Genomic DNA, 72089 nt, shown 5'->3' with positions numbered 1-72089 from the left:
TTGCTCTAGTTGATTTGTAGATTTTAAATAGGCTATTCAACCCCCCTTCCTCCCTCTAGCCATATTAGGACCTTTCAGGAGTGTTACCTAGGGGACATGAATGTACCATGTGTCCCATTTCTCAGCATGAGTAGCATTTTCTCTTTGCTTGAGCCTTTTCTTCCTTGCTCATGTTGTGCTTCTCATTACCTTGCTTCTCCTTGTTTGCTTGAGCCTTCTTCTTAAGCTTGTTTGGACAACCCAAAGCTACATGGCCCAATGTGTCACAACTATAGCATCTCATGTGAGCAATCTTCTCCATTTTCTCTTCTTTGTTCTTGCTCACTTGCTTTGCATCTTGATTCATCCTTAGATGCATTGCTCTTTCTCTTGCTTTTTCCACCCCTTCTAGTTTTCTTTTTCTTTATCCTCAATTCACCACCATCTTCATGGTTGATCTTGATTTACTCTTGGGGTGTCTTCTTTTGCTCAACTTGTGGCTTTGGTTAAGGCTCTTCTAGTTGCTTCATCAATTGCTTGGTTGGGCACATTGAGGTAAGGTGACCCCAAGTGAGGCACTTGAAACACTTCACATGCTTGAGCCTCTCTTCTTCTTTTATCTTCTTGAGCTTCTCAATGTTAGGGTAACCATTTGCAAGGTGTCCCGCTTTATGACACCAGTAGCGCATGGTATGAGAGAGCTTTCTTTATTGTAGCTTCTTCATCTTTCTTTCTCTATTTATTTTGCCCTTTGTCATCTTCTTCTTGAAGCTAAGGCCACACTTGTCACTATAGTTTCTTTGAGTCTTCAACATGTGCTCAAAGGTGACTTTTGAGTTGTAGCACCTCTCTAACTTGTTGCACAATTTCTTCACTCATTCATTTAGCTCATTGTTCTCCTTCAAAAGGTTAGTCTCACAAGGCATAGAAGTAGAACAAGCATCTATATGTGAAGAGCATGGCATATCTAATAAATCATCGCATGAGGTGGATACATGCTTCATGCCTACATCATAAGGGTTAGCAACAATATGTGATTGATCAATTGACCCATGTGATGAGCTCTCATTATTTTTAAGTTTCTTTGTAAACACTTTAATGAGAGAAGCATGTTATTCTAATAATTCATCATGAGATGAAAGAAGTGTCTCATGATTCAATTTTAGCTCATCATGTGAAGATTTAAAAGTATCAAGTAATTTCTTATGTTCTTCACAAGAGTTCTTTAGAAATGAGTTTTCATTTTCCAATTTGATTGTTTTAGCTTTCTCATTTTCTAAAGATGTGGTCATGCTAGCAAGTCTACTCACAAGCTCATTATATGAATCAACATAATCAACCACATTATCATTTGATACCTTGGTGTCACCTTGTGACATGAAGCAATGTGGTGATGTAGAAGAGCTTGAAGTAGCATCACAATCATAGCCCATGCATGAATCATCATCATCAAGATCACCACCAAGTGTGCTTGAGGTAGAATCTTCTTGTGCAACACTTGTGGCGTCATCATCAACCTTGTCAAGTGAACTTGTAGTGGATCTATCATCAACAACATGACTTGACCATGAGGTGGAGCAATCTTCCACAATCACTAAATTGTGGTTATGCTCAACACACTCATGTGCCTTCATCTTGGGCTCGTCATCATCATCGGAGACCATCCCATATTTCTTATTGAGATAACTCAAAATCTCATGGTGGTCTTCATGTCAATGATCTCTCAAAATATGCAATCATGCAAAGATCTATACATAATATTAGTAGCTTGGATGTCGAGATCTAGGCATTTCTCTTATGCTTGAGTTAGATTATCTTCATCCAACACATGAGAAAAGCCTACATCTACCATCCACCATATTTGAGGGCAAATAAACTTAAAATTGCATATCATCCAATTTTTCCATCGTGTAAAGTGTGTGCCATCAAAAATGTGTGGACAATTAACATCTAGCCCATAAGCCGCCATCCTCTCAGGTCGGTGAAGACCATAAATGAGAGACCTAGCTCTGATACCACTTGTAAGGTCGAGATGGCAGACTAGAGGGGGGTGAATAGTCCTTTCTAAAATTAATCGTATTGGCTTACCAAAATAAATGCGGAATTAAAACTATCGGTCTAACCAAGACTACACCCCTCTATCTATGTTCTCTAGCACCTTGCAAATATCCTAATTAAGCAATTAAGGTGTCCGGATAGCTAGAGCTCACCTAATCAATTTTATAAGCAAGGTCACACAAACCTATGCCACTAGTACTTCAAGCAATGGTGGAGCTCCTACACATGCTAGTAAGCAAAAGCACAAAGTCACCTAAGCTCACTAGCAATGCTCAATAACAAGGCTACACAAGCCAAATTATAGAGCGCAAGTTACTTAGTTACACAAACTAAGCAATGTGACTAACAAGGTTACACAAACTAAATTAGCCACGCAAGGGAGCTACTTCTATGCTATACAAGCTAAATGATAACTAGCTAGCTACATAAGCTAACTAATTACAAAAGCAACTACACAAGCACAATGTATATGAAAGTGATACAAGCTTATGTTACGTGGAAAGCAAACCACTGAGAAGATGATAAAGACAATGTTGACACGATGATTTTCTCCTGAGGTTCACGTGCTTGCCAACATGATACGTCCCTGTTGAGACAAGGTCCAAGGTTGCCGCTGGTCCTCTTGCTAGTGGTGACCCACAAGTCACACTCTCCCACATGGAGTGCTTACCACAAGCTCTAGCACTTGACCCGGCCAGACCACTTGTCACCCTTCGCATCTCGCTCTACTAGAGTTGCTCTTCGTGGCTCCCACAGGGCGAGCACAATGCCCCTCTGAAAGCTCTAGTTTGGTTTTGGTGAATTGATGAAACCCTAAGTGCTAACCTAGTTTATCAAAAGTGATTATGAGATAGGTAGCACTAGTCCAAGTGGTAGAGCAAATGAAGATCACAACATGATGATGGTGATGCCATGGTAATGATCAAGTGCTTGGACTTGAAAAGAAGAAAGAGAAAAACAAAAGGCTCAAGGCAAAGGTATAAATGGTAGGAGTCATTTTGTTTCGGTGATCAAGACACTTAGTGAGTGTGATCATATTTAGGTTCGATGGTCGTACTATTAAGAGGGGTGAAACTAGTATCGAAATGTGGTTATCGAAGTGCCACTAGATGCTCTAATTCATTGCATATGCATTTAGGATCTAGTGGAGTGCTAACACCCTTGAAAATGTTTGTGAAAATATGCTAACACACATGTGCACAAGGTGATACACTTGGTGGTTGGAACATTTGAGCAAGGGTTAGAAACTTCACTAGTAGAGTGTCCACCCATAGAGTGCGGATAGTCCGACGGTGTCACCGATGCCCTATATAGAAAAGACGGAGGTCACTGTAAGTGACCAGACGCTGGTCTTGGTTGGACCATCACGTTCGGTCAGTGGCAGTTGAGGGCACGCTGTTTTGGTCTCATGACTGGACGCTGGTGAGAAAACTAACCGGACGCTCAGGGCCTATGTCCGATCAGTCTGACGTATGATGACGTTGAGTGACCGGACGTTGGGTGTGTCCGATCAAGCATGACCGGACACGTCCGGTCATGATTTCTCGCTTTTAGATGCTTACTGGAAATGACCGGACGCTGAGGTCTAGCGTCCAGTCACTTCACAGCAGTGCATCTAATCATCACTTAATCGTTGGGATCAAGCGCTCAGTATTTAAAGAGAAAGGACACATGGCGTGCATCACACGACTAGGATGCTAGGGTCCTGTGTCCGGTTGATATGACCGGAGCATCCGATCGCCCCATGTTCAGTGCAGTGAGTAGCCCAACGGCTCTATTTCATGGAGGCTTCTATTTAAGCCACATGGCCAGCTCAAGCTCATTCTCTTGGCCATTTGCATTGACATAGCAACCTTGTGAGCCTAGCCAAAGCCCTCCCACACATCTCCGTTATTGATTCATCATCTTTGTGAGATTGGGAGAGAATCCAAGTGCATTGCTTGAGTGATTGCATCTAGAGGCACTTGGTGTTCGTGTTTTTGCTACGGGATTCGCTTATTGCTCTTGGTGGTTGCCACCACCTAGACGGCTTGGAGAAGCGGAGGAGGATTGGTACGAGTTGGTGATTGTTCATGACCATCTCCGGTGATTGTGAGGGGATTTGTACCTTCCCCAGCAGAGCGCCAAAAGGTAACTCTAGTGGATTGCTCGTGTCATTTAGTTACCTCACTTATGGGCAGGTTCTTGTGGTGTCCAATTGTGTGGACGAGGTTCGTGCAACACCTTTTAGCCGCTGAACCACCAAGTGTTGGTCGACACAACGGGGACGTAGCGTGTTGGCAAGCACATGAACCTCAGGAGAAAATTGGTTGTCTCTTGCCCTTTGGTATTCTCCCGGTGATTGATAAAGTATTCATCTTGTGATTGGTTCACTCCTCTACGTGGCAGTATAATCACCTCACTTACTCATTTACATTCCCGCAAACTGGCTATATCAAGTTCTTTAGTGTAGCTAGAATTGAGAGCTTGCTTTGTGGATTAAGTTCATCTAGTGGAGCTCTTTAGTGTAGCAATTGTGAGAGCTCTTAGTGAGTAGTGACCTAGTGGATTGTGTGTCTAGTGATCATAACAACTAGAATTATTGGATAGGTGGCTCGCAACCCTTGTAGAGCTAGAGCAAGTTTGTATTTTTCTATTTGTTATACTAATCAAATTGCTCTAGTTGATTTGTAGATTTTAAATAGGCTATTCACCCCCCTGTAGCCATATTAGGACCTTTTAAGTGGTATCAGAGCCATGGTCACCGTTTGATTAAAGGCTTAACAACCTCGGTGTCAAATTATGGCTCAAATTGTGTTCAACCATGTGGGGGCAAACCACCATTCTTTAATGGCACATGCAATGATTATTGGAAGAGAAAGATAAGGATGTATCTTGGTTCAATCAATGATCAAGTATGGGAGATGACCAAGAATGACTATGCTATCATTGATCCTGACAATCTCACCAACCAAGACAAGACCAACAAGCAATGCAATACAATAGCTCTCAACACCATATATAATGCCATTGATTCCAAGGTGTTTGAGCAAATCAAGGATTATGAAAGAGCTAATGAGGTGTGGAGGAGATTGGAGAAAACATATGAGGGCACACCGGTGGTGAAGAGTGCCAAGTTGTACATCCTCAAGGATAAGTTGGCAAGCTTCAAGATAAAGGATGATGAGAGCATTCTAGAGATGTTCCGTCAGTTGCAAGTAATTGTCAATGACTTGAAGGCTTTGGGAGAGAAGATCAAGGATGATGATGTCTCTCATCGGTTCTTAATGTGCCTACCTCCAAGATTTGAGATGTTGAGATTGCTTGTCATAAGAGGAGGATTGAAGGAGATTACCCATAACCAAGTACTAGATGATGTCATGACACAAGAGACATACTAGTGTGGAAAGGGAGGGGAATGACAAGGGTGACAAGAAGGAAAAAGAAGACAAGAAGAAGAGTATAGTATTCAAGGCTAGCTCATCATCATCCAAGAACAAGGGAAAGTCTAAGAAAGAATCAAGTGATGATGATGATCTTAATGATATTGATGATAAAGCTATGGCCCTCTTTGTACGTAAGATGGGAAAATTCATGAAGAAGAAGGGCTATGGTGCAAGAAAGAGAAGAGATCACACCAAAAGCAAAGAGTATATGAGAATATGCTACAATTGCAAGAGCTCCGATCATGTTGTAGCGAATTGTCCCTACAATAGTGACAATGATGAGGATGAAAAGAAGAAGCACAAGAAGGACAAGAAAGAAAAGAAGGAGAAGAGAATGACCTTCCAAAAGAAAAAGAAAGGTGGAGGCTATGTGGTCACATAGGATAGTGATGACTCTTTCAGATAGTGATAGTTCTAGTGATGATGACAAGAAATCTATCAAGAAAGCACTAGCAAGCATCACCATCAACAACAAGCCCTCCATCTTCGACACTCCATCGATATGCCTTATGGCAAAGCCCTACAAGGTAAAATATGATGTGAGTGATGATGATGAATGTGAAAGTGATGCTTATAGAAGTGATGATGATGATGATGAGGAGGAGGAGTATGCCAAGGAGGAGCTCTTGGACATGTGTGAGCAAGTGCACACTTGCAGTTGAAATGAAGAGAAAGGAGTGCAAAGAATTACACAAGAAAAGTCAAATTTCTTGAGCAATCCTTTGATGAGCTGAATGACACTCATGAGAGGCTAATGGAAGCCCATGAGAAGCTTGGCAAAGCTCACTCTAAGCTTGAAAAGGCTCACTCCTCTCTCATCGAGCAAGTCAAAATAGAGGAAGCCAAGAAGGAGCAAGTGATTGTGTCTTGTGATGTGGGACTAACATGTGATATTATTGATGAATCTATTTATAAGCCCATTGTAGTTGCTCCCACTAACACTTCTTGTAGCACTACTACTTCTACCTCACCTTTGAGTGATGGTCTCACTTGTGATGCCTCACTAATGGTGAAAAATAAGACCTTCGAGAAGGAGGTAAATGAGCTCACTCATGCCTTAGGCAATGCCTATGGTGGAGATGCCTGCTTGCTAAAGTGCTTGGGTAGCCAAAGATTTTCTCTCAACAAAAAGGGATTAGGCTATACTCCAAAGAAAGGCAAGGCTGGCCTTTGTCACTCCTAAAGTTAGCTTTGTGAAGGGCAATGGTCGATTTTGCAATAGATGCAAGCAAGTTGGGCATATAGAGCAATATTGCAAGACTAACAAGAACAAGCTATCTAATATATCCTCAATTAAATTTGATTCTTGTTACATGCTTATTAAGGGTGCCAATAGGTGTGAAGGCTAAATTCATTGGTACACCAATTGTGGACCCAAAGAAGAAGGCCATTTGGGTACCAAAGACTTTGGTAACTAACCTTCAAGGACCTAAGCAAGTTTGGGTACCTAAAAAGAATTGATCTTCTTTTGTAGGTGAATTATAAAGCTAGAGGAAGGCATTGGGTGCTTGATAGTGGGTGCACACAACACATGACCAGTGATTCAAGAATGTTCAATTCAATCAATGAAAACAAGAGCAATGGGATTGATAGTATTACATTTGGTGACAATGGCAAAGGCAAGGTCAAAGGGCTTGGTAAGATTGCAATATCCAATGACTTGAGCATTTCCAATGTGCTACTAGTAGAGAGCTTGAACTTCAACCTATTATTGGTAGCTCAATTGTGTGATCTTGGTTTCAAGTGCATATTTGGTGTGGATGATGTAGATATCATAAGTATAGATGGCTCTAACTTGATATTCAAAGGATTTTGATATGAAAATCTATACTTAGTTGATTTCAATGCTAGAGAAGCTTAATTGTCAACATATTTGATCACTAAGTCTAGCATAGTTGGTTATGGCATAGAAGGCTTGGTCATGTTGGAATGAAACAATTGAACAAGTTCATCAAGCATGACTTAGTTAGAGGCTTGAAAGATGTCACATTTGAAAAGGATAAGCTATGCAGTGCATGTCAAGCCAGAAAGCAAGTTGGTAACACATATCCTAAGAAGAGCATGATGAGCACATCCAAGGCATTTGAGTTGATACACATGGACTTATTTAGACCAACCACACACACTAGCATTGGTGAAAACAAATATGGATTTATGATTGTGGATGATTTAACTAGATACACATGGGTGTTCTTTCTTGTTAACAAGAGTGATGTGTTTGCAACATTCAAATCTTTTGTCAAGAGCATTCACAATGAGTTTGAAATAACTATCAAGAAAGTTAGAAGTGATAATGGTAGTGAATTCAAGAACACTAGAATTGATGAGTTGTGTGATGAATTTGGAATTAGACATCAATTCTTGGCTAAGTACACTCCACAATCAAATGGCCTAGTTGAAAGAAAAAATAAAACTTTGATTGATATGGCAAGATCAATGTTGAGTGAGTATAATGTGAGTCATTCATTTTGGACCAAAGCAATCAACATGGCTTGCTATTATAGCAACCGACTCTATTGTCACCCCATGATGGAGAAGACACCTTATGAGCTATTGAATGGAAGAAAGCCCAACATAGCATACTTTTGGGTTTTTGGTTGTAAATGCTACATATTGAAGAAAGGCACTAGATTAAGTAAGCTTGAAAAGAAATGTGATGAAGGCTTCTTGCTTGGTTACTCCACTACTAGCAAGACATATAGAGTTTGGAATTTGGCTAGTGGTACTCTTGATGAGGTTCATGATGTGGAATTTGATGAAACAAATGGTTCCCAAGAGGAAGATGAGAATCTAGATGATGTAAGAGGACACTCAATTGATCAATACAATGAAGAACATGGACATTGGTGATATAAGGCCTAGAGAGGTGATTGATGTTGAAGATGACAAGAATCAAGTGTTCTCTAACTCAAATGTGCAAGCTAGTGGTTTTTATGATCAAGTTCAAGTAAGAACAAGTGATGACAAAGTGCAAGATCAACAACAAGTGGTTAGTTCATCATCTCAACCAAGTGATTAATCAAATGCAAGCAATCAAGTGCAAGTGCTTCAACCAACCAATGTTGTAAGAGATCATCCATTAGACACTAAAATAGTGATATTTCAAGAGGTGTGCAAACTAGATCAAGATTGGCTTCATTTTGTGAGTACTTCTTATTTGTGTCATCTATTGAACCTAAGAAGATAGATGAAGCTTTGAAGGATGTTGATTGAGTCAATGTTGTGCATGAAGAGCTAAACAACTTCGCAAGAAACTAAGTATGTGAGTTAGTTGAGAGGCCTAAGGATCATAATGTGATTGGAACCAAGTGGATCTTTCGGAACAAACAAGATCAAGATGGGATAGTAATAAGGAACAAAGCAAGATTAGTGGCTCAATGTTACACTCAAGTTGAAGGTCTTGACTTTAGAGAAACATATGCCCCGGTTGCAAGATTGGAAGCAATTAGGATCTTGTTAGCCTATGCTTGTGCCCACAACATCAAGTTGTACCAAATAGATGTGAAGAGTGTATTTCTCAATGGGTACATCAATGAACTTGTGTATGTTGAGCAACCTCTAGGTTTTGAAGATGAAAAGAAACCCAACCATGTTTACAAGTTGAGAAAGGCTTTGTATGGATTGAAACAAGCACCAAGAGCATGGTATGAGAGATTGAGGGATTTCCTACTCTCTAAGGGATTCAAAATGGAAAGGTTTACACCACTCTCTTCACCAAGAAGCTTGGAAATGACTTGTATGTAATACAAATCTATGTTGATGATATCATATTTGGGTCAACAAATCAAGATTTTTGTGAAGAGTTTGGCAAGATGATGGCAAGTGAGTTTAAGATGTCCATGATTAGAGAGCTTAGTTACTTCCTTGATCTTCAAATCAAACAAATGAAGAATAGCACATTTGTGAGTCAAGGTAAGTACATCAAGGACATGCTCAAGAAGTTTGGAATGGATGATGCTAAAGCTATTAGTACACCAATGGGAACAAGTGGAAGCTTAGATAGTGATGCTAGTGGCAACATGGTGGATCAAAAGATGTATCGGTCTATGATTGAAAGCCTACTCTATATGACCACATCAAGACCGGATGTGATGTTTAGTGTATGTATGTGTGCTAGATTTAAGTCTCACCAAGAGAAAGTTATTTGAAGGCAACAAAGAGAATATTGAGTTACTTGAAGCATACACAAAATATTGGATTGTGGTATCCCAAAAGAGCAAGATTTGAGTTGATTGGATATTCGGACTCCGATTATGCGGGATGCAAAGTTGAGAGAAAGAGCACATCGGGCACATGTCAACTATTGGGAAGATCACTTGTGTCTTGGTCATCAAAGAAGCAAAATAGTATAGCACTTTCAACCACCGAAGCGGAGTATATTTCGGCCGGTAGTTATTGTGCTCATTTACTTTGGATGAAGGCTACTTTGAGTGATTTTGGAATCAAATTCAAGCAAGTGCCATTGCTATGTGACAATGAAAGTGTTGTAAAGCTCACCAACAACCCGGTTCAACATTCAAGAACAAAACATATTGATGTCCCGCCATCATTTCATAAGAGATCATCAACAAAAAGGGGACATTTGCATTGAGAGTGTGGGCACCGAAGATCAACTTGCCGATATCTTCACTAAGCTACTTGATGAGAAGAGGTTTTACAAGCTAAGGAATGAATTGAACATACTTGACTTCTCAAATATGTGTTGATGCACCCCCCCCATTGTATAACATGCCTCTCCTTCGAGCAAAGCAAGGTAAAGTTGATTGACATATCATCCATCCATTGCTAAGGACTTGTTTAGTGCATCTAGTCATTCCTATCATATCCTAGGCTCATTCATGAAAATCAAATGAATTTGATGCTTGTATGGTACCACTATTGCTTGTATGCTTGAAATGATCTAGTGGTAGCATATGACATGTTTGTGGGCTTGTAAACCTAGTGTTTGATCTAGAAAATAAGCTATAAGTGTTTAACTCAACATGATACAAGATAACCCTTATTTAGAGGTGTGAAGAAGCTTGTCCTTGGATCAACCTGAGTTAAATATCTTTTGCAAGTGATCTAGATTGAACCAAATTAGGAAAATGATCCTTATTTCACATGGCTTCGCCCCAACCTATCTATAATTTGAGCTCACCTTTTGTGCTAATTATTGACAAATGGGGAGAAAAATTCACAAAGATAGTAAGATAGGAGGAGCAAACAAATGAAATGACATTGTAAGAGGATCAATAAAAAATGCACACAAGTAGGGGGAGCAAGCTCATAAACTTGTATATTGTATTTGAATGTGCATTTCGTATATTTGCTTGCATGGCACAAGTTTTAAATTTCAATATCCATGCTTGTGTGGTGTATGCTAGTTATAGGCTTGAATGATGAAATAAGAAACTAGCGTGCATAGGCTAAAGTAACTAGACTTATGTTCATTCTATGGAAACTAGACCCTTGCTTGTAATGTTGATCTCATGGGGTATTCTAGTTTTTATGTATGTCTAGTTACTAATGGTGCTAAGGATGGTATATTGGTACACTTTGATTGGTATCACACTTCAAAGGTCCATCTCTTATACCTAAGCATTATTTGGTAGACATTGTCTCCTATATTTCCTATCTAAGCATATGTGCAAGCTTCAATCCAAAAGCCATATGTAGGTGGAGCAATCGCTACCATATGGGATTCATGAAACTTGTCCATATTCTTTTACACATGGTAAATATGTTTGGACAAGCAACATGGATTCAATTGAATTTCAATTCATATCTTTGTGAAAGGGTTGTCATCAATTACCAAAAAGGGGAGATTGAAAGCTCTAGTTTGGTTTTGGTGAATTGATGAAACCCTAAGTGCTAACCTAGTTTATCAAAAGTGATTATGAGATAGGTAGCACTAGTCCAAGTGGTGGAGCAAATGAAGATCATGACATGATGATGGTGATGCCATGGTAATGATCAAGTGCTTGGACTTGAAAAGAATAAAGAGAAAAACAAAAGGCTCAAGGCAAAGGTATAAATGGTAGGAGTCATTTTGTTTCGGTGATCAAGACACTTAGTGAGTGTGATCACATTTAGATTCGATAGTCGTACTATTAAGAGGAGTGAAACTCGTATCAAAATGTGGTTATCAAAGTGCCACTAGATGCTCTAATTCATTGCATATGTATTTAGGATCTAGTGGAGTGCTAACATCCTTGAAAATGTTTATGAAAATATGCTAACACACATGTGCACAAGGTGATACACTTGATGGTTGGCACATTTGAGCAAGGGTTAGAAACTTCACCGGTGGAGTGTCCACCTGTAGAGTGTGAACAGTCCAACGGTGCCATCGATGCCCTATATAGAAAAGACGGAGGTCACTATAAGTGACCAGACCCTGGTCTTGGTTGGACCGGCGCGCCCAGTCAGTGGCAGTCAAGGGCACGCTATTTCAGTCTCATGACTAGATGTTGGCTCGAAAACTAACCGGACGCTCAGGGCCTGTGTTCGGTCAGTCTAACGTATGATGACAGTTGAGTGATCGGACACTGGGTGTGTCCGGTCGAGCATGACCGGACACGTCCGGTCGTGATTTCTCACTTCTAGATGCTTACTGGAAACAACCGGACGCTGAGGTCCAGTGTCCGGTCACTTCGCAGCATCGTGTCCGGTCATCACTTAACCGTTGGGACCGGATGCTCAGTATTTAAAGAGAAGGGACACATGGCGTGTATCACATGACCGGACGCTGGGGTCCTATGTTCGGTCGATATGACCAGAGCGTCCGATCGCCCCGTGTTCAGTGCAGTGAGTAGCCCAATGGCTCTATTTTGTGGGGCTTCTATTTAAGCCCCATGGCCGGCTCAAGCTCACTCTCTTGGCCATTTGCATTGACATAGCAACCTTGTGAGCTTAGCCAAAGCCCTCCCACTCATCTTCGTCATTGATTCATCATCTTTGTGAGATTGGGAGAGAATCTAAGTGCATTACTTGAGTGATTGCATCTAGAGGCACTTGGTGTTCGTGTTTTTGTGGCGGGATTCGCTTGTTGCTCCTAATTGTTGCCACCACCTAGATGGCTTGGAGCAGTAGAGGAGGATTGGCACGAGTTGGTGATTGTTTGTGGCCATCTTTGATGATTGTGAGAGGATTTGTACCTTCCCTGATAGAGCATCGAAAGGTAACTCTACTGGATTGCTCGTGTCATTGAGTTACCTCACTTGTGGGTAGGTTCTTGTGGTGTCCAATTGTGTGGACGAGGTTCATGCAACACGTCTTAGCCGCCGAACCACCAAGTGTTGGTCGACACAACGGGGACGTAGCATGTTGGCAAGCACGTGAACCTTGGGAGAAAATTGGTTGTCTCTTGCCCTTTGGTATTCTCCCGGTGATTGATAAAGTATTCATCTTGTGATTGGTTTACTCCTCTACGCGGTGGTATAATCACCTCACTTACTCATTTACATTCTCGCAAACTAGCTATATCAAGCTCTTTAGTGTAGCTAGAATTGAGAGCTTGCTTTGTGGATTAAGTTTATCTAGTGGAGCTCTTTAGTGTAGCAATTGTGAGAGCTCTTAGTGAGTAGTGACCTAGTGGATTGTGTGCCTAGTGATCATAATAACTAGAATTATTGGATAGGTGGCTTGCAACCCTTATAGAGCTAGAGCAAGTTTACATTTCGCTATTTGTTATACTAATCAAATTGCTCTAGTTGATTTGTAGATTTTAAATAGGCTATTCACCCCCCCCTCCTCTAGCCATATTAGGACCTTTCACCCTCACAAAGCTCTTCTCCGGAGCACCGCACAAGCTTCTTGCGGGCTTCGATAGAGACCACCACCAAGCCGTCTAGGAGGTGGCAACTTTCAAGAGTAACAAGAACCACTGGCTTGCAACTCGATCACCTAGTGCCACTCGATGCAACCTCACGATGCAATCGCACTAGAATCGCTCTCTCATATAATTGAATGATCACTATCAAGCATATGTGAGATGGAGGGCTCCCAAGCACTCTCAAGCGTGGACACAAAGTCCCATGTGGTGCTCAACTCTAGCCATGGCCAAGACACCCTTCTATTTATAGTCCCACGGGCTAAACTAGCCGTTACCCCTTCACTAGGGGCATTTTTTGGGTTGACCAGACACTCCAATCAGATCGACCGAACGTAGGACCTTAGCGTCTAGTCAACGAATGCTCGCCACATGTCGCCTCCGTTCAACTACTGAGCACCCGATCTCAACGATTAAGTTGCGATCGGACGCTGCACAGTGAATGAGCGGATGTAGGACCCCAGCGTCCGGTCACTTCCAGAAGTGATAAATCATGACCGGACGTAGCATCAACATCTGGTCCTTCTCCTCTTCTCTGTGCTACCACGTTAGCATAGCCGGACACACCCATCCAGCGTCTGGTCACTCTTAGCACCAGCGTCTGGTCGAAGACCGAGATCGTGTGCTCGCTGCTGCTACTGACCGGATGTAGGACCCTAGCATCCGGTCACCATGTGACCTAGCGTCCGGTCACTCATAGTGACCTCCGTTACTTCGCTGAGTTGATCCACATCAACTCCAACTTCATCTCCTTTGCAAATGTGCCAACACCACTAAGTGTACACCAATATGTGTATGTGTGTTAGTATTTTCACAATCATTTTCCAAAGGCTTAGCACTCAACTTGCCACACCACTCGATACTAGCGATGATGCAAAGTTATATCACTCGAATGGCACTAGATGACCGATATGCAAACAAGTTTGCCCCTATTGATAGTACAGCCATCTATCCTAAACCCGGTCATAAACTTCTCTACACACCTATGACCGATGAAATGAAATGCCCTAGGTTATACCTTTGCCTTACGCATTCCATTCCATCTCCTCCAATGTTGATGCAACACATGCACCAACATGATCAATAATGATATGATCCATTTCATATCATCACGTGATCATATTGGTTCATCGATCTTGACTTCACTTGCTTTTCACTGTTGCCTTCGTCCATCGGCGTCAAGTCTTGCTCAAGCTTCACCGCCATGCGGTCCATCGCTCCAAAGCCTCTAACTTGCCCTTCACGCTTGCAACAGGTCCATCAAGCCAAGTCATGTCTTGATCTTCTCCACCTTGATCACATGACTCAATGTCATGTCTCATTTGTAATGAGCTCCTTCATCATCACATGTGTGAGCTTTGCAACATCTCCAAGCCATTTTCACCTTCATGGCATATGTTGCTCACACATATGTATCTGTAGACTAATCACCTGTGTATCTCACATAAACACAATTAGTCCACCTAGGTTGTCACTCAATTACCAAAACCACACAAGGACCTTTCACCCTGTAAGGACTTTAGCCTTTTCTCTTCTTGAACACACATTGCGATGAGCTTCTCTATGTCCCACTTGTTGAGCTACATGTTGTAGTTAACAACAAATGTTTCATATTCCTTTGGCAAGGAAGCAAAAACCAAATGAATCAGGAACTCATCCTTGAGCCCCAAATTCATTGGCTTCAGCTTCGAAGCCGTGTTGCTCATCTTCAAAATGTGCTCTCTGATACCGCCACCAGTATATTTTTCATTGAACAATTTCTTGATCAATGTACTAGCATAAGCCTTTGAAGATCCAGTGAACTGACTCTCCACCTTCTTTAGGTACTCCGTGGTGGTATCACAGTCTAGGATAGACCCCCCTTATAGCATATGAGATTATGGACTTATCCACCATCAAGCACTTGCGGTTTGATATGTCCCATTTCTTACGCTCGAGGTCATACTTCATGCGCACTTCCACATGATCTCGCTGCCGAGCAGTGAAATCAGCATAGACTTGTTTTCTTTCCTCACCGGGTCCACTGGCTCAGTAGGACACGGGGAGGTGAGCGCTAAATCATTCTCGGACAGCGCAAGTGCAAGCTCATACTTCTCTCGCCATACTCTGTAATTGCCCCCTTCTAGAGGTGCCATGTGCGAGATGAATGCCATTGGGTTGAGTCCTAAAAAACACCATAAGAGATAGTGAGAAAATATGACATTATAACAACATGCTTTAATTTAACGTTGGTCAAAATTAAAACATACAATATTCTTATACATTAATTCTACATCACCATTGGGTAAAAATAGAATTAATGCATGGAAAACTTATGATTAAACATTATAATATTGTTATTATCAACGTTGGTCAGAAAAATAACAATATTATAATTTACTGATTAAAAATTGACTACTCTTCAAATTAAATTCTCTTGTTGGTTCGAATTTAATTAGAAGATTATAAACTTTAATATTACAGCGAAAACATGAATAAATAATAATTATCTACTTTTCAGAAGCATTTTCTTGTTCATATCTACTTTCTAAAAAAAGGTAACACGTTGGTGTAATTTTACCAGAAATTTTAAACCTTCAAAATTCATTCAAATCTGCTTCTGAAAATTAAATAAACTTTAAAAGCTATTTACTGTTCTTTTTGGCCTGGCCTGCAGCAGCAGTAAGCGGCCCAACAGCGATAGTACTCGGCCCGGCCTGCAGCAGCAGTATGCGTGCGTGCTTTCGCGGCACCTCCCCGGTGCCTAGGCCGCAACATGGGCCTAGGCCAGCAAAGTCGCCCGCCGCGCTTGCCCGCCTAGGCCGATTTCAGCCCAATGACATTCTAGTCGTCGGATCAGATCCGACGATCAAAATGGCGACGACAGCTGCTCCCCTGAAACCCTAACGCCATTCTGTTTTTTCCTCTCTCTCTCTCTCTCTCTCTCTCTCTCTCTCTCTCTCTGTCGCACTCCTTTCTTCTCCCCTCAGCGCAGCAGCAGCGAGCAAAGATGAGAGCGAGCGGTGATGAGCACGCTACCATCAAGCGGTCTGGGCGGTGGTGCCCTGATCCCCACGCGCGCTGTGGTGAGGAGCTTCCGAAAATCTAGATCTGACCCGACCGCTTCTCCTCCTCTCTCTCAGCCCAACGAGCAACAGTGGCGATCGAGCGAAAGGAGAGACTATGGCGCCGTTGTTGGCCCCCTCGCCAGCATGCGCTCTCCCCATGTGGGTGAGTGCGCCGCCATCGAGCGGACTAGTGGCGGCGCCCTTGGCCAGAGCTCGCACTCACCTGACGAGCAATGGCTCAGCCGTCTTCCCGCGCGCCGGCGAAAACAGCAATGCGGTGCAGTGGCGAGGTAAGCCATCTTATGAAGCCCTTCCCCTTTCCCCTTCTTCCCTCTGAATGGAATTTTCTTTCTTTTCTTCTCGGATCTATCCGATTTAGGGTTGGGGATGGGGTTAGGATCGAGATTAGGGTTAGGGTTTCCTTACTGCTCATCTTCCCCGAGCGGTTCGCGTGGGTTAGGGTTAGGGTTTGAATTGATTTTCAAAACCTGAGGCCCTTCTTCACTTCTTTTCTTCCTCGATTTTGGGTTTAAGGTTCGATGAACCCTCTGTTTAGATCCAAAAATGAATCTATCACCTTCTAAATGCTTCTACTCAGTTTTCTTATCCAATAGGCTAGATCCACACCTAGTTAGGCATCTGATACCATTGATAGACCTAAAATAAGATCACTAGCCATAGATCTAGCGTGTGTACATGTATTTGGAGTAAACAGCGAGTCCTAAAACATCTACCAATGCATGATTAATAAATAGAGTGAGAGAGAGGGGTGAAGGGGGTGCAAACCATCAACCGCCTTCGAGGAAGATAGGCTCGCCATCGCTGTGCCTGGAGAAGACCCGGTGGCGGTGCTGAGTCGAAGGGCGTCGGTATAGTGGCGACGTTGACCGGTGGCGACGCTTTCCGTCGCTGGCAACGCCCTCTCTGTGATCGGTTAGGGTTTAGAACTATAGGTGGGGTGCTAGGCGGCTTAGGCGAACCTAGTGCTTGACGCATCGGCCCCCACCTCCTATTTATGATGCTGTGCGATGAGGGACTACCAACCATATTAGGGTTGAGCGTCCCTGATCAAGGCACGAATCCAAGGGGGGCCAATTGGTGGAGATCAACTAGCACAGAGCTCTGGAGGAAGAATGAGAAACAAAATGAACTATCCATAGAAGTTGTCACTGAAAATCATTGCCCTGTTCGTTTGGGCTTGTTTGGCTTATAAACCGTACTTTTTCGACCAACGAATAATATTTTTCTCTCACACCAAATCAGCCAACAATACTTTCAGCCATGGCTTATCAACCAAACAAGCTCAAACGAACAGGGCGCATATCTGGCTAGGTACACTTTCACAATAGATATGGAAAACAACAAATGTTGTGTTTCGTTGACGAATGGAACTTGCATCGTATGTATGAATGAGGAGATGCCAGCTCGATAGAACTGTACTTTAGAAAAGAGAGTTTGGTGAGGTTGCATGAGCAGACACAAAAAAAAAAAGCTTAAATGTTGTTTGGTTACCTGTAGCAACAAATACCTGTTCGGTTGGCTGGTTCGTATCGTTGCTGGTTCGTGAAGAAGTACTGCTGGCTGATTTATGTAAGAAAAAAATACTATTCTAGCTAGAAATTTACGATCACTTACAACAAGCCACAGCCAAACGAACATGCTGACAATCGACTTAACCCAAGAGTCTATCATGTGGGTCGCCTAGCAGCTACTGCATCTGCTCAGCCTGGCAAGCGGATACGCCAGATTTGGCGGCATGACGCGATGCTACATGCGCGCATGCAACTGCATCTGCCAAGCCAAGCAAGCAGGGAACCAAACGTAGAGAATATACGACTGAACCAGTGCATGCAGGCACGCGTCGAGGCTACCAAATAGACCCAAAAAGAACTAGAAATCCTATTTCCTTCTTCTAATCTTATATGCCATTTAATGACACTTATGGCGTGTTTCGGTGTTTGGATTGCACCACCGGCTAGGCAACAATCCTTACCCCAGAAGATAGAAATTGATGTCGAGTGTTGTCTGTCCAGGCAATGTTACTTGGGTGTTGAATCAAATAGCCCCTTGAGGCTCAGGGGAATGATTGATTCAAAGGAACCCTTAGACAGAGAGATATGTGTTAGACCAGCATGTTCATCCTAAATGACCGTATTGGGCCCAAAAAGTTAAAGGCCTAAAAAACAACTGTCAGTACTATTAATCATTTGTTTGTTTCAGCTTTTATCTAGCTTCTGTCGGCCAAAAGCTAGAAGCTGATCTGTTTTTTTAAGTCCATGATATAACCAAATTGGATGGATCTTCCATTTATTTAGCTAAGAAAGAATAGATGCAGAGGTGGATAATAGATCGATATAAAGATCATGTCCTGACCCATAATGAAATTGCCAGTAGTCACGAATATCTCCTTTTTCTCTAACCCAGAATTGGAGAAAGAAGATCTAAGAGTCTGTTTGGCAAAGCTCCACTCCTAGATTCTTTGGCTCTGCTGCTTGATTCTTTAGTAGAGTGATTCTACTTGATTATGGTGTGGGAGCAGGGAGGGGGTAGGTGAGAATTGATTCTAGAGTGATTCTTGTGGGTATTGAACAGAGAGCAGTGGAGAGTAGGTTTTTTCAGCTTCCTCCTCCTAGTACAAATGGAGAAGTGATTCTTGCCTGCTCCCCACCTGAATCTGTGGGAGATTTATCTGTTTGGCTGGGAAGGAGTGATCTCATGAAGAATGACTTCCAAGGTGCCTGCCAAACGGCCCCTAAGAAGGACCTAAGGAGAACGTGGCCGAAAATCCATAACAGAGTCCAACTACAACGCTAAATTAATTATCCTCATCGAGAAACTTATATTATTTTAGACTATTTAAGTAGAAAAGATTTAAAAATATTGGCATGTGTCTCCTGTTTTCTTCGTTTAGAGTTTTCTATATGTCAATTTTTCAATGTTCCGATGAGAATTTCTTGACTTTCGAGCTCTAGGAGGTCGAACCTCCCCTGGCTATTGAGTTAGCTTTTGAAAAGATAGAAATCTGGCTTATGCGGAAATGAACTAAAAGCTAAAAAGCACATTTGAGTAGCTTTTTCTAAGGAGCACAAATTTGTTGATAAACTAAAATTTATTACAAAAGCCAATAGCAAAAATCCAATAGACGGAAACCAAAAGCTAGAAAAAACAGGCCCTAAGTCTAGCACATAAAGCACAATTAGACCAGTTTGTTGCTGCACTCATGATTTATTTCGTCTTGGCTACCGTTTCTGTAATACATTGGTTCATTTGGTGTGCTAGTTTCGACGTGTTTGTGGTCCATGTGCTTTCTCGTTACAAATGTAGCACTTCCTTTTACACGAAAAATGATGAATTATAAGAGAGACGCTATATGTATGTGGATATGTTCCACGTGAGGAGTTGGCCATAAATAGACTTTTGAACAATTCATCTTCTCAAGCACGATGGATCTGAGTCCTCGTGTGATTCTTGGTTTCTTTGTTTTTCCTCCAATCCAATCCTGCTTCCAATTTAGTTGTGACTTTTTGTGCTCCTTAGATGACAAGGTCGTCTTGCGCTCATCTTGAGAACTGTCCTAAAAACTCAAGGGTGACGAACATTTCAGACATTGATGATAGAAAAATGTTGTTGAAGTTACTCCAAGATTTCATCCCTAGAGAAGATATAGATCATCTTGATAATCTAAGATTATGCAACGGATGAACTGTTTTGTAATGCTCATATTACTACAAAAATTTATTAACTGTTCCTACGAGGGTTTTTTTAGAGGATTCTACGAGGTTGCCTCTGCGGAACAAAAGTTTTCAAAATCGAAAGGTTTCACATACGTATAAGACTAAACAGATGCAATAATTGCACTTGAAAATGATGTAATGGAGACGACGATAGAATATAAATAAATAAATATTTTTATTTTGAGGAATATTAGGCTCTATTTGTCCATGTTGCTAATAGTTATTAGCAGCTAAAACTAAAAGTCAGAAAACTAGATCAAACAGGTTACCTGCTAATAGGTGTGCTATCTACTAGAAAAAATTACTCTCTCCGTTCCCATTATAAAATGTTTTAACATAGTAAAAATATTGTATCTAGAAAAGTCAAAATATCTTATAATTTAAAATGGAGGAGTAACAAATTCTGTGCTGGTAGCCCATGGTAACTCTTAGTCTGTTAATTTAGGATACTAGCATCCAAAGAAGGCCTAGACGACTGATGCTTTTTTTTATAATATATAAAAGTTAGATATCAGTAAGGAAGATTCGCACTTTACTCTTTATCATGAATACCTATTGCTTTTCTTAGTATACTACCTCTGACACGTAAAAGAGGGACACTTAGTTTTTCATTCTAAATCAAAGTATCTTATATTTGACCAAATTTATAATGAAGATTATCAACATTTATAGTATGCTGATCCAATGGATGGGGTAAGAGGTGAGATTTTTTTGCGCTTAAACCCCCACCCGCTGGCCTTTTTTTTTGCGCTTAAGCGCCCTCACCTCATCCATTGGATCAGCATCTAGTGGTCCTGATTAGTATTTTTCAAGTTTGCACAGGTTGGTTGGTTTGCACCTGATATGTTGCCCAAATAGATTTACCATGAAAGTACATGTCATGATGAATCTAATAATATTTATTTGATATTATAATATTTAGTAAAATTTAAGATTGTTCGACTTAGAAAAACTAGAATGGTAATAAATTTAAAATTGTTTGACCTAGGAAAAACTAAAATAACGGACGGAAGTATTATTATACGTACAAAAACATGCAATTATTTCCAAATATAGGCTCAATCATCTTACGGCCCTGGTTGCGTACGATTGGGCCCAAACGCCAGATCCACCCGGTCCAAATAGCCCCGAATGGAAATTGAGCACCATTGCATCTATAGCCTTTTTCTACTTTGGCATCACATCAACGTATAGATTGATTATTCTCTCTATCAAATCGACATTTTATCCAACGCTAGCTATTGCTGCTTGGCGTTTCCTTTGACCTCGTTCTTGTCCACTAGCCTGTATGGAGTGGAGTACATAGTACCGATGGAGTGCAAGCGAGCTCTCGTCCTTTTCCGCACACGTTGTCCAAGTTCATTTTGGCGTGGACTGCAGACGTTCACCTCGTCTTCATTCACTTCGCTGCAAGAAAAAGTCCCAGAATATTACCACTTCGTCTTCATTTGAGGTTCGTGTCTCACGTTTCCCAGGGACCACCAGTCTAAACAAACCATGAAATGAAGTGTAACCAATCTGGATCAACCAGTCGACACGTATATATTGCAAAGGTCTTACCTCTAGAACCATCATGCATTGTTCAACCTTGAAGAATTGACACGAGGAATTGGTGATGTCAATCATCCAATTCAATGCCAACATTCAATCTTGTAAACTTGTGGCAAATAAATTTGCAGACAGCAAACAAGCATAGGGCCCCAGGACTCCAGCATTAGCTATTAGCAGCCGAAACACAAATCAAAAGTGTGCGCTATAAGCTTTACATGGCATCTTTTCGATGCAGATTTTCAGAATGATAAGATTGCCACCGGTAGAATAAATTCAGCTCTTACCTAGAAATGATGTACTAACTTTAGCAGCATTTCCAGCTGGCTGGTGAACAATCTAGAGAGAGCAGAGGGAGGGCCAACGGCTGGCATGGCAAGAGTTCATCCATAGAAGCTGGGTCTGGGTGTAGGCTGTTTGCAGTGCGGGGAAATTCCCTGGTGCCTTTTGCCCCCTTGGGATGTCAACTTTAAAAATTCAAAGGTGATCTTCTACCTTTCTGCTTGCAACGTCCTGGTGGAGATGCCCATCTGATCTGCATGACAGTACCTTATTCCAAGAGACTGTTAGACGTTGAGTATATTCCCTTCAAAAGGGTTTTGCGTTCTCACTGCAAACTTGCATGTCTTCAAGCAACTTTGCCAGAGTACACGTGCAAACTAGTAGTTATCTAATAATCAAAAACCAGATTGCACTCTGTGCAGTTATGATTGCTGGAAAAAAATGAGAACCCTGATGCATATGCATGTAATTGATTTCCATACATTTGTTGCTTACAGTCCAGTATATAGTCTTATATGCTATTCAGAAAAAGGTGAAAGAAGCCTGGGACAGTACGGTGTACTTATTATAAAACCGATGACAAAAATGGAGTATAAGGTATAGGATGTTTTTTATATAGAGTATAAAGTAGAGTATAAGGTACACGATGTAGCAGGCAGTGGCCCTCACCTTTTATTCCCTGCTGGAAGAAAAAAAAAACATATCTGCATGAATTGTTTATGGCAGTTGCAGATATTGACGCTTATGTGGAGGGGCGAGGCAGAATGTGGTGTTCTGGCTGGAACAACTTGAATGCAAGCTCCATGGTATTGATATGACTATTCTCAGAAGTTCTAAATGCCCACTTGCGCCATCAAAAGTGTAATTTCTTCTTGCATAGACATTTTAAATGCTGTGAGGACTCTGGAATAAGTCCATCCGATGATATTAAGACATTGATGCATCGACTCACGCCAGGAGATGCTTCTTTGGTTCCTATTTGGTCTGAATAATCCTCTACATGTATACTTATGTATTCTGCGGACGAGGGACAAAGTAGGAATCAACATGTGAATATATGACAATGCCACAGGTATGAAAATGGAAACACATATTAGAACATAAAAATAGAAATTTATAACTGAAAATGAACAGAGAAGCCATGCATGTATGGGGACTATTGTAGATAAGAACATGAACTAGGGTCTTATGGAACAAGTCCATAGAATAGTTTTCAATCAAAGCTGAAGAGTGAAGTGCTCAATACTTCAATTGCCGTCAAGGAAAAGCAAAGAGAGAGAAGAAAGAAGATTGCTAATGACCTGACTCTACCTCCCCAGGTTTCGTACTGCTGCATTGTGATGCTGATCCAAAGAATCTTTCTCCATCTATGTGCTCACCACTCAGAGAAGTATCGTTGAACATGAAATGACACATCGTGAACCTTTGGCCAAGCCCAGGCAAGGTGCCATGCAGGGGAGGCTAGCTCTTAGAGCTTTAAACATACCTCCTGATCTTTGGAGAATATATGCATGAAAAAATGACCATAGATATCATTCACAAAGATCGTACAGCTTCAACTACAACTAGGCCATCTGGAGGTTGATAGGTGCTCTACATGTCCATGCAACAAAGAAGCAACTATAAGGGAAAATGATAATATAATATTAAAAGTAAGATTCTATCTTCTTATAGTGCTCAATGGAATGTTGTGAACATAAAGTGGATGCTTCACAACTAATATAAATTTACGAAGAACTGCTCTGTTCTTCCCACAAAAAAATATATCATTTGATAGCCCTTCCACCACACTATACTCCACCTAGTTGTGGATCAACGAAGCTCTCTTCTATAGCCATCAACTCAAGTTTATACTTAACTATGTCACAAGGCAGGGATCCTTTGGCATTGAGCCAGGTAATTGGTGATGTGTTGGATCCTTTCATAAAGTCAGCAACAATGAGGATTAATTATGGTGACAAGGAGATCACAAATGGCACTGGACTACGAGCATCTGCTGTGCTCAATGCACCACATGTTGAGATTGAAGGCCACGACCAAACAAAGCTCTACACACTTGTAAGTGACCACAATAGATTGTAGGAACCTGATATGTAGTGTGCATGTGTTTTCGTATTGCATTGTGTAAGGTGAAACGTGACTTTGATTGCAAGAAAAGGTTCAACTAAAAAGGTTACTCTCATGTGAGAGTATAACCAGACGAGTTCTTAGAGTAATCCATGCACCCAAACTCTAATTTATTACTCGTGTATTTTCTCTTTCAGAAAAAAAAAATACAACATAGACATACTTAGAATAAGCGATAAAATTTGCACAAATGTTGGTTTATATAAGTACGTATAACTTTCAACGGTTATGAACTATTGATTAGGTTGAACAGAATGTTGTTCTGAGAACAGAAACAGAGTATCTCACTGGATGGTATTTGTTGGTTGTACAAAGAACACCACACAGAATCCTTTTGCTGATGACCAAGTTCATATACCCTACATACTATTTTAGAATATGCTTCTGCACCCTATCTTGCTTGTACTCTCTGGTATGGCCTTACAAGTACATCCGTTGCATGCACGCTCTCATGTTGCTGCCTCTTCCTGTGAACATTCTCTAAATCCATGGTAAAAAAAACCAAGGAAAGTCACAGATAAATTACTCCCATACCCGTACCGCTCTAGCTTGCTCACAGACACATTGTGCACGCACAACATATGCTGCACATGCACAACATGGCTGTGAGTGCTAAACAACTTGTGCTTTATCACAACTTATGGCTGGTTTGGTTAAAAATTTTCACCTTCCAGTAAGATCATCAAAAGCACTCTCTTTTTTAACCCCCTCCCATTTGCTCTCTAGAATTAAGTCTCGGCTCCTTTATAACACATGAAATACAAATGCTAAAGTTCAAACTTGCCTCTTCTAAGGTTATGGTGGATCCTGATGCACCAAGTCCAAGCAAACCAGAGTACAGGGAATATCTGCATTGGTGAGCTTATTATATTTGTTATTCAAGTACTGTGTTGAGTTGCATCTTTCCCAAACTCTGGATAGCCCACCTTTCCAAAAGAAACAAATGAATGCTGCTTGGCACATTGTTTTTATGTTTGTAGTTCAAGAACCCCTTACCTAGATAACCTGCAGGATTGGATGCAGCCCTCTCAAAAAAGGAGGGGGGTGTTTCTTTTCCACCCATCAACAATTCAACATCTGAAGAACTCTTGTTATGTATGCTATTGGGTAAGAAAGCACAGTTTCTGCGATAGTGTAACTTTTGTTTTCTGTCACCATAGTTCACTTAACCTAAGTCTCGTTGTTCAGACTGTCATTTTATTATCAACAAGTATTAGTTTCCAGTTGAATTGATATCTGTAGCATTGAAATAAAATGAGTAATACTCCCTCCGTTCCAAATTGTACGTCATTTTGGCTTTCCTAGATTCATAGCTTTTACTATGTATCTAGACTTAGTGTATATCTAGATGCATAGCAAAAGCTATGTACCTAAAAAATCTAAAACGACTTACAGTTTGTAATGGAGTATTGCAGAAATAAAATGAGTAACATTGAAGATATTTTACATTATAATTATAATAGTTTCAAAATTCGTCAAGAAGATATCTTACAAACTCTGTATGGACAAGGTGCTCTGAACGGTGCTATATAAAAATCTGTCAATTAATTATTTCATGGATGAATTAAAGAGAACAGTCATCGACCCAAATTCTAACCTGACTACTTTAATATTATAATTCTCAGTGGCTACAATTATCAAACAAAATAAGGTAAACTGCTATAGCATTTAATCAGATAAGGCATTAGTTACAAGATCAACAATTAAAGATATTGCATATGCATGCATCAACCATCAAGTTAAAGTTTTACACTTGTTTTGATAGTCTGAAACTATGGGGATAAAAGCTTAAACTGCTTAGACTAGAGTTCAAAGAACTCATCAAAAGAACCAAGTGGTATTGCTACTGCTTATACTATGGTGACACTAACTTATATTGCTAGCATAATACTTAGCACACTCAAATGAAAATTATAATTGCTTAATTTACAAGGAGAATAATGTAACATGATCGCCATTTGCAGCAACGAAGTATTTCATTTGATTAATTGATCAAATTCTAGATTGCTACTTGCTACTAGGAATCAACCACCATAGTGTATATAAAAATCCATATAATAGAGTATATTTATTAGTGTGACTTGTGAATTAGCACATCAGCTGTTGTTAATAGAAAACACCCAAGTTTACCTCTTACATGAACATCAATCTTCCAAATTCATGTATATTTTACATAGTTGCATATACTTAATTTTAGCAATTAAAGTCATTTACTTAATTATCTACATAGTGCATAAGTAATTTGGATTGCAATCAAAGATCTAAAGGCAGGCCCTTGTTTATTTTCACCTTGTTTATTTTCTACAGGTTGGTGACAGATATACCAGAGGCAAGAGACATACGTTCCGGTGGGTAACGCCCTACGTAACCTCTTCTTACTTAATTAGCATTTAACACACGGATCTTTAAACTTTTTTTAGGCTGCATCTTCAAACATTATTGTTGCACACAAAGCACAAACACCTCCAGATTCATGTTGTATCATATTTAAATATAAATGATATGTGGCATTGTCCACATTAATTTAAACGTTTCACCTGCACCTTGCTCTTGGAAATGTAACAAATCATGTGGTCAGTTAAATGCATGTCAAATGGCAAAACATCTGATGACATTAAAGGATTTAAGAAACTATGGAACAACCACTATTGCAAATGTAACATGTAGAATTTGACAATAATTGCTATGAAAGAGATACACGGCTTTGATGAAGAAACTGCTTTGGTGAGCAAATGGTCATATGAATTTCATTTCAAAGATGCTATGTAACACATCATTTACAGTAAAACCTTTATGCATTTATCTTATGTTGTGTGCATGTTATTATGCCTTGCATGGCATCCATGCTTAGTATTACTGATGATGTCGATATTTGAAGAAAGATGCATGCATGGACTTATAGTAAGTTCAAGAATTTTGTACTGAACTAAATCTGTCAAAATTATTCCCATACTAGTTGCAATGGTGTCATGTGAAATATCAGAATCTGACATCTGCATCAAATACTATCTGGCCAAATCCATGCTAGGTGAATTTAATAGGTTAAAGAAAAAAGCTGACATTATCTTTACATCAGACTTTGGTTTGGTTCAATCTCCTTAATTGCCATAGTAGCTACCGCTTGCCTCTTTTGAATGCAACTTCATAACTCTCCTACCTTTTGGATTAAGCATCATTCAGCAATTGAGAGAATAGGATTAGATAATCTTATTGAAGACTAAACTTACAGAGAATCATTTTAATACTGCATACCTATGAATCAAATGCAAAGCACTTTAGAGAGAGGGGGATGAACCCCACTCTAATATGTGACTGCACCTATTTTGATGCAGGTTAAGCAGTTGCACGGTTGTTATTTGTCCAAAGCACCTCAAGTTGAGGATCTGACATCATGGTATTTTCTGTGGGCCCCACTTGATCACTTTAGTCAGTGTGGCAAGACTTCTACAGGAAATCAAGTAGATGGGTATTGTTACCTGCTTCATTGCTTGACAATATATAATGCTCAACCAATGGTATCTCTTGTGTGGGCCCACAGAAATATAGGATGCACCTTATATTAAATCTGTGAGACAACCTTCAGAATGTCAAGTATTAGTACTTCCATTCCAGACAAAAATGAAATTCAAGAATGATTTGTGTTTAAATTAAATATGAGACTATAAGGTATCAAAATGTTTCCTGACCTAGATGTCTCCTCCAGGAAGCTTTTTACTAGATCTCGAAAGTACTATATATATTAGCATGATTGAAAACATATTAAAGGTTTTAGGTGGCATTTTATTAGGAAGAAAATAGGCACCAAAATTTGCCTCGACGAGGACTTGAACCTAGGTGGTCTGGGCATACATCCACACGCTTGACCAACTAAGCTAGCTCAGCTTCCTTGTTATCAATTACACTACTTCTGTGACAATTTTTAAAATTTCACCAGGGACTTCTTGGAAGTCAGGAAGCATTACTGCAGAGTCATAAACATATCTTTAGCAATGCATGGTGCATGCACAATCTAGCAGCCCAATCCTCTTATCAGCTTACCAAGTTCTGTTTTTCTTAGGCTGGCAAATAGAATAAACTTCTGACTGCAAAAAAATTGTTACGAAGATTTAAAACAAATAAAATAAAATTGGCACATCATAATCATAATAGACCTCATGCATTTTGAGAATTTATGATTCACACTTGATGAAACCTAAGCACTACAAATGCTCTCTCTCCCTCTCCCTCTCTCTCTCTGTGTATGCTCAATAAAAGGGATATTCGAGATGTACATAATATATGGTCAACCTTGATATTTACTTTAGTTTATAATGATATAAGGGTCTACACTTAATATGCTATAGGTAGCAATAACTTCATCATCCCAGCCTATTGTGTGTGTGTGCGCGTGTTTTCTTTTTGGGTGTGTGGGATGTGTTGACTTTCTTTTTTTCTTTTTCTTTTTCTTTTTTTTTGGGGGTAGGGGGGGAGTATAGTGCCAACTGAACACAATGTGAAGAGAGCAGGTAGTGAGAAACAGTTAGAAAAGTCATTGGTACAAAATGGCTAACACTAGCCTTCACCTTACAAATTACAGCAAAGCATTCTAATAAGGAATACACGCTTTTTCAGGCAATGAAATAGTTCCCTATGAAAGCCCGAGGCCACCAGCTGGAATTCATCGAATTGTTTTTGTGCTATTCAAACAGCAAGCAAGACAAACAGTTTATGCACCAGGATGGCGGCAAAATTTCAACATCAGAGACTTCTCAGCAATTTACAATCTTGGAGCACCAGTTGCTGCATTATACTTCAACTGCCAAAAGGAAAGCGGTGTTGGTGGCAGAAGGTAGGACAGAAACTTTATATTTTAGAAAAATACAGCAGTAGATGTTAAATAGACACTAAATCACACAGATCCAAAAGGGTCCTCTCTCTAGATAGATGACAATGGTTGAGGATTGGGCATTAACATGTCATCCAACACAAGCACAAAATCTAAAAAGGTTGAAGTATCAAAATTGAGGAATACTCTAAATCTAAAAGAAATACTTCTCCTCACATGATATATCCTTGGTTTAGAACAAATGCCTTTTAGGAGAGGAGTGTTCTTTCCTAAGTTGCTGCAGGCCATAAGCAAGCTATGTATCTCAGTTGGTGCCTCTAGCATTGTTTATAAAAATAAAAGGTCTCTTTCTAAGTCAAATGAGTGATGAAATGCTTGTTCATCACTTCAGACAATGGCTATTTCATGAAATAAGTGATACAAGCCTATGAAAAATTTAAAAACAACACAAACAGTACAAACAAGACCACGTTCCGCCTCCTTGCTATATGCAAGAAAGAGGCACACATAAATTCACTATCACAACAACCCCTCCCTCTGTTTGTGCTCTTTCTACACTGACACGAGAAACCAGGCATGTTATTCTAGGAGAACAGTTCTGTTAGACATTTACCATTTCTTAACAATATTTTATGGTTGATTTAACAGGTTCCTGGGATCAAGCTGAAGAACAGATACAGAGAAACATCGACATCGAGGCAGTACCATTCACAATTCAGAAATTAATCCATAACACAGTTGAAACATGTGAGATGTTAGTTGACAGTTAAACTCTAGAGTAATTGACTCGTATCATATGAAACAAACACAGTATTTGGAGGTCATCTTCCTATGTTACCCACCTCAATAAAGATTACGATGTTCGTATTAGCAATTATGAGAAAAAGTGTTCACTTACAATAACTCATGAAGGAGACCGTCACATGGACGCGGCCATCCTGCGTGCTCAGATAGCGCACCATCTGAGAACTAGCAGATTGACCCGGCCTGCTAAGGGCCTCACACACCCAGCGTCCATTCCAACTAGGATACGCCAGGCAACGCGCCTATGAAACACAACCGGCGAGATGCGAACCAAAGTTTGCTTTGAACCACGCGACCCCAGCCACCGGGTGCACGCCGCCGCGCCGCTCACCGTTTGGCACCGCAGCGGTTCCGAATCGACAGCAGTATAGCGATAAACGAGAGAATCAGAGCGGTGGAGACTGGAGGAGACACATTACCGTTGAGAAGAAAGAGAATCGCGGCTGGACGACGACGAGTCGAGCGGTCGAGGCGAACGGAGCCCACTCCGGTTGCTCGTGGAGAGCGCGGGAGGCGTAGCAGCAGGCGGTCGCGTTGGTGCGCGTCGGGCGTCGGACCGCGCCTGTTCTCCGCCGTACCTGGGCGTTGGAGCCCATTCCTCCTAGGAGGGGAGGGGAGGGGACGGTGGTAAGACGGTGGCCTACGATGTCGACGCCGACGAGGAGGTGGCTCGTGATGCTGACGAGGAGGGGATGCGAATAACGGAGTGTGGGCTGTGTTGTCAAAAAAAGAAAAAAAAACGGAGTGTGAGCTGGGCTCCTCGGCGAGGAGGTCAGATTGCGAATAAAGGAGTGTGGCTGGGCTTATCCTCCGGAGTGTAGTTGGGCCTCATCGGGGTGAGTGGAGAGGAGGATTGATAACATGTTTGGGCCCCGCGATGGATATCCACAAGAACATCCCCAAGGAGGCCTGTTTAGACTAGATTACCAAAATTTCCTGAGCAAATCCCGCTCTTCAGAACAAATTAACCCCAAATCCGTGTTCCTTGATTAGTCTTGCAACAACACGGTCATGCTTAAACGCTGATGTTCCCTCTTGGCAGCCACCAGGTGAGTAAGCTGGAGTGACTGGATGAGCATGTGTTGATGTGTGTGGCTCCCAACAGGTTGCTCTGGAATAAATCTTGTATGGTGTGGTTCTTGGAATTTGGGTGAACTTTAATTTAATCTAAGCGCCTATAAACGCTGAATTCTATCCTGATGCAATGCAATGGGCAGGGGTTAATTAAGTTTGATCCATATAACTATTAGGCTACGTTAGGTTAGCCAGAAATAAGCCTGCTAGGAACCATGAATCATTCCTAGGAACCATTATGGCTAGGAATCATTCGCAGTGAGCTGCAATGAGTTACGAGAAGGAAAAAGAACTACCACTTGCCATCAAATAGAAGAGATTATAACTTCAAATTGATGAAGGTTCCGGTATAAGGATCAACTTGGGCGTCCATCATAGTCGACACCATAGCTCTTGACCATTTTCTGAGAAATGATAATAATATAAGTCGGTCAACAATTTACACTGAGTGATGTTGGTGCGGAGTGACCATCATGCATTTCTAGCCAAAGGTACCAACCATCTATTTCGTTGGCTTGCAAGAACAAAAATTCCCTACAATGATGTTGTACTCCCTCCATTTCAAATTATAGTTCGTTTAACTTTTTTTACTCCAAGTTTGACCACTCGTCTTATTCAAAAAAATATATATGCAAATATAGTCAAATTCAAGTCATTCTTGAAGAACTTTTGTTAATAAAGCAAGCCACAACAAAAGAAGTGATATTTTGCATAAATTTTTGAATAAGATGAGCGGTCAAACTTGAGGTTAAAAAGTCAAACGAATTATAATTTAGAACTGGATTTAGTATTAACAACAGCAAATGCAGCACAAAGGTCAACTAACAATCCTTCCTGCAAAAAGATACATCCCTCCTTGATTCGTTGACCACTGCCCTTATATTAACAAAAATGGAAGCGTGCACAAGGAGAGTTTAGCATATGATGCCGTTGATGCCAAATGTTAGATAGCTCTCTCGATCTATCTCAAAAGATTGTAATTCTCGCTATTCGAAAAATTAAACAATATTAAAGTTAACTAAATCTATATAAAGAAATACTAACACTTAGATACTAAAGAAGTATTATAAGATTAATCATGAAATATATTTTCATAATCTACCTATTTAAAGTTAATAATAATTAATATTATTTTATTTAAACTTAGTTAAATTTCAAAAGTTTGAATCAATCTAAAGGAGGAAATCCAAATATATCCTCATCAGGATGGAAATAAATATTCTCTAGTATGATGTTGATCTAGGAGAAACTTTCCAAAGTTGGTAATTTTTTCTTTTTGCTGAAGAATTCCAAAGTTGATTATTAAGCACAAAGGTTGGGATATTTCAACTGGATGCAGGACATTCTCATTAGCTCAAGTTGCAAAATTCGTCATACTACAACAAAAAGGAGGTGATCCAGAATTAATAAGACAGTCAAACAACTGAAAATTCTGGAAAGATAAGAAGGCTCAAAATATATCTTGGAAAAAAGAGGAAAATATATGTCGAATAAGATAAATACTACAAAATTCCGTTTTGCTTTATTTCTCGGGATTGAAAAACAGACACCCATACATCTTCTTCTTTTTTAAGCTAGACATAACATAGTACTGAAAATTAGTACTCGGATGGAAAATGATTCGTTCAATGAAAAACGAAGTAATAATTCCGATAACATTCCTACCAAAATTTTGTTCATGTTCAAATAGCGCTTGACCAGTTGAGAGCAACCCGCGCTGGAGCGCCTCAGCGGCGCCGGGGCCCCACAAGCAGCGATGCTGACCAGCTGGTGTATATATACGTATATCTAAGTATAATAATATTATAAAATGAAGTAAATAATTGCACACGCCGTCGTTGGTTTGTTCGCGTTCGTCGGACACTTCGAACGGACAACAGAGAGAGGGACAGAGGGAGAAAGCAAAGCAATGGCGCCGCCGGCGAAGGTGGCTGCGGCGGGAGGTGTTCGTGGGGCTCGCGCTGGGCCAGTTCGTCTCGCTGCTCATCACCTCCACCGGCTTTGCCTCCTCGGAGCTCGCTCGCCGAGGTACGCTGCGCCGCCGCTGTCTTTTTCTCTTCCCCTGCGCCGGTGATGATGTCCTTTGCAACTTGTATCCTTCCTAGGGTAGAACTTCTTGGCGGACCAACACTGCTCCAAAAATACTGGATCTTGTTATCGTTCTGAACATAAAAGGCATTCTTTTTTTCAGTTAGCTGTGTCTTAAATTGTGCCGTGATTTTGGTTCACTGGTTCTTCATGTAGGCTGAGACCTGACATTTGGCTCCTGTAGCTTGGACTGCCATGTTTGTCCCATTTCTTTCTGTGTTCAGAAAAAAAAAACCAAATTGTATGACCATATTCAGACTGACAAATGGTTGAGAACTGTGTGGATTGTAAAATTCTGAAGATAATGCTGAATCATGAGGGTTTATTTTTTTTCAGGTGTCAATGCACCTACATCACAGTCATTGCTGAATTACATCCTTCTTGCACTTGTTTATGGTGGAACACTGCTATACAAAAGGCAACATATGACGGTATGTCTGGATGCTGCTTTTCCAACACATGGAAATGTTTGAAGGCTACTTGGGTAAACTCTTAAACTGGGGAAATTGAAGCTAATCTTAAATTTTGTTCGTTCTAAAAGATACTAATCATGAACTATTATTATCACTTATACTATACATCAATTCATACAGTAGAATAAAAAAATAACAGACTGAAGTAATGAAGTATTATACAGTCTCAAAAGTTATGATCACCTGTTGAGATGCTATTTTAGTTTTCAGGACACGAGAGCAATCTCTTTAGAAGTCTTATTCGGATCAAAAGTTGAGATGCTATTTTTGGGTTTGAGCACATGCCCAGCCTTTAAATTATTCCCATGGGCCAGAAGTTTGTGTGGTACTGTTTCTCTTGTATGATTGATGCATGTACAATTCACATTCAGTGTATGTGCCCTGCTAACCAGGACCAATGGCCACCAGTGTATTTATGCGTATTCTTATTCTGTTCTTTATAAGTTATTTGGGCTGTTCGTCGCCACAATGTTTATGTGATGATTCAATAATGTGAATGCTACTATCTACGGAAAGCCTGAAATGTTTTCCACATTCTATTCTGCAGATCAAATGGTACTACTACTTGATCCTAGGCGTCGTTGATGTGGAAGCTAACTACATCGGTATGCACCTACCACTAGTGAATGTAAAGAAGGCATTTTTTTCAGAATTGTAGTTTCCATTTCTTTTATTTTCTTATCTATATATTAAGTTGACTTGTTTTTTATTCACACAGTTGTGAAGGCTTATCAGTACACGTCCTTGACCAGTGTGATGCTCCTAGATTGCTGGTCGATTCCATGTGTCATTGTGCTCACTTGGATCTTCCTGAAGACAAAATATGGGCTGAGAAAGTTCATTGGTGTTGGAGTTTGCGTGGCTAGGCCTTATTTTGGTCGTATTTTCTGATGTGCATGCTTCTGATCGAGCAAGTAAGAACATGCTTCATTTTTTCTACATATGGAATTGCACTATTACAGTTCCGACGTATCCTTAGTGCACAAAGTGTTTTTCTACTAAATATCTGAGTTATAATTTGGTCATTTGTTTCTCAGTTGTTTTTTTTTGGTGTTTGTGGCCTTAGTAACGCATACTTGATTGTCTGATCTCACACCGAGGTCTGCTAGGATATGGCAAATATATAAAAAGTGCTGAATTTATCCCAAGATAGTAGTGTAATGTTCCAACTCAATTTTACCTTACACTTTGGACTGTCTTGCAGAAGGACCCAACCCCTTGAAAGGTGATTTGCTTGTCATTGGCGGCTCCATGCTTTACGCCATCAGCAATGTTACTGAGGTAAGAAACAACTACACTTAGCTCTCACTGATGACAATACAATTCTTCTTGAGCATACTTTCATCTGGACTTGATTCTTGTTAGCATACGCATGAGTTGATCGTTGCCACTTTTTTTCCATGTTTGTGAAATGAATATTTGTGTTTGTTGAGCATTGAAAATATTTCTGCAATTTTAACCCTCAAATGTCTCATTGTCTTTCCTAACATATAAATATATGCCTGGAAACTTCAAGGACTTCTGTCTACAACATTTCAGGAGTACTTTGTCAAGAAAAGCAACAGGGTTGAGGTGATGGCAATGCTAGGTGTTTTTGGAGCAATTATAAGTGGTATACAAATGTATCCTTCACCTCCTAAACCAATAGCTTAGCTTGATTCAATACTGAAAGCTTCTTTTTCTAGTTTCTTTTATTCATAGTAGTTTCTTCTGCAACACTTCTACATTTCTACTACAAACAAAAGAAATAGCTAGCTATTGAGAGATTCAAGTACATCAAGTCATCAACACTTGTGCTTGATGATTTGAACTAGCCAGATTTTTAGTAGTTCATATTTTCGCTGATATGCAATCCAGCAGTATAAACACTTACTCATAACTAGTTCTACACGATCATCTTTATTGAACCAACAGTACTATAAGAATATCCCTTCTAAAATAAGCTCATAAGTATGATTGTAGGAACGTGTGAAACAAGATTTTTTTTTTACCTGAATGAAATAAGAATTCTTTTGACTTCACACTACCACATGTAATACTCCTAGCAAGAAAATAGAGTCCCACATTCCATTTCCTTGACAATGGTAAAGAAGCATACTTGAGCAAAAAGAGCTCAGATCGACTCACTGGACTGCTGGTGCGGTGAGTCTCCTTATATCTCTGTGCCTCAGGCCATAATTTGAGGTCAAGCATGTTCCATTAGATAGTCACCTTGTCAGTTATTATTCTTTTATTACTATTATGTACTTTTATACCTTTCAGATTCTTCCCTTCATAGGGTTTGCATTGGCAATGTTCTTGTTCTACTCAACGGTACCAATTATACTCAAGGTATACGTCACTTTCTCTAGCGAGAAAATTCATGATTTTTCAGGGAAAAAAATTACACAAGTGTGCATTTGATTGTTACAGATATGTGGTGCAACCATGCTTAATCTCTCACTACTGACCTCAGACATGTGGGCTGTTCTAATCCGTATTTTTGCTTACCATGAGAAGGTACGAGCACATGGATTCCTTTCTCTATTCGCTTAACGCATTTGCCATTCATAAATTGATCTGACGGAAGCAAACTCTGCCCAATGCAGGTTGATTGGATGTACTTCGTTGCTTTTGCTGGCACAGCAATTGGCCTTGTCATCTACTCATACAGGTACTGTACATTTTCAGTTTCTATTGGCCCCGAACATGGATAGGTACAAGTAGCTATTTGCTGCATTGGTGTTACTACTCAAAAACTTAAACTGCTGCAAGCAGGGGCTCAAAGCAGATTTCCGAAGAGACAGCACAGGTTACACAGGCCATGGACTGAGGAGGCTGCAACGGCAAACAGCACAGCACAAGTTCCTGGTGTCGGAGATGATGGGCCAGCCTCCAACAAGGACTTTTCAGTAGCTGCCACTGCTTCAAGGTAGTAGGCAACCGTGTGCCAAACTAGACCTGCAAGAACATGTATGCAGTGGTGTTTAGTGTACACGGTTGGACAAGCCTTTGGTTGTGAGTGTGATATTTTGCTATCAGATGTGAGAAAAAGGGGTTACGAGCTAGGAGAAGTAAATTGTATAATATGCTTCCTTGTTCGATATATTTATGTATACGAAATGGAAATGTATTTATTAATAGTGTATAGATTAAAAAAACAACTATTGTGACATACAACACATGTCTTGCAGGGAGTCCGGATTGAAGCTTAGGAAAATTCAGATCCAATCCATACATTCATAATTCAGTTTATTTGCAGCAACAAACTTTTCAAAAATAGGTAAAATATTTTCTTTTAACAGCCATCTATATAGACCATATAAAGAAATTTTAACTCCAGTTCATACATAACCAATTTCTCTAGCATATGAACCCAAATGACTCTTTGATGCTTGTGGACACTGGTAAAGAGTAAATGACCAAAGAAGCCACCTTGTTCAAGCTCATGGTGATAACCACTTCTCTTACTGGAATAAGAATCAACGGTCCATTCTTTCCGCTCTTGATCAAGCGCTTGATAATTGATTTACTCATCATCTTCACCGTCTTCATCCATTCTAAGATCAGTTTGCGTTTGCCTCTTGTATGTGCCACCTCTCTTGAATCAATGAACAAGCTTCTTCGTGGTCAGACCAGAACTGTCATTGAGAGTTCACAGATACAAGAGATGATATAAGGAGTCGATCAAGGCTAATCATATGGGATGACCGATGACACAAGTTGTTGAGTTGTGCTGAAAAATGACCAGCGAACTGTCCAGATAAGTAGTATGGATGGTTCACCATTATGGATTTGCAATTAGCATTTGCAAGACAAATTCATGGTGAGTCTATGGAGTAAGTTTCCAATCTGACTTGCGAACGGTCTACAATTATGTTTTCAGAACAGCCCGAGAAGAAGTATATGCAAGCACCACCAAGCAATATAACCCACACAAGATTAGGGGCTACATACTTCAATATAGATACTTGTTACTGAGATAGCATTGGTTTTGGATGTAGAATAATCTTCCTCAAACTTGACTCGATTTTGATATGTAATTTGAAATCATTCTCCAACAATGAGCCAAGCGTCCAATGCCACTAAAAGTACCCATTAAACAATTCAAGCAATTTGTGGTACCCAAACCTAGTTGGGTCCTTGCATGTTAGTCACAGCATATTTATGCACCAAATAAAACAGCCTTTGTATGAAATTTAGAAGAACTACCAATCTTAGCATTAATAGTACCATCGCTATCCATCCAAAGCAAACCATAGGAGCATTATCCATTTCTCGGTAATTTTAGCAAGTTGGATACCGGACTCTATGAGTTTTCTTCATTTCTTGCTTCTTGGTTTGCCTGTATTTACCATCTCATCAATCTTACTAGGACAGAGGCAGAGTGTCCCATTTCTGTGCAGGCATGCACTTGAAGCACTTGATGTGAGCAAAATTTCTCTTCTTTTCTTCTTTCTTGCTCATTTTCTTTGCATCATGATGTTTCTTTTGATGCCTTCTAGGCTTCTACTGTGACTTATTATTCAGCTATTTTCAGATATTTTCCTTCCTCTTGGTGTGAAAACTGATAAAGCAATCCGATACTAGAAGATAATGCCATGATTCGTACTAGCGCTAGTGTCATAAGGAAGCACATATTCTGGATTTGGGATGAGCACTAGTGCCATACTGCCATATGGCCCATGAGTCTTACTACACTAATGCTAGCGCCTTCATGCCATGATTCTTGCTAGAGCTACCATGGTATCAGAATTTGCGTTTCCTTATGAAATGCAGTGTTCTTCTGCCGTAAAAACAGAGAGAGTGATAACTAGATGCGTCCCGGTGTTATGGACAAATTAACATGTCCATCAAAATCCATCATACTTTTGAAATTATGATCGATTTCATTATTCTTTTACTATGCTCCAGAGTTGGAAGGGACAATGAATATGACCCTAGACTTCAAAAGAAATGCCTGGCAAGGATACATCGTATAAGGGACATTAGTGCAATACCCTTGTTGCCTGCAGGGATTTACATTGTGGAGACATACAATACAATCACCAGAATTTTGTTTCATCTTCTCTTCAGGGGGAAAGGCCAAAATAACAGTCCTCCTGAAGAGATTGCGATGACATCTACAGGGCAACCCAATTAGGTGCCAAGGTCTACCACTTTGGATTTTGACACGCAACGCCACTCTGACTTCTCGCTCACACCGAGCCATTTCTTGAGAAGCTTGAATACATTCTCATCAGACAGCAGGCCACGGTGGTCGGCCTCGACGCCAACTCTTTCTTTCGCAGAGAACCCATCAGCCTGTCAACACTCATATGTGGTGAGTACATGTAAACCTGCTTCTGTGACTGATCAGTGATCGCTGATGAAGTCAAGCAAGAGATATGCCATTATAAAGCCTCCTCCAAATGAACTAAAAGGCATTAAAAAAGTATCTAAAACTACAATGGACCGGTGTGTATATTGCATTATTGCTAGATATGTCCAACCTTCAGTGCAAAACCATTTCTAGGCGAAAAGATTTCCACTTCACAATATTTTGGTCTGGCATTTGAACAGGATTGTGTTGAACTAGGTTTCTTTAACAAAACTATGAATACAATGCATAGCATATACCACGCGATTACAAAAGGATGGTTCATCTTACCAGTGCCGATTCTGTGGGAACTGTGCCATCTCCATCCACGTAAGTGTATGCCGGCTGAAAAGGGGATGCCCATGTGTCATCTTCCCGTGAAAAGACATTGGAAGTTTACAACCAGAACCTGACGAATTTCAAGCAAGAGGGTACAGTACCACTGTGTCACACACTTCTGACAAATCTCCAATTGGGGAGCTTTCTGAGCCATAGCTGTGGAAAATATCAGTAATATACTTAGAGCCAGAGGAACAAAATCACATATTTCAACTGTCAGACTCGTCGCTAGAGTATTTTCACTAAAACAAATATTGAAGTATCCTCACTGAAAAAGGTACTCTGGATACAAGTCACAACTCCAGCTGTGGAGATAGAAAATGTGAATCTCTTTGGACAAACGATTGACATGGAACTGCCTCTTTTTTGTTTCTTTTTCTATTTCTTTTTTTTTTTTGAAAACATGGCAGGAGCTCTACCTCTCATTTTTATTGAGCATAATTCATGTTGGCTATTTGTATTGAACCATCTCAATCAGATCCTAGAGTTTCTCTACCTTGAACTTTATACATTGATAACCTATAAGCCTACAGATAGTTAAAAATAAGAATGATGAATATCAGAATAAAAATCTAGAGCAGAAAGGAAAACTACATGATGTGAGTATCAACTGCCATCATAAATTTATAATACTCACCATACATCGTATGGAGTTTCATAAGATGTCCCGCATATATTGTAAAAGCTCACAGTATCTGGTAATTCAGCATTGTCTAGGATTTGGCGGGTCTTGGTGGCCCATTTGAAGATTGACATATTGAATGGCAGTGCTACTTTCTTTCCGTTGTACGTGAGCTACAGATACATGAGAAAATGGAACGATCAGGTGTCAGTGGATTAAAGAGTTACTCATACTAGGAGTCTAGGAGACATGCATAGTCACGCACATGGATCTCAGTGCCTATGCTGTGTGGGATTCTTAACTTTACCAAAGTCACTTTGCATTGATAATATATGTAATAACAAATGCATCAGAAATGTAATATGATAAAAGAAAACATTGTCATAATAGAATCCACCTCATTATTCCTTAAAGCTTCTTCAAACAAGGACACACAATCAGTTGCTTGATATTGAACTAGCTCCACAATTCCATCCTTTTCATGGGTTCTTACGCCAAACCTGAATAATTGGTTTTTTCTTCCACTTGAATTCTGGATTTGGTAACATTTCATAGATTGATGGGCATTCAACAAGCTGCATATAATCAGAACAGATTTAAAAGGAGAGGTAAATACAACTGCAAGTTTGTAGTCATATAGAGGCTGTTGGCTATTAGAACATGGTGAAGAAATTGTTCGAAAAATCATGGTAAAGAAATACCAGTTGGTGCATTGCCCATCTAGATACAAAAAAGAAGCTCTCAAAACCATAAACAAATTGCAATCCAGTAAGTAGAGAATCATTGATGCATCCCGGGGCACCTGCAAGATAAAGTTACTAATATAAAACACATATTCTGTCGAAGGAATAGCAATAATAGAATAAATCAATTGAAATGTCCAATATGTTACCTTGAAATGGACAAGCAATGCAAATCCATTTGTTTACATACTTAGCAAATACCTAGAAAATGGGAAAAATTACTATATGGATGTTTATGCATAAGCAAAAAGCATAGCAAACATGAAAACTCACATCATGATTCATAGACATGAAGCAGCGTACTAGCAATCCACCCATAGAATGAGAGATTAAATTAACTTTTTTCCCTCCAGAGGTCTTATAAGCTGTCTCAAGTTTTGCTCTCAAACCAGTCATCGCTTTGTCTATCCTGCCAGATAAAACCACTGTTACAGCATCTTGTGCTTGCACGACAGGTCGACAGTGAACTGTCGGCCCACTCAATATTGATGTTACCAATTCAACACACAACAGCATGCAAAGGGATCCATATATAGGAAAGTACCTGTTGCTTTGGCGAAAATCATAACCATATCCAAATAGAGTGGTCCCTTTCTCGTATCCACAATTTATGAGCATATCAATCATATCATGGAAGTGATACACCATAGAAAGATGGAGAAGTTCTACAAACTGAAGCATGAAAGAAAAGGAAGAAAACATATCACTGAAAATTTATGCTCTTCAGGGGCAGGATCACATAAAGTTCAAGATTCTATGTGATTCTGGCCATCAATTCTGACAGAGAAATAAAGATACTATATCAATCATTTAAGTCAGTCACAGTACAAAGAAAAACTATATAGCAGCTGTATCGATTCCATCAGTTGCTCAAACGTGCTCATGTATACTTCATGGGCAAGGCATCACTAGCATTGTCTCACTACTCTAGTTGTTGTTGCCAGTACTCCACATTGCCCACATATGCTGCATAGATTATATGTCCTCAATTCCCAGGGTATGTGTCTCTGGGAAGTTTACTAACACTCTGGGCACCAAAAGCATGATTGAATGCACTACAGATTCCAGAAGAGGAAAAATTTTTTTCATAAAGTTCATTGATTGCTAGCCCTAATTAATCCTATTAATTTAGGCATTAATACCCCAAAAATCAGATTTAATTATCTATCTTTGTCTATCTTCCTGTCTTCTCAACAAGGAGAAAAGACGAAAAGGTGGGAGTGATAACAATCACTAGTACCTCTATATGGCCGTTTCATCATGTCCCCCTTACTATTCTCAACAATTCCCAATGACCGAGTGCGTGGCGAGTCACTTCAAATATCGCAAGCCACCGGTCTCAAAAAAGAAGATACTATGCTCAGAAACCAAGAAAAGGCCGTTTTTAATCCCTCCGACTAGAACTAATCACCCAAAATAACAAGCCTGCAGTTGAACCAACACACAGAAGCTCACCCAGGAAGGATCAAGAATGTCGATGGCGAAGAGGCCGTGGTCGTCCTCCGGCACGACAATCTCCAAATCGTCGTCCAACGGCTCCACATACCCTGCGGAGAAACAAGCAACCAGAAGCCGTCTTTAGACAGGCACTCCCCAACTCAGCTGGGCCGTTCCATCGAACACCTGAGTGGGCACCCCCGTCCCCATATAGCATAGCAACGAAGCAGTAGCACGGCTGGATGAGGCAAGGCAAGGCAGGGCAACCGACCTGTGTCGGCGTTGTAGAGCGACCAGAGATACTTCTTGAAGTAGACGTTGGCCAAGAGGATGCGCACCCAGACCCGGAGGTCGAACTTGGGGTTGGACCGGCGGCGCGCGTTCAGCACGGAGCCGCCCATCCCGGACACCAGCAGCACCGGCTCCCGGCCTCCCTCGTCGTCATCTTCCCCAACCCGCCTGCTTCGGCGGCGCCCGCGGTGGGGGCGAGGGCGGCGGAGCACGCGGACGCGGAGTCGGAGCGCCGCGCCGAGCATGGTGGCGCACTGGCAGCGGCGAGGCGGGCATGCGGGGCGAGCGCGGTATTAATGGGCGGGCCGCGGGCGACGAGGGGCGCAGGAGGCTTCTCGACTCTCGAGCCGTCGCGTCGAGCGAGAGAGCAGCCGTGGACCCTCTGCCTGGTTCGGGCTGGGCGCGGGCGCGAGCGCGACGAGACGAGAGGGGTCGGTGGAATGACCGGTGGGGAGAGGTGAGCGATCGCGTCCGTTGGTTTGGGCGATCCGGCGCTGGTACTCGGGCGTCCGAGCGCACTGTCTGACATTCTGACCCAACGTTGGTGTCTGTCCGGATCGGAAAGGTATATTCTGTTTTCCTGTAACATCCCGTGGGCCCACTGGACACCACCCGGGCGACGTGGCGTGGCAGGGTGAGCCACTGACCGGTGAAGGTGAGCGTTGCGCCGCCAGCTCTCTTTCGTCTTCTTTTTCTGGGCCGCTGCTGAGTCGGCGTTTCTTGGGATGGGAGTGCTACTAGCAGTAGCAGCAATTCACACGGTGAGGCGATCATAGGACAACGACTCGTCCGTCTACCTGGCCATCCTCAGTTGAGTCTAAACCAACGCGGACGAGGGATGAGCTTAATAAGAAAGAGAAACAGTTCTCTTCCTCTTCCCTCCATTTACAGAATATTTCCTTTCCTTTCCTTTCTTTTCTTCAAAATTATGTTTACTTTAGCTTTGCCATAAGTTAAATTTCTCTAATTTTAATTTGAAGCTGTGAAATACTCGCTCGACATATCCGTGTCATGAGTTATAAGTGGACGACATCTCAAACCTTCGGGACGTAATGGAGGAAGTAGTCAAGGTAACTGAGTTATAAGTGGACGTTGACCATCTCAAACCTTTGCCAATTTCCTTATGGAAGTGGAAAGATATCTCTATAAATTTCATCGCTAGATTATGAAGAGCCTCGTCCAAACATAACTCAATATGGGTAACTATAGGTTGACTTATAAAGTTCGCCCATTTCTAACCCATCAAGACTACCTACTCCTTCCTTTAATATGGGCCAAGTGTGATTATTTATGTAAAAATTAGGACATTTACTTCGCTTTTGTTGAATTCATCTGCAACAACTGCTATCAATCGAGCGTAAAAATGTTACCTTTCGAAGCTCTCTATGGGCCAAGTTGCTAGACTCCTTTGAATTGAACTTGTATAAAACGGGAGAGCAAAGTCATTGCAGTCACAATCTTGTGAAGGATTCTTAAGAGAAAGTGAAACAAGTACTCAACTTCCTAGTTGCCGCACAAGAAAGATACAAATTCTAAGTTGGAGATAATGTGTATTAAGGTTACACCATTTAAGGGAACCCAAAGGTTCCAAGAGAAGATAAAATTGAGACCTTAATATGTTGAACCATTTCCAATATTTGAAAAAGGCATGGAGTAGTGGCTATTTTCTGCTAGAACTTCCTATGTCGCTATCCACTATTCAAGCATTCACCATGTTTTTCATATATCACAACTCAAGAAATATCTTCGAATACTGACCCAAAGTGGTGATTCGGAGAAAATTGAATTACAATACAATTTGTTCTATAAAGAACATCATATCAAAATATACTAGACTGCTTTGAGCAGAAAATCCAGAATAAATCCATTAAATTAAATTAGGAAAAGTGCAGTGAAGTCGGCATGAATTTGAAAAAAAAAACCCAACTTGGAGCTTGAGGAGAAAAATCAAGATCAATACCTGCATCTCTTCAATGATGTGTTTCAACATGAACCATTTTTAGTCGTTCGACAACAAGTTGTTTTTGTTTAGGTGACGGTGTTAGATGGTCAGGTAGCGGACATCGGACGGTTCAAGCCTTTGGAACTTGCTTAATACAATATCGTTTAGGAATCTCAATGTCTAATTCTACTTAGGCCTTATTTGGATGTGCATGTATTTATCTTAATTCACATACGTTGAAGTGGATTGGAGTAGAATTAAACTAAATTCTATTCCAATCCACTTCAACGCATGTACATTAAAGTAGATACACATGTATCAAAAATGGGGCATGCCGTTTGAAGTTTCATAATTAAGGCTAGGTTCAACGTGGATGAAGTCGAGAGAAAGAGAAACCGTTTTGGGGACGATCTGGCACTGGCAGCTATCCACACTCTTCTGATTACTGCTCGTCTCTTGTCGCCTACTGACTTGACTTGGCTGATTTCGACCGGCCTGCCTTTCCTTTGGCGTAAGCGTAATCAAGTGGCAGGCTGGGCTGCGGCGATCAGGGCCGGCCGGTCGACCTCGTCGCCGCTGGGCGCCGGCTATTGGTTGGGTTGAGTCGCTGACCGGACCACCAGCCAGCGGGGGCCACTGCACTCAACGGTGCAATACACGTGCGCCACATACGGACCATATTATTAATGATGACCTATTAGTTCATCATTCACTTTCTTCCTATATTTTTGTTTTGTCTAAAAAATAGAATGAGTTGATATATCATACAAATTTGAGAGAGACGTTCCTTGTCACTAGCATGAGACGGCGTTTTTCGAACCAAACACTTCTCGGCACTTCTGAGCTACGGATGAATTTTGGATATGGCTTGGACAGCAATCAAATTCTGGATACATACATATCACTAGTGGACAAGCAAATACTATTGATTCTAAATTATAAGACGTTTTTATTTTTCTAGACGCATTATTTTTATTATATATGTATCTAAACATAGACACAGTGTATATCTATATGCATAGCTAAAGCTACATGTCTAGAAAAGCTAGAATATCTTATATTTTGAAATAAATGGAGTCCTAAATAAGAGGAGACATGGTGTTATTGTCGCATTCAAATGACAACAATCCGGTGCTGCCCATGAGTGACAATTGAACCCCATGTCCGCACGCTACTTATAGGGGCCGCATGTGAACACTAAGGGCGGGTTCGGATGCCTATGTATTTGCCTCGATCCATGTGTGTTGGAGTGGTTAGGTATGAAATTTAAACTAAATTTATATTAACTCACTCCAACACACATGGATTGAAGTACATATATGGGCATCAAACAAAGTCTGAATAGGGTTACAGGGTGAGTGTACGTGAGTTGGAGTGGTTTGATATAAAATTTAAAGTAAATTTGATATCAAACGCTCTAACACATATGGATTGAGGATATCGACCCAAATTGCACAACGTCTAACAATATCGCACTCAAAAGGCAAACCCTTCCACTTGCACTTATCCGCACATCCGTTCGTCTCTTGGCGGCTGCAACTCGAGCAAACGATAATGGTGAGAACGTGGCACGTGAGAAGGAGATAGTGTCGACAGAATATCGTCGGTAGTTCTCCGAGGGGTATCCCACGAAGGTAGATTGATCGGCAGAGGTGCGCGTAATCGAGAACAAGAAGGCAACAGAGACACAAGAGTTAGACAGATTCGGACCATCAGCACGACATAATACTCTACTCATGTGGTCTGTATTGGCTATCGTATGATATTACGTGTGATCAGATGCCTTAGGCTAAGCCTAGGATCCGTATGGGGCTATCGACTAGGGGACTCTTGTCTCTCCTTATATACTTTAGAGAGGTAGGGTTATAAGAAAAATATCTTATTTGGTAACATGGTAAGTATTAGATTACAATATTTGTAGTAACTAATTAAATTTTCTAGTTGTCTTGCAGTGTACGCCGAGCAATGTTGTGCGCCGCAAGTCTTGAATCTTGTGGGGTCCATGGCTGGACCGCCCCCCCCCCCCCCCCCCCCCCCCCCCCCCCCCCCCCCAAGATAGGCATGACCAAGGATAGTCCATTAGCTTCAGAAGAACCTTATCACCCCAAGATAATTCAAGTTGGCTTATTCTGACTCGTAAATCTGTAAGAAGGTGATAAAGTTACTATCGTACTCCGTATGCACACTGACAGAAACTTGCACTTCATCTGCGGTTATTCTTCTGAAGACCGCCCCAAGAAAACTTTGGATTCATCTAGTTCCCATTGCACTTCATTTTTTTTTTTGTGGATAAATGGACACTCAAACGAGTGCCTCCCATTGCACTTCATCTTGGACAAACAGATGAGAGAAATTGCTAGTGTGCACGCATCAAGCAGCCACAGAAATCACAGATGAAGCATGCAACCAAGGCGATTGAGCAAACAAAAGCAAACTTCCACACATAAGAACCACCTAACTATCATACACGATTTTGTAAAGAATAAGAAGAAATTCATCCACAATAATTTTTTTTAAAAGAAACTATAATATTTGAAAAGTTTAAGACCTAGCCGTACAATGGATTGGGCTATTTCGCCAGGTGGTAAGCTTGCTTGAAGACCAAGATTGAACCTTGTTATATTTTCCCCAATTCACAATATAAAAAAGACAGTGGATACAACCTCATGTATCCAACGGATGGGACGAAACTCAACATAGGTGCTTCATGTGACTTGCACACAAAGAGCTTACAGATTACACCTATGTCAATAAGTCATGCAGTCTCAACATCGCTTATGCCTTGGGGCCATGACATCTCAGTATCTGTGAAAGTTTAATCTCCGCATCGAACACAAAGTAGCGCACCCATCGTTGCCTAATCCCTACTAGGCTACTAGAAGTTGACATGTACTGATGAGGCGAAAACAACTGATCGTTGCTCAAATACACAATTACACATTATTGGGGGAGTAGGAATGGTATATTCAGAAATTAAAAGGTGTCAAATTGGCATCTGAGCAACAACTCAAGTTAGGAAAAACAAGAGAAGTATTTCACTTGTCAGCACTGCCAAAGGAATCAGAGCTTTCACTCTCAGCTGAAGCATCGGCCGAAAGTTTCTGGGCTTCCAAAAGCTTCATTTGCCGCTCAGCATGCTCTCGCTCACACTGGCTAATGCCCGTGATAATGTCCAGCATGGTTCCTGTGGTGCCAAAGAAGACCAGGGGAGCTAATGATTTCTTCTTTATGCCCACAGGAATAGCAACAAGAGCACCCGCAACTGAGAAGAACCAAGTTCCTTGAGCACTGCAGTGGACATGAGAACCGTATTTTTTGAGTATGGAGCAAACAAACTAGAATTATAGTATCATTCGCACAAGATCTTAAATAAACCACTCTCTAACAAAGCCTTATAGTCTCAAACAAGTTGAGGTAGACCAGATATTGAAACCCAAAATGACCAAACAACAAGAAGTTAAAAAATAACTTAGATAAATAAATCAAACTCAAATTCCAAACGGGATTATATGTGTTCATATTCTCTTCAGATATCTGATACCAATCATGCATGTCTAGCTGATACTCCATCCTGGAATATAGTGTATAGAGGCATTCAAAAACTGTGCCCAAATACAGGGGATTTCAGGAGACAAAAGGACCATTTTGCATTAAATAGGCCCACAAATTCGGTCGGTGATGTATTTTTACTTGCCATTTATCCAGCAGCCCCCCTAAATACACGGGATTTCGGGAGACAAAAGGACCATTTTGCATTAAATAGGCCCACAAATTCGGTCGGTGATGTATTTTTACTTGCCATTTATCCAGCAGCTCCCCTCTAATCACGCGGATGGTAGCGTATATACATGCAGGAATTAAATTGATTAAGAATGAAGTGAGGCTACACGCATCTTTTGTATTATCCCTTAATCTATCTTAAAATCTCTACTATACATTATATTCGAGGACAGAGAGAGTATAACTTTATTTGTTCTCTCTTGAGTAGTTATATATGTCTGTGCGACTCTTTTTGACCTAGCAGTTTATATACATCTACAACATGACTCCCAAAAGAAAAATTCAAGCATCAATTAAATCTTGGCACTTCTTTCTTCTTGAGGTTGTAATAATGAGCTTGCAGAGATTGCCTTGCCCAATTAGAGTTTGCTTGCTTCGGTTGATTAACATTCTTTTGCTTTACATGGCACAACTAGTTCCAGTGAGACTGGGATCAAACTCAAGAGATTCATCAGTTAAATTTGCTGCTGGGCATGTCTTAGAGATTATAAAACCACATTGTAATGCCAGGTATTATCTGAGACCTAAAAGATACCAAACGAGTTCTTTATTTTTTATATGGGGACTGTAAATATAGTAACTTCATGATTTGTTTGGTCAATGACTGAATGTGTTGAGTTTGCCATCAAGAGAACAGGGAAGAAGGGACGATGGAAAATGGTTAGTACTTAGTACAGTTTCACGAGTAATGTTTGACTTGCTACCTGTTGTTATGGTCTTATGGACTTAAATGTGCACAAGTGGTGTATAGCTGGCCACATAGGCAAGGCTCTTTAAGGAGGGGCAAGCATATCTAGTTCTTTAGTTTGTAAACCCAGCCTTATCTCTAGGTGGTTAGCAAATCAATCTTATCTTTTAGGTTGATATCGATTCGGGGACTTGTGTGACCAATCTCGGGAAGATGCTCACTGCCATTCACGAAAAGTGGTAAACAAAAACAATCTTATTATAGTCTAATCTCTCCTCCCTACAAGCTGACTCCACCGAGCCATCTCCTGGCGGCATGTACCACTATGATCTAAGCAGCATGTTGCCAATTGATTATTAGATAGCCATGCAATAACAAATTCCCTACACAGTAAACAACATGATGAAATTATAAGAACTGAACTTAAATACAATGCAGTTTCCAACTGAATTTAGATAAACATGCCTTAGTAAAGAATGGCTGAATTTACAGTCTGAACTAAACCAGCTGCCCCAAACCAAACTGAGATCCAGCCTGAAGACTCATATTGTAAGTAAACTTTTCGAGAGACTTTTACCATGTAAATTATCATGGATGTATCAGCAGTACTTAACAATCTGTAAAAATGGAGAAAGGTTTACCAAACTTAAAAGTAGAGAAATGAAGTTGAATTGTATTTACGTTGTAATCAAACAATACTGAGGAACTTGTATGGCCCAGAACACAGCGCCTTTTTTATTTCAGAAAATAAGATATTGCAACTCTTATATTAATCTAATTCAACATTTTTTTTCCTTGAAATCATCGATAAATCCTGACAGGTGCACATTCCCCATTTTCTGATATCAGCCTCAGTTTCATTCTGAAGAATGCATCAAACATGCTACTGGTTTCTTGATTATAAATTATGTTTCAGGGGCAAGCGTTTAACCCTTCTGAAGACTCACATTATTGCAACGCACCTGAAACTGCTTTTACCTGACAAAGTTACAATGCTTTTGATTCGATGAGCATGGCCCTTTGATAAGCAATAGACTTTTTTCCTAAATAAAAACTGTTACTGAGTCACCAGCAAGCTAGAAACATTATGCAGCCCATTTCATTCAATGACAAACAGTTTCTAATTTTCTATTGAGGATTATGACACTGGTTCTAACCCTGCCTCTTTGTAAAAGAAGTAGGATCTCTGTAATGGTAACTCAAAACTACATTTAGCCCAGCAAGTCCCCTCTCAGCTAGCCAGCTCACAGGGCACTTGACAGAACGAATTGTCTTTCACGCAACGAGATTGAGATGCACAAACAAAATTCGGCTATATCTTTGTAAAACCATATATTTCCAGAGGCATGGCCGCAAAGGGCCGTAAGTTTTCTTTCAGTCACGCAGCACAGTGCACAAGACTGCATCTATCAGTACAAGCAAGCTACAAAATCGTAGCAAACATTTCGAACAGAAGCTATCACTCGCAGCCAGTGGCGGATGCACGATGCGGGATAAGGGGGGGCTAAAACAATGGAGATGTTGATTTGTATGAAGATTTAATGGTGAAATCAAGCTTTTACTACAGTGATTAATGGTGAAATCAAGCCATTAGGGGGGCTGGAGCCCCCCCAGACCCCCCTTTGGATCCGCCGCTGCTCGCAGCACCATAGGATGTGTACGGATCCAAGCTATCGCCTCCGCAACAATTAGCGTCCTAATAAGCAAGACAGTCGATGAGAAGGACAGATAAATCTCGGTCATGCACCCTTACTACCAACAGCAGCGGGAGGATAGTCACCAAATCGACATGGGTTCCTAGCTCTGCGAATCTCGGCGCAGAGAGAAGGGACTAATTATCTAATCCATAAATCAGAGAGGGAGAGGCACAGGGAGAGAGAGCGGGGAGATCACTGACTTGGCCACTGTGCAATCCTCCAGCTGCTTCTCGCCGCCGCCGACCCGGTCCATCGCCGCGAAGCCCCCTTCCAGCGGCTCCGTGGCGGACCTACCAGTAGGACGAGGTAGGGTGGCCGCCCTACTTAGTCAGTCTCCAACAGGCGACCCTTGACTACCCAATTTTAAAATATGTTTCCAACACACTATATATTGCCTCTAAATCTATATAGAAGACTTATTTTAGGTGTCAGAAGAGATATAACTCAAATCTGAGCGTTCTGCTGAACACCCGTTAGCAGAAAGGGTTTTCTTTACGTCTCATTATTAGAGAAGATAAAAAGTAGAGACTGAATCATTTACCTGTAGCGCTATCTAAATGTGGAATAGATCTTGTATTTTGGATAACGGTCGCTGGAGACAGTCTTAATGCCGGCCGTGAGGAACCTGAGGCCCTGTTTGGATTGGAGGAAATCCAAAGGAATTTCAAAGGAAAGGATTCCTTAGGAAAGGTTTCAAAGGTTGCTGTTTGGAATACAGGAAAGACGCGTTCTGTTCCGGAGAAAAGGGTTCGTATGTTGTACAGATCATAGGAAAAAAAGAATCCACTCGAACTTAAGGGAAATCTCATTGCTTGTTGATCGCTCGCTCGTCACGGCCCCACAGTCGACAGTCGCGACTCGCCGCGCATCGCGCGTCCTGGATTTCGGCGCAGTTACCGTCCGTGCTGACACCGATGCTCGCCGCGGCTGCTCGTGCTCGCGCTCGGTCGTTGCACCACCCGGCCTCCCGAGCTCACACCGGCCATGCTGCTCGCACGCCCCCGCCATGCATGCCGCCGTCGTCAGGAAGAGAGAGACTCATCAACGGCCGGCAAGATAAGAACCACCAGGTGCTCGAAACGGTAAAAACGTATATGGAGAGAGAACGGTTCAGCCGGACAGAGAAAGAGAGTATATAGATGAATTAAAAAGTAATATACCAAATGACTAGTTGAAAGCATCTAAATATTGTGTTAGGATGCATCAACCGATATAATCGGTGCTTATGGACACACATGACGATCAAGGCTATTCCTGCAATCCAAACACCTCAAAGTATTTATTCCTGTGTTTTGGAATCCGTTTTTCACTTTTCACTCTACCCTGTTCCTACGTTTTTTTTCCTTTCCTCCGTTTTGCATTCCTGTGTTTCAAACAGGCCCTGATCCTGCCTCCGCCGCCGCCGGCCTGCGTTCTGTTCGGAGTGCCCGTGTGTTTTCGAGTTGAGGTGGAAGACACGACTCAGAAGTCAGAACGAAGGTAAACCATATGGGCCAGGCAACAATAGAAAAACCCATTAGACACTACCGCACTAGATAAGGCCCAGGCATCGAGTGACTTAACGATAGAACGATACATGTAGGCCTACATATCCTAGCCAGCTCAGCTCGGCTCGGTGGCTCGGTCTAGCTGGCTCGTTATAGCTAACCAGCCAAAAAGCTAGCTCAGCTTGGCTCGACCACCAGCTCGACCTAGTTCGTTTGGCTCGCGAGCCAGGGCCTGGCCGGAGCACAGCAGGTCAGTGGCAATCGATAGGCAAATCACTTCACCGAGGAAGAAAAAGGGAAATCTGAATCTAACGAAAGCAAAGTGAATGCAGCAGATTGATGGAGGCAGCGAGAGGAGGAACAACGAGAGCGGTGGCGTCCGGGATCAAGAGGAAAAAGGAGAGAGGACCGAGTGCGGACCAGACCTGGGTCGCGGAGAGGTGTTGGCCGCGGTCGCTTGACTCGCCTCGCGTCTCGCCCGGTCGCTGGCCGCGGTCCCGGGCTCGCAGTCGTGTGCTGCGGTCGTGGCCTCGCGGGATTGCGGCGCAGCGGGGGCCAGGTGCCTGTGCGTGTGAGCAGCCAAGCAGGACTGCCGAGCAGTGGACTGTGTGCCTGTGGCCCTTTCGCCTGTGCGCGTGTGTGGACCGAGCAGTGGGCTGTGGGCCTGTGGCCCGTGGGTGGCTCCAGCGGTACGCGCTAGTCTGACCTGTGGGCTTATTTTCCTCAAAGAGTGGGCTCGTTAACTCGTGAGCAGCTCACGGCTGGCTTGTTATAGCAAACGAGCTAAAATCTTGGATCGACTCAGCTTAGCTTGTTATCCTAACAAGCTGAACCGAGTCGAGTCGATCGAGCTAACGAGCTTCGAATTTTCTGTCTAACTTAGTATGTACACAAACAGATTACTACAGGACGCTGTACAAAAAAGCCAACCACAGGAGAGCTACAGGAAGCTGTACAAAAGCACAGGTAAATGTATTATGATTTCAGGAAATAATAAGTACACAAACAGATTACTGATTTGTCGGTTGCGAGCTTTTATGTGTCCAAAACATGAAAAGTGCAAGGGGGTTGATGTCTAATTTACTAATTAGGAGATGCATAAGAACAAGCTAACGAATATGGGTACTCAATCTAGCAATATTTTTTTCCATCACACTATTCGCCATTTTTGTAATATATATTATCACTCGTTAATATTTATTTGCCAAAGTAACAAAGCTAGTAATTTTTTTGCCAAAGTATTTCATATAAAAGAATAAAAAAATTATTAAAAACATAAAAATATATTTGAAGGCCCAAGAATATTTTAAAATTATTCAATTAAGTTGAAACAAGCATAAATTACAATATTTGGAATAAAATTATTTCAAACAATCCACTAGGCAACACCAACCGTCTAATTTCATTGTTAGTAATCCTGATATATTCTGTACTGTACATTAGTACACAGACATTAAGCAATCACATCTCACATCTCAATTCTCACATCTTCATGAGATTGAAAAGTAAGATAAAGATGAGGAGAGAACGGAAGGCTCACCAGGCGACCTACTCGGCTGCCTGAAGGGCGGATCAGCCGGACAAGGGATGACACTAGGTTTTGCCATTTTAGGAATGAAAATGAATACTCCTATCCATTATTAAATGTTGCTATGAGAAACGTGTTAGTCAAACTTTCTTTAGTTTGACTAGATTTATAGAAAATATTAGCAACATTCATAGCTTCAATAAGTTTACTATAAAAATAGATTCAATGATCGATCTAATGATAATATTTTCTTATATATTTAGTTAAAGTTGAGTATGTTTGGCTTTTTGGAAAGCAAGAACGACAATTAAAAGGGACAGGGGGAGTATATATGGTGGGGGAAAATCACACTCCCACTTTCAATTTCACATTTTGTTATGAAAACGAAATCAAAACCGGGAATGCCAATAATAATAACAAACATGAAATATGTGCCAAATCGAAAACAAACTAAGATGAACGGAATATGTTGATAATGGTCAGGAAACAGAAAAGCAAAATGGAAGCATAGGGACAGACAAAATAGTGACAGCTCAAATTGACCACCATAATAACAATATATATAATGACAACTATAGTTCACAAAATTTGCAAGCGAACACGTCTTATAAATAGTTAAAGAAACGTTGTACAGTCTCACATAGACAATAGACCCAGCCTTACAAGCATCAACAGACTGACATAATCACTTTAAACATCTCTAACATTTATAGCTTTATGCCAATTCTAAGGCCTACGAGTGATATCCAATTCAACAAGAGCTTGTTTAAAAGATTACTTCTCTAATAATCAGGCTTTTACAAGGAGACAGCTCTTCCCCTTGTCTCGTCCATATAGCAATTCAGATGAATCTAGATCTATGGTGGGCCCATGTAAACACCAGCACCATGGAGCACGTCAGCAAAACCACAGCCTGCAGCGCTTTGGATGCGTTAGGCATGGTGCTAATCTAATGCTTGCTTGATTTCCAACTAACTCCAAGAGTCTCTTTGTATCCTTCAATATTGAGTCTCTTTGTACCCTTCCATATTAATTAGAAAAGAGATTTTGTTGATAAAAGGTCCTTCAACCACTTCTTCAATTAGATATCCAAATATTATCATCCTCCCAAAGATGGAGAGCAAGATTAGCCCTCCAAAGTGCACACAAGATATAAAGAAACTAATGAATGATATAAATTATTCAAATAGCTCTTCATGAGAATGTGCTTTCAGGAAGATGGACGTCACACATCCGCAAAAGCTTGCACTAGAATACTGAGTGCAAACTTGCCATTGCATACGAGGCGCAGGAACATAGCAAGCTGGTCGACGTTTCCACACAACAGCATCTGGCAAGTAAGATTTGAGTTAAGTACGTACTACGAAACGAGCAACGATACATGTCAAAACTGACAATTCTCGCGAGATCATTAGAGGCATCAGAAGTAGGTTTCAATACATGATATGACAATAAGTTTACAACAAGCAAACGCAAGGTGACTGGAAACATCTGGATCCCAGAGACTTCTTCAGGATCAGTCAGTCAAAATTGAGACAGGGGAATCTAATATAAACCCAGAGATGGCCGAGTCTTCTACTTCCGGCGCTTGTACCTGCCAAAAAAAAGGAAAAACAAAACTTAATTACAAATGCTGTAGCACCTAACATTTTCATCACATGCAAAAAATTGTTAGGCAGCCTCATGAAGTCACAAGAGCTCAATGGCAATGCAAATAGTTCTAATTTAAACAGTTGACTGGCAATGCAAACAGTTCTAACTTTACCCATTTCCACTTCCAGTTGACTGGCAATGCAAACAGTTCTAATTTAAACCATTGCTGCATACCTTGCTTTGCTCTTAAAAGCGTTCTTTGATTTTTTGTGCGCGAAATTGTTTTTCTTTGAGGAGCGTCCCTGTTTCCATTCGCTCATATCATTCTGGAACAGCTCACGCATCTCCTCATGCCTGCTTGGAGTCTTCTCAGAATGTTGTCTTGCATTCTTCTCTTTCTTTCCTTTGCCTGCACCAGGACCCCGTTTGCTGGCCGCCTTCAATGATTTTGCCTTTCGGTAAGCAGCATCCACTAGAGATTGGCCTTTCTTTGGTTTCTTCCCTCTTGAACATAACATCCAATTCTCATTATAAAAGAAAAATAAGTTACAGTGACCAACCTCTGCATACAGATGATAATAAAATGAGTAGTTCTTCAGATTATGGCAAAAGCAATATGAAGTTCATGCAATAGCCCAAACTAACTGCCTATTCAAATGGAACTGAAAACAGACCTTGTTGAAAGAACACTCCCTATGTTATTATTTCACAGGCAATTAGGTTTCTATGTACAGTTAAAAGACACTTTCACACACGAATTTGTCACAAGTGTTGCACAATTCTTTTTAAAAAGAGTTGGGACTTTATTTTGTAGGGTGACACGAAAAGTGAAAGTTGAAAGCATCTTTTTCGAAGTATCAACAGCAATGTCTTACTAAATTAGCAAAGATTTAAACAACTAGACTCCACAGCACAGAACCATCACACAGCAACTGCAAACTGGATCAGAATACCAAGTTAATTGTAGCATGACCTATGTACATGTATTTGTTTCATTGTTTGCATTTCCTTCGCTATGTAGGGGCTTCTACACACAAGTGTACACACACACCTATCTGTATATTGGCCCATGGGGCATATGTGATCAATGCTGATGTAACATCAATGTCATGGTTCAATTAATTAATTCAGTAGTTACTTGCATCAAATCCATAGGGATAATTAGCAATAGGCAGAGGCCAATAACAAAATAACTCAAAGAACTGAACCTTTGCTTCCTCGTCATCTTCATCCTCATCTTCCAACATCTCTCGCTGGGCCTCTAATCTTCGGCGTTTCTTCCTTGGCAGATTTTTCTGTAAAACAAATATGAGAAGAGAATGTCAGTATAAACAAACCACATGCACATTATTAATACATTACCCAAACATCACTTCATAAGCATACTGCAAACCTCATGCTCTCGTCTCTTTTTCTCCTTCAGACGGAGGTCTTCAGCCTGCTTAGCACTAATAACTCCAGAGGTATTCTTACCTTGATCCAAAGATTCCTTGATGAAAAAAAAAGCAAAGCCAGATCAGTGATATAGTAATGTGTAGAGGATTTATGAGATATCTTCGAACTAAGGATAAAGAAAGAATTTCAGCCCCATCTAAGTGGAAAGAAAAAGAATAATCTTGTTGCTTTTAAGAAAGGAAATTTTAACAATAACAAGATAGCATTAAGAACATTTTAAGATAAATATTTCCACAGAAATTTGCAAGGCCAGGTCTATCGGTGCATCAGATGAGCATATGAATATAGTCAGCGGTGACTACAAGCAAGTGACCTGGGGATACCCCATATAGACCAAAAGTTGAAGCATGGCAAGTAATTATTGTTTCTTTATCCTTCAGCTAGTAACCCGAAGAAGGCCAAGTTGTTGCAAGCGGTCCAATGTGGAGTTGTGGTGTGGACACCCTAGTGCACTTAGGTTGGGCGTAGGCAATACCGGTCTTTGAGGGCTTCTCTTCTTTCCATACCAAAGTGCAATTTGAATACCAAAATACCAGATTTTTGCGCTGCTCCAAGCAAAGTGAAGCAGCATGGAACTGGCAGGTTGAAGGGAATGTGATGGATATGTGGCTGTGGGATAGTGAGTGGGGAATGGAGGAATGGGATGGACTTGGGGCCAGCAAGTGGCTCTTCAGAGTTTCATTTGAGCCTGAGTGAGCCGATCAAGAAATCGGTTCATGTACTCCAAAAACTAGGTGGCACCATGCTCCACTGAAGCACCATTTATTACAATAGTATTTTTGTTTGAGATTTGAAGGGCGGGCCTGGTGCAAGCGGTAGAGTCTTACCGCCTGTGACCGGAAGGTCCCGGGTTCGAGTCGCGGTCTCCTCGCATTGCACAGGCGAGGGTAAGGCTTGCCACTGACACCCTTCCCCAGACCCCGCACAGAGCGGGAGCTCTCTGCACTGGGTACGCCCTTTATTTTTGTTTGAGATTTGCTTGGAAAGCAGCTATTGACGTGCCTGAACCGTGACTAGGGGCTCATGTTGGGTTTCAACTCTAGCCTACCCCAACTTGCTAGGGACTAAAAGGCTTTGTTGTTGTTGTAAACATCAACAGTCTCTTTCAATATAAATAAATTACTACAAGCATGGTAAGACATCAAATCCCATGTGTATAATATATTCAAGCACAAGATAGGTGATTTTACAACTGAAAATGAAAAGCAATGAGAGCAAACAAATAACAACCCAATCAGAACCAAATCGTAGAAGTCACAAAATATATGCGTGAAAGTACAATAGGCAAAAAATATAAATTAGAAGACTAAATGCATAACGTCTTGCCCAAAGAAGTACAAAAGAATCTCCGATATGCTTACTTTAGCAGCTGCTGCCAAAAGCTTCTTTTCCCTTTCAGTAGCAAACCAGGTTCTCTTTGGCCGTGAGTATATCTCATCCTTATGAGCTATCATATTTTCTGCCTTGTATATTCAAATATGTAATGGCAAAGGTACAAATGTATTCAGAACTCTGAAGCACAGCTCTGTTCAAGTAATTGAAATTCACAGGAAAGAAGATTAATTTATTTAGGTAAAACTGAACTTAAACATATAACCTTTGCGATTTCCATTTCAGCTTTTCTCGCTTCTCTTTCCACCCTAAAAAGGTCATAAATATCCACATTATGGATGGAACTTACAAAAGTTAAGAGCACAACAGCACGAAACTAACCTTTCTTCTCGAATGATGATAGAAATCTGGCCTTCTAGTTGCTCAATCAGTTGTGCACACTCAGCCACAGGTTTCTCTGCAACAATGCGGCTTTTCAGCTGTGAACCAGCCTTCTTGGCCTGAAAGGTAAGTCAAATAAAACCAATAAGTAACAACCGAGGCAAAAGGGGGAAAAAACACCAACACTCAGAAGAGCTCCACAGATCAATAGATGAGTGTGTTTCTGTTATTAGTTTGGCACACAAATAATTAAAAGCCATGTGACTCACGGGACCAGCCTCTGCAACCAGCTTGGTATGTTTCCCATATACTACAAGTATATAATAGGTAAGTCGTGATGAAAATGCCCACAGCCCACATGGAAATATCCCGTTCTTTCTTTTACACAAATAACCAAGCTTTAGAATGAAGGAAATTACAAAAATATTGTCAATGGCAGGCTAAGTCTGGAAAAGGTTGCAATTCTATTAATTAGAAAGGTTGCTTAAGCAATCTGATTAAAAAAATTACAACACATCTGTGAGCAAACAATTTTCAGCCTTTAGCATATCACAAAAATACTTACAATTGCTTTCAAGAGGGACCTATCATCATCGGTTACAAATGTCACGGTATAGCCTTCTCTTCCTGCCCGTGCTGTGCGGCCAACACGATGAAGATAACTACAAAAACGTAAACAATGTACAAACTTACGAAATAGTATGCTAAAATCAGAAGTAAATACAACTGGAACTAGGAAGCCGCAAAAACAAGTGTCATTATTAAAATTCATGGTTCAAAGTTCTTTTAACAAAAAAGAAGGTGGCTATGGAATGAGGTCGAGCAAGTCTGCATGTACAAAACATAAACAAAAAGAAAACAAATTCATGGTGCAAACAGAACAATGACAGAAATGTGATACAAGAAAAAAAACATGCCACATGGACAAGACCAACTGGCAGGGACACCTTAGGAACCATGAAAAACAGTTTCATAGTAGAGAGTTTGACTTTGAGAACAGATAATGGTAATAAAATACACTTATTTCTAGAACAGTCAACTCTCTCATTAATGAGTTCATAATATATAAACATAACTTCTGTACAAATACATCAATGGAATAATTTAAGAGAAGGTTGGTTACTAAATTTTGGTATTTGAACTAGAAGACATACCACTGAAGGTGACCTAAACTTCACAAGGTCTTAGATAGCGCATATTGGAAAAGTTGATAAAGAATCTCAACTAAAACTTCCGGTTATATTTATTGAAAAATGACAAAGCAAAGCACCTAAGTCTAGTAACAATGGATATACTAAAGATGCAGTGTTTCTAAGTGAATAATGAACGACAGAGTCAACTCAATAATCAATTGGACAATGTTTGCATCAATAAGTTTGCCCTAGGACAGGAAGCATGAACATGAACCAAGTAAATAGCAACAATCAGAATAAGATTTACAGGAAAAAGGTCAATTGTATCACTTACGTTTTCACATCTCTTGGGCATGCAAAATTTATTACAGTCCGAACACCAACAATATCAATCCCCTAAAAATTAAACCAACAATTTGTCAAGAAATCCTTTGAATAGTGATTTGTATATCTTCTATCTTCCTATTGCTTAATATCATTCATTACAATACAGTGATCTTTCTTTTGATAAATTACTAGCACTAAACAGTGCAATATCTCAACAAAGTAAAAGAAAAATAACAATGTGAGAGGTACAAAGCCACTTACACGAGCAGCAACATCAGTTGCAATCAGAAAATCTACTTCTTGTTTCTTGAAAAGTTCCAGAGCCTGTAATAAATCAAACAACATAATTCTCTATCAGATCGGTGAAAAGATATATGATAATTAGATTCAATTAACAGAAAACCTCAGAATTGCAGGATCCATGTAACATTATAAGAGGTTACCAAAAAAAAATGACAGATGTGTGTTGTCGGATGTAACATCCAATCTAAATCTTCCAATTTCAACAACTTATAGCTTAGATTATCCAGGCAGAAACATATGCTCGATCACTGGTAATAGATTACCATGCTGTGATCCAAAAGCATCCAGTTGGGCCTAGACAGTGACAGCAATCAATTTATGCAGTACCTTTATTGGAGAAACCGTGTAACGTATTATAACTATCTATGTGGTGAGTCAAAGTCAGAGTGTGGAGCTTTTCTTCACTAAGTTGAGGTAATGTGGTTTGGTTCTACAACCGTATGAAGTTAGCTGAGCATAATTCAGATCAAGGTATTAAGCTCAACTATCTCCCATCAAACTGTAAGTTTACCATCAGAACTGTTCAATAAGCAGAGGTGTGGAGCACATTACGTGGACTACAGAGCCAAAAGGATTGTAAATCAAGGTGTGGAGCACATTTCGTGAGCTACGGAGCCAAAAGGATCGTAAATCGCATATAAGCTGATTTTTACCACCGAGAGTTCATACATAACATGACAAGTTATAGCATTACAACAGTTATCCAACATCTTCGAGTGAACACATCGAAATAACAGATTTTGTAACATTAAAATTGATATCATATACCCAAAACAAAACCAAGGGAAACCTAATACAAATAGTAAAAGACTATCAAATATCACCAAACATGTATCCAAACAATAAATAATACAAAAATCAGGGGTAACAACAGCACACGAGAGTGCTTGAACAGATGTGTGGTATGAAAATACAATCATGATATACATGCACATACACCAAATCCCTTGGACTCTGATAACATTGCATGAATGGGTGCTGAACCGATGTGCGCTATAAACATAGAATTGTGATATACATACACATGCATCAAACCTCTCGATGGACTATGACAACATTGAATGAATGAATATATTGTGTTCATCGCATTATCTTTTCAGCTACAATACTAGACATAGACACTAGTTCAACATGATCCTTAGATATTCAAGGTTAACACAATAAGGAGTAAAACAGTTAATGTTAACTGTACCCCCAGTAAAGGATCCCTAAACTTCAGATCAAAAGGTTACCAAGTTATAAAGAACACAGACCTAAAAATGATAACACTTCGCTTGAAAGTCTTCAAACAGAGTGCAAGAAGAACAGCTTCTTGATTTGACTCACGTGCTCGTCGTATCCTAACAACCCTGTGTAAAATTGGGAGCAAACATGATACTATAGTAAGTTCTATATCTATCTATCTATCTATCTATCTATCTATCTATCTATATATCTATCTATATATATATATATATATATACAACAACAAAGCCTTTAAGTCCCAAACAAGTTGGGGTAGGCTAGAGTTGAAACCCAACAGAAGCAATCAAGGTTCAGGCACGTGAATAGCTGTCTTCCAAGCACTCCTATCTAAGGCTAAGTCTTTGGGTATATTCCATCCTTTCAAGTCTCCTTTTATTGTCTCTATCCAAGTCAACTTCGGTCTTCCTCTGCCTCTCTTCACGTTACTATCCTGACTTAGAATTCCACTACGCACCGGTGCATCTGGAGGTCTCCGTTGCACATGTCCAAACCATCTCAACCGGTGTTGGACAAGCTTTTCTTCAATTGGTGCTACCCCTAATCTCTCACGTATATCATCGTTCCGAACTCGATCCCTTCTTGTATGACCGCAAATCCAACGCAACATACGCATTTCCGCGACACTTAGCTGTTGAATATGTCGTCTTTTCGTAGGCCAACATTCTGCACCATACAACATAGCAGGTCTAATCGTCGTCCTATAAAACTTGCCTTTTAGCTTCTGTGGTACCCTTTTGTCACATAGGACACCAGACGCTTGCCGCCACTTCATCCACCCTGCTTTGATTCTATGGCTAACATCTTCATCAATATCCCCGTCCCTCTGTAGCATTGATCCTAAATATCGAAAGGTATCCTTCCTAGGCACTACTTGACCTTCCAAACTAACATCTTCCTTTTCCCGAGTAGTAGTGCCGAAGTCACATCTCATATACTCAGTTTTAGTTCTACTAAGTCTAAAACCTTTGGACTCCAAAGTCTCCCGCCATAACTCTAGTTTCTAATTCACTCCTGTTCGGCTTTCATCAACTAGCACTACATCGTCCGCGAAAAGCATACACCAAGGGATGTCCCTTGTGACCTCATCCATCACTAAAGCGAACAAATAAGGGCTCAAAGCTGACCCTTGATGTAGTCCTATCCTAATCGGGAAGTCATTCGTGTCTCCATCGCTTGTTCGAACTCTAGTCACAACATTGCTGTACATGTCCTTAATGAGCCCGACGTACTTCGTTGGGACTTTATGTTTGTTCAAAGCCCACCACATAACATTCCTTGGTATTTTATCATAAGCCTTCTCCAAGTCAATAAAAACCATATGTAGGTCCTTCTTCTTCTCCCTATACCGCTCCATAACTTGTCTTATTAAGAAAATGGCTTCCATGGTTGACCTTCCGGGCATGAAACCAAATTGGTTCATAGAGACCCGCGTTATTGCTCTTAAGCGATGCTCGATAACTCTCTCCCATAGCTTCATAGTATGGCTCATCAACTTAATTCCCCGGTAATTTGTACAACTTTGAATATCCCCTTTATTCTTGTAGATCGGTATCAATATACTTCTCCTCCACTCATCAGGCATCTTGTTCGATCGATATATATATATATATATATATATATATATATATATATATTCAGTAAAATATCATTGAGCAGATGAAGATGTTGAGACTCACAAGACATAACAGCCACAGATCATACAATATTTTTTTTATTTTTTTTGGGGTGGGGGCAGGGGCAGGGAGGACTAAAGAGAAATAATTATAGACGTGGAGCATACTCTTCAGTCAAAGTTGCAGGCCGTTTCAGAGAAGGGTCAGCTTCAAGACGCACAGGTTTGTTTAGTGAAAGCTTTACAAGTTCATCAATTTCTTCTTGTCATTGTAGCAGAGAAAAGCATAGTCTGCCTCCTTTTAGGACACATACGAATCTGGAATGATTATTAGGCAAAAGTGCATTAGGAATGAAAACAACACAAAGAAAAAGCAAAGACTCTTAGTGCCAATTCCTGTTATGTGGCTGGAGGATTGAGAGGGAGAGGCGGCGACGGAGCTAAATTACCCGCGGGTACTGTTCACGCGAGGGAGAGAGGGCAGTAATGACTGGCTCCCAGGGGAAGCCAGCAACTTAATTGTTGCTTCTTCCTTGACTATAACTGATACAGGGTTCTCTTTTTTATAGAGATGACTGACTTCCCTAAGAAAATATCCTAACCGAATCAATCTAACATATATCTTTCCTAACAAACCAAACCACATATCTCTTTCCTAACAAACCAAACAATCTAATCTAATCTGCTCACGCGCTACAGTACCGCGTCGCTACAGTACCGCGTGGGCCCCTGGGACGGCTCTACTTGCCATAACACTACTCCACCCCTCGAAGACAGCTCGTCCTCGAGCTATGGCGATTGCTGGAGCGGAAGACCTTGCGGTCCAGAGAAGATCGCCATGGCAGACCTGCTTCCTCCTCGAGGTGCCAAACTTGGCTGCTCCATCTGATCTGCGTGGAATCGAATCCGCCCGGATCGAATCCATGGAGCGCCTACACGTGGAGTCGATGGTGCCCTCCACGAGCAGCCACCCCCGCTATGGGTGCAGCCAAGCGGGGTTGTGCTGGAGGCGTACTCCAAGCGACCGATGGAGCTTTGAAGGCCTGCTGCTGAGCCGGCGGAGAATAAGTGCATGCAAACAACCACGGCCCTGCTCGAGGGATCGGTGCTGTGGCTCGTAGAGGCAGCGACAAAGGCACCATGTCCGCCAATGTCGGTGCATGGATGATCGCCTGCATTGGTGACACTAGTGCTGGCGGGGTTGTTGGCGAAGCTGGTGATGAGATTGCCAGAGTTATGGCAGTCGAGGCCTTCATCGGTGATGTGGCGAACTCCAACGGGACCTGTGCGGCGGCCGAGGGCGCCGCGCCCGTGCTGTCCATCGAGGGCGACGCGGCGGAGAGCGTCAGCATCAGGCTGCCGCCGTGGAACAGGGGGCCGTCCACCCCGCCGTAGAAGACGCCCGGAGCCAGGGCGCCGCCAGGCGCCAAGACAGCCCCGGTGGCCGGAAGCGGCGGTAGGTGCGGCTGGGTACTGGGCGCCGTGTAGATGGGTTTCGACGAACCGGCTATCCAAGCCGGAAGCGGTGACGGTGACGGCGGGAACTTGATCTGCTGGATGGGAACGCCCTGGGACCGCAGCAAGTGGAGGGGCACCCCCGTCCCGCTGGTCTGGGGCATGCCGTAGGGGAAGATCGCCTGCGGCTGCGACGGCTGTGGAGGTGGTGGTGGTGCCGGCTGTTGTGGAGGGGGAGGTGGTGGGATGAGGGCGGCCAGGGTCGCCTGCATGGCCGCCATGCCGCGGGCAATCGCAGCCACGTCGGCGGCCAAAGATTCCAACGTCAGGGGCGCTCCCGAGGATGCGGACGACAACCCCGACGCGGCCGACGGCGCTGGCGCTGATGGCAGGGGGTGGACATGATCGAACCACATGATCGAACCAGAGATCTCTGATACCAGGTGTTATGTGGCTGGAGGATTGAGAGGGAGAGGCGGCGATGGAGCTACAGTACCCGCGGGTACTGTTCACGCGAGGGAGAGAGGGCAGGAACGGCTGGCTCCCAGGGGAAGCCAGCAACTTAATTGTTACTTCTTCCTTGACTATAACTGATACAGGGTTCTCTTTTTTATAGAGATGACTGACTTGACCCCTAAGAAAATATCCTAACCGAATCAATCTATCATATATCTTTCCTAACAAACCAAACCACACATCTCTTTCCTAACAAACCAAACAATCTAATCTAATCTGTTCACGCGCTACAGTACCGTGTTGCTACAGTACCGCGTGGGCCCCTGGGGCGGCTCTACTTGCCATAACAATTCCAGTATTTGTTTGAATGATGAATACAACCACAAAAGCAAATGCAACAAGAAACCAGCAAAACCAGAGTTCAACAGTTACCAGTTCTTGAATTTCAGCACTGAAACCCAATTCTAGCAAGCGATCAGCCTCATCAAGGATCACATAAGCTAGATCTTCAAGCCCAACAGAAAGAGAATTGCGCAGATGGTCTATTATGCGCCCAGGGGTTGCTACAACAATGTCAGGCATTGATCTTAGAGCAACTTCTTGAACCTGAGCATTTCATCAGCAAGACCATAAAATTGAACATCAGGAAGCATTTAATAAAAAAAAATAGTAGTGGGCAATAACAGAAGAATGCAAACATGAAAATTATGACCACAGAAGTGCAAGATTGTAGTATTCAAATCAAATAATGGAAGCTTGTACATATAGCAACACAACATGCTATAACACATTGATAAGAGTGCTGGAAATAGCAAGCCAGATGTCGAACCTGTAAGTTCTATAAGAAATACTACTATATACCATGACTATTCAGGAATTATACTTTCATGATGGTAGAGGGCAATTCAAGCAAGAAAAACATCTCTGCTTTTTCCAAGTTTTCATAGTCTGAACAGAGGTAAACCATTACTACAGTAGATCAGATCCATATCCTTCTTACACGAAAATAGAAGGGCAAGCAAATAGAATATACCTGGAAACCACACTAGCTTAACATGCAGTCATAACTAAGACAGAATTAGAGAATATACTACACACCCTAAAGCACAGAAAACATTGTGTTCTGCACAGGAATATCAAATGGTATAGGGCTAAAACCCTATGAAAACATCAAAAACTTAATAGAACTCAACGCAAGCAAGAAACCTTAGTTGAAAGACCTCCAACGATGAGACAACATCTGATATCAGTAAATTGGGCTAACTTCTCCATCATACTATGGACCCTGCATATGTAGGGGAACAAATGTTAGTAATTAAGTAAATGGTAATTGGTAACTGATACTGATTGGAGAAAAATTAACGTTACTGAGTGTTAAATAAAACACTTGTTATAATGAATTAAGACAACTTTCTAAAGCAGTTCAGCAAAGTGAACAACAAAGAAGAATAGAGCAGCTCTGTTTTGCTAGCATGCTGGATATTCTCGTTTAATATTCTATACAATGCAAAAGGAAAAAAACATAAATAGTATCTGATTCCATTGTTTTCCCTTTTCCACTTACTCCAAAATATTATTAAGAAACACTCTCCTCGCAAATATCAAATCGATGAACTATGCCCAGCACAAATAAACAAAAGATTCCAAATAAAGCCGTAAAGTTACAGATATGCAAACAGCCCAATAAACCCAAAGTCGAAAGCATATGAAGGGTTAATCAAGAATAACTGAGTAACATGAAAAAATAAAAAAAAATATTTAAGGACTAAAAGAGCAAAGTTTCAACAGAAAATATTAAGACCAAGGTTAAAAAATCCAGCATTCATACTCTCAGATAATATAACACACCACCAAAACATTGGCAGCCTGGTGATACACAATGAAAGATAGGAAATGGACCATGCTAAGATAATACAAGTGTAGTTTTAATTATGTCTGAAGGGCTAACAACACAATGAAGTAAAACGAAAGATGATCATATCAAACAATGAATTTATAGAACTTACTGAGCAGCCAACTCTCTGGTTGGAGTAAGAATAAGCACCCTAATTGCAGGCACACGCTTTGGACGAAAAACGGAAAAAGTAGACGTTCCAACACAGGCAAAGAGAAAGCAGCTGTCTAACTTAAAGAGATTAGTCAACCTATGTATATACTACCTCAAACTACCACATAAATAATATTTATGTTCATTTGAGATACCTTTCCAGATCCTGTAATAGCACTACCACAGATGTCCCTTCCAGTTAATGCCAGAGGTATGCAAGCAGCCTGGAATATGAAGAGAGTTGAGCAAAAATGATATTGGAAACCAAATTACGTTGCAAGTTTCAATATTTATCGTATTTATGGGATATAATATAAACACATGTAACCAAAATGTGGTCAAAAGAAAACTTTGCTAAGTTTGGCCCTAACTACCAACCCTTATTAAATGTAGCAGTTATGGAAGTTTGATCTTGGGTACCAACAAGCTCAGTGTTATCATTTTAGTATCTCCTGTTACAATGTTCCACTCAATATGAAGTGGCCAATACATATAGAGCCTGTAAGGCCAGTACTTAACTTTTAAAGCAGGGTTACAATGACTGGATGTTAGACATTAGAAACAGGTGAACAACATATACAGACTCAAAGGTCATCTAATGAGACCAATGCCTAGAAAAAAAATCAATATGAAACATTAAATCATTCTCATACCCATTGTTCATGTTACAGGAACATAGCATCTTCATTCTGAAAACAATCTAAACAATCTGTGACAATTTTAGGCACTTAAGATAGTTATGTTTCCCTTGAAAAGAAAAAAGATAGTAATGTCACTCATCCACTACATCCTCAAAAGAAACAAATAAATTTGAAGATGCTTGAACCCATAGACTACATCCTACAATCATTTATACTTTGAACAGCCTCAATAACTCATTATATAATATGTTCACAAGACTGTTGCATCTGTACTTCGATCTAAACTAGAAAGGAAAAGTGTACATAGAATGCTAATTGATTTGGAATAATTATTCAAAGATACGTCTTTATCAAACTACAAGTGAGTGCAAGATCGATTGAAGTACTGAATTTCTACAACTGTTCACTTTTCCCTACAACTGAATTTCTGCTATAGAGAACACACTGGTAGGGTGGTTGTAGGGCATCCAGTTGTGACGCCACCAACCAGGTTCAACCCTGGGTCTCAGAAAAAGGGGGAGGGGCTCCCTCGCTGAGATATGGCACTTTCAACGTGTTTATGCCTTCCTGGGCTATCCAGCCTTCGGTCCCTTTTCTCGCCCTGTATTCATATCCTGTTCTTAATGCAACAATTCAGGTGAGGAATATCCCCCAGGGATCAATTTTTTTAATGCCCTGCTATAGTTTGAATCTCATCTGCCAACAAGTTTGACCTAATAACTCCTGTGTAAGGGAGGGAGATTATGGGATCGGGGAGGAAATTGTATTTTTTTACTCACACGTTATTTGGCAAAAATATTTGAATAACTATAGGGTTGATTTCACAATCACAAGATATGCCAGCGTAAATCACAACAATGGGATAAGAGTATCCATCACGAGAACAAATCCCATTTAATCGCCACCTCTCCATGGATTAATTGGTGGCAATTGACCCAAAAAAAAATATCACCAGTCCCTTCTAAATTCTCGTTCCTACAGAGCAACTACAGAACAAGATACTTCAAAAACTAGAAGTCTATATTTAAATTACTTCCAGTTAGTTTAACCAACAGGATGCCAACAAGAAAGATATGGGTGAAGCTTTTTTTAGATTTTATTAAGCTTTTAATATGTGAAACTAGCAAGTGGAGTAATATCTTAGAGTTCATATCTGGTGGTTAGAGAATCTGAAATATCTCAAGGACTGTAAGAAGTCAGATTTGTGCATTTGGTACCTATAATTAATTTCAACCATGACCAAACAATAAAGAGTTGCAAGTCCAAACCTGAATCGGAGTTGGCTTCTGGTAGCCAAGTGCTTCGCAAGCTCGAACTAGCGGACGAGACAAGTTAAGCTCAAGGAACGAATTTGCATGAAACGATGCCCCCTCCGAAGAAGCGAAAAATTTAGAAGGATCAACTGGTCGACTCGTGTCATTCTGCTCGGCCATATCTTCTTCCTGCCATTACAGATTAATAGCCGTTTTACACTTTCAAAGACAGTACAAATGGAGTGGTGATGGATACAGAAACATCATGGTCTAAATGGCTTGCCATCGGAACGAATTCCATAGCTCGTCATGTGAAGAGCATAGCCTTAGCAGCTAAACTGAACAGGAAAGAGCGAGGTGAGGAATCAAACTACCCCAAGCATACCTCATGGGCATTCTCCTCTTCTCCCAGCTCGCCTCCTCCCTCGTCGCTCCCGTCCTCGTCCCCCTCCCTATCGCCGCTCGCCTCCTCATCACCACTCCCCTCGACCTCCTCCTCTTCATCGGCGCCCCCGTCAACCCCCTCCTCGTCCTCGCTCTCCTCCAGCTCGTCCTCTTCGTCACCGCTCTCCCCCTCTATCTCCTCCTCGTCGCTGTCATCCTCCCCGCTGCCGCTCACGTCGCTCTCGGAGTCATCGGATAGGACGGGCTTCCCGCGTCCCTGGCGCAGGTGCGAGATCTTCTCGTCGATGGAGGTGGTGCGGCGGCGCGCGTGCTCCGCCGCCACGGACTCCGCGTACGACGAGAACTCCCATGGCGACTGCGCCGGACGGCCCCGCGCTGGGGCCCCCGCCGCCTCGTCGTCGGAGCTGTCCGGGTCGAACCGGAATTTGGGGTCCATGGCGAAGAGTGGGGGAGGGAGACAGGCGGGCTGTGAATGTGAACACGCTTTTCCGGCGCCGGGAGGGAGGAGAATGGGAGGGACGAGGGTTTGTCCAGGGTTTCCTGTCGTGGTCTCGTGGAGGAGAGTAGCCGAGCGAGTGGGCTGGGCTTTGATTGGGCCTTCAGAGGACAGATGCACAGTGTTGTGTGGATTGGGGGTAGGGCCCATGGAATGTGCATAACTCATGGACTGATCCGATTAGGGATGACAATGGTTCGGATAATTCCAGCTTCGATCCGACCCAGGATTGGAAAGAACACGGAGAAGAAGAATTTTAGGGCCAGTTTGGTCCATCGCCGTCGCTCGCCACGTCATACTCGCAGCTACTATGGTACGTTGGCTAACGTTTGGATTGCGTGTAAGTTTAGGGAACTATACGGCCTGTTTGTTTGCCTGGACTAGGGTGGCCGACGCGCACCAGCCAGCCCTGGGCAGCGGGAGGCAGCCTCAAGAGGTGTAACTGGGGTTATTTGTTTGCTTGAACGCAGTAGGGACTCACTGAGATCCAGATGGTGTTTGTTTGTCTGGCTCAGTATGTATGATGATCCTTACCACCCCATCCCCCTCTTCCTCACCTCATAGGCATTTCATTGAGCAGCTTGCGGGCGTGAATAGCTCAACCGCATCTTCTTCCTCACTCTCTGTTCCTACCGCGTGCCCCTGTGCTGCTCCGCCTCGTGCTTGGGATGGAGGCGCCCGCGCCCACGGCCTGCGCGACAGCGGTGGCCTGCGGGCACAGCGATGCTCCAGGTTCGCGCGTCCCCGACCTTCCTCCCCTCCACCACCTCCTCCGCCTCCCCACCACCTCCGTCGGCGAATCGCGCGACGAGGCGCCCCACACGCTTCCTCCCCTCTACCACCTTCTCCGCCTCCCCACCACCTCCGTCGGCGAACCGTGCGCGCGAGGCGTCCGTGATGGCAGCGGCGGGCGCAGCCCCATCGGCAGCCAAGCTCGAGGACGCCGACGCACTCATCAACTCCGTCGAGACCTTCATCTTCGATAATATTCCTAAGCTACGACTCCAGCGAGTGGCGTACGGAGGTGGTTCACGAGCTCGTGGGGAAGACGTGCGAGAAGGAGGTGAGAGGCAGGGAGGTGCGCTGGCTCCTTTGCGCTCACTCGGGCTGAGCCTAGTAGAAAATGAAAAATTTCACCAGGGCCTGGGCGAGGGCTGCTTTATGAAACGTGCAGGCCTGGCTCCCAACCCTATGCAGGCAATCAAACAGCCCAGGTTACAACCCTGCGCGGTGGCTCAATTGATCCGGGCAAACAAACACACCCATATAAGTATTTCCAGGCCATAGTTGTGGCGGCCACTTTCATCGCCATATATTTTAGCGGTGGCGCCACACCGTGTGGTGGCTGGGCACCCAACATCCCTTGAGAGCATCTCCGACAGATTAGCTAAAAACACTTTCTAAATTTTCTGATTTAACTATTCTCTAAAATAAAACTCTCTCAAGAAAAGTAGATTGCTCCAGGAGACTCTGTAAAATTGTCTTCTCCATATTCAAACTGACCATGTCACACGGACGGGACCAGCCAGTGGATGGTTACACATTTTGCCGAATGGGTAGAGTGCGTGAATGACTCTCACCGTCTGACGTGACCAGGTGCTCAACTCCACCGCATAGCACAAGATAGTAAGGGGCCGTTTGGTATGGCTCCCAGGGCAGCTCCTGGAGCTGTTTTGCTGCTCTGGCAACCAAACGCATAGAAAGGGAACGGCTCCGACGAAGAATCTCCGGTTTTTGCGCTCTCACACGCCAGTGCCGTCGGTTGAAGCCAGAAAATCGAGCTCCCACCGGCTCTCTCTGACAAAGCACGGGCCTAGACTCTTTTTGCCCCGGCGCGGGTGGTCGAGGCCGCGTGGACGCGAGGGAGAGACGAAGCGCGGACGCGACGGCGAGGTGGAGTGGAGCGCGAGCACGAGCGCGACAGGCGAGGCGGAGTGCCTGTGCTCTGGCGAGGCCGCGCGCGTGGGCGCCGGCGAGGAGCGCGGACCGCGGGAGCTGCGAGCACGAGCGCAACGGGCGAGGCAGAGTGCATGCATGCGCGTCGGCGAGGAGCTCGAGCGCGTGCACACCGACGGAGCTAGCGGCGATGGGAAACCAGAGGATAAAGAAAGAAACGATGCGTTTCTGTGGTTGGGAGGAGGGAGAAACAAGAGATAAGGAAGGAGAAAATAAAAAGAAGAAGAAGAAGAGGGATAGGAAAATAAAATAAAGGAAAAGAGAAAAAGAAAAAAAATAAGGGTAAGAATGAGATTTTACTCTTTCTAACTACTCAGAGGAGCTATTTTGCCAAACGGTCTCTAAAAACGGATTCAGCTCCACGAGTAAAGCTGCTCCACAGGTGAAGCCACAACTGGAGCTGTTTTAACTGGAGTCGGAGCTCTACCAAACGGGCCCTAAGAGCGTCGGTGGGACTTGTGAAGTTGGGATGCTAGCGGGCTCCACTAGGGCCAAAAGGTCGACATCCAAGAGCGTCGTGCAGTAGAGGCCCGGGCCGGCGGCACTGCAGTTGGACGGGAAGGCACGCGGGAAGGGCGATCGCTGCGCAAGAATTGGCGCGGGGAGGCGGATGGCGAGCGCCTCCGGTTTGCTTTTTCTAGCGACCGAAAAGCACCGAGTACATGACTGGCTAATTTAGAATGGCATATAGAATATCTGTTGGAGATTGTTTTTTTTTCTAATACTAGCTATATTTATACACTGTTTGGATCCATAAAACTAACAACTAGTTAACTAATTTTTAGTCTCTAAACATCTAAACAGGCGAACTAATAGTTAGTCCACTAGTC

At 41.7% G+C, this 72089-nt stretch overlaps 3 protein-coding genes, 1 long non-coding RNA gene and 2 pseudogenes across 12 annotated transcripts; 2 read left to right on the top strand and 4 right to left on the bottom strand.

Annotated features, from left to right (window-relative positions):
• Positions 1–19499: 19499 nt before the first annotated feature.
• LOC136550011 (uncharacterized) lies at positions 19500–30595 on the bottom strand. 7 transcript variants are annotated; one of them, XR_010782132.1, is made up of 6 exons: positions 30062–30132; positions 27490–27590; positions 23188–23479; positions 22556–22903; positions 21892–22153; positions 19500–21774 (listed from the first exon to the last, which is right to left on the bottom strand). It is a non-coding gene; the product is annotated as an uncharacterized lncRNA (long non-coding RNA). The 7 variants fall into 7 exon arrangements; XR_010782135.1 differs by having other exon boundaries at positions 21892–22139; XR_010782130.1 differs by having other exon boundaries at positions 21892–22903.
• Positions 23487–30067, top strand: LOC136550010 (protein FLOWERING LOCUS T-like). Of its 3 annotated transcripts, XM_066541439.1 has the most exons (5): positions 23487–23944; positions 24808–24869; positions 26321–26361; positions 28625–28841; positions 29487–30067. In XM_066541439.1, the coding sequence occupies exons 1-5, from the start codon at positions 23747–23749 to the stop codon at positions 29503–29505; spliced, it is 537 nt and encodes a 178-aa protein (XP_066397536.1). In that variant the 5' UTR covers positions 23487–23746; the 3' UTR covers positions 29506–30067. The 3 variants fall into 3 exon arrangements, 1 of the variants encoding a protein (XP_066397536.1); XR_010782129.1 differs by lacking the exon at positions 29487–30067 and adding an exon at positions 27346–27407 and having other exon boundaries at positions 23802–26361; positions 28625–28749; XR_010782128.1 differs by lacking the exon at positions 28625–28841 and having other exon boundaries at positions 23802–27479; positions 29487–29537.
• A 2024-nt stretch (positions 30596–32619) lies between the features above and the next one.
• Positions 32620–38028, top strand: LOC136550009 (uncharacterized; annotated as a pseudogene).
• Positions 38029–38180: 152 nt separating this feature from the next.
• Positions 38181–42492, bottom strand: LOC136550008 (phospholipase A(1) LCAT3-like). The gene is given in 12 exon segments (XM_066541438.1): positions 38181–38560; positions 38907–38960; positions 39056–39110; positions 39592–39749; positions 39974–40057; positions 40059–40151; positions 40278–40378; positions 40469–40520; positions 40593–40728; positions 40864–40991; positions 41775–41866; positions 42028–42492. Coding segments are annotated over 12 exon segments (1383 nt in total). The 5' UTR covers positions 42293–42492; the 3' UTR covers positions 38181–38395.
• A 4291-nt stretch (positions 42493–46783) lies between these two features.
• On the bottom strand, positions 46784–50471 carry LOC136552113 (uncharacterized). The gene is made up of 2 exons (XM_066543658.1): positions 50355–50471; positions 46784–47277 (listed from the first exon to the last, which is right to left on the bottom strand). Exons 1-2 carry the CDS (start codon positions 50405–50407, stop codon positions 47025–47027), a joined length of 306 nt encoding a protein of 101 aa, XP_066399755.1. The 5' UTR covers positions 50408–50471; the 3' UTR covers positions 46784–47024.
• A 4087-nt stretch (positions 50472–54558) lies between these two features.
• LOC136548818 (DEAD-box ATP-dependent RNA helicase 28-like) lies at positions 54559–70401 on the bottom strand (annotated as a pseudogene).
• Between the last annotated feature and the right edge of the window lie 1688 nt (positions 70402–72089).

Source organism: Miscanthus floridulus, chromosome 4 (genome assembly GCF_019320115.1).
Source record: "Miscanthus floridulus cultivar M001 chromosome 4, ASM1932011v1, whole genome shotgun sequence".
NCBI classification, from domain to species: Eukaryota; Viridiplantae; Streptophyta; class Magnoliopsida; order Poales; family Poaceae; genus Miscanthus; species Miscanthus floridulus.
The sequence above is the reverse complement of the archived record's forward strand: the minus strand, read 5'-3'. Positions and strand labels throughout refer to the sequence as shown.

Excerpts from the sequence above, each read along its gene's own strand:
- LOC136552113 (XM_066543658.1), bottom strand. The coding sequence starts at position 50,407 with ATGGACCGGGTCGGCGGCGGCGAGAAGCAGCTGGAGGATTGCACAGTG. Across the intron at positions 47,278-50,354 it reads GAGGATTGCACAGTGGCCAA|TGCTCAAGGAACTTGGTTCT; the intron begins GTCAGTGATCTC and ends TGTCCACTGCAG.
- LOC136550010 (XM_066541439.1), top strand. The coding sequence starts at position 23,747 with ATGTCACAAGGCAGGGATCCTTTGGCATTGAGCCAGGTAATTGGTGAT. Across the intron at positions 23,945-24,807 it reads AAACAAAGCTCTACACACTT|GTTATGGTGGATCCTGATGC; the intron begins GTAAGTGACCAC and ends GCCTCTTCTAAG. Across the intron at positions 24,870-26,320 it reads TACAGGGAATATCTGCATTG|GTTGGTGACAGATATACCAG; the intron begins GTGAGCTTATTA and ends TATTTTCTACAG.